This window comes from Ruditapes philippinarum, unplaced genomic scaffold, assembly GCF_026571515.1.
Source record: "Ruditapes philippinarum isolate M1 unplaced genomic scaffold, ASM2657151v2 ctg3623_1_1_1_1, whole genome shotgun sequence".
NCBI lineage: Eukaryota > Metazoa > Mollusca > Bivalvia > Venerida > Veneridae > Ruditapes > Ruditapes philippinarum.
This window is the reverse complement of record NW_026854089.1, coordinates 109,243-181,331: the sequence shown is the minus strand read 5'-3', so window position 1 is coordinate 181,331 and position 72,089 is coordinate 109,243. Positions and strand designations below refer to the sequence as shown.

At 31.6% G+C, this 72,089-nt stretch overlaps 2 protein-coding genes across 2 annotated transcripts in view; both read right to left on the bottom strand.

Annotated features, from left to right (window-relative positions):
- Positions 1-2,745, bottom strand: part of LOC132738888 (sialin-like) — a 6,028-nt gene extending 3,283 nt beyond the window's left edge. The window contains exons 1-3 of the mRNA XM_060726498.1: positions 2,629-2,745; positions 1,402-1,638; positions 532-667 (exon numbers count right to left, since the gene is read on the bottom strand). Of these exons, the coding sequence (XP_060582481.1) occupies positions 532-667; positions 1,402-1,638; positions 2,629-2,745 (490 nt within the window). The remainder of the gene's footprint in view (positions 1-531; positions 668-1,401; positions 1,639-2,628) is intronic.
- A 13,483-nt stretch (positions 2,746-16,228) lies between these two features.
- LOC132738887 (sialin-like) lies at positions 16,229-32,778 on the bottom strand. Its single transcript, XM_060726497.1, has 10 exons — positions 32,207-32,778; positions 26,763-26,979; positions 26,164-26,383; positions 25,605-25,692; positions 24,608-24,703; positions 21,272-21,408; positions 19,161-19,310; positions 18,033-18,165; positions 17,334-17,575; positions 16,229-16,782 (listed from the first exon to the last, which is right to left on the bottom strand). The coding sequence occupies exons 1-10, from the start codon at positions 32,238-32,240 to the stop codon at positions 16,537-16,539; spliced, it is 1,563 nt and encodes a 520-aa protein (XP_060582480.1). The 5' UTR covers positions 32,241-32,778; the 3' UTR covers positions 16,229-16,536.
- Positions 32,779-72,089: the final 39,311 nt, after the last annotated feature.

The window sequence follows — 72,089 nt, the reverse complement described above, 5'->3', positions numbered from 1 at the left end:
TTACATTTTTCAAAGTGACATTGTAATTTAAATTGAAACCCATTCTTAAAGAAAAACATCATTTATATTAAAACACACGCAAGCAAAAAGTTCAGCAAATATACCAGTCGCAGTGTAAGTGAATCACTGTCGGCGATTGAACTAGTAAATTTCAATAGTCAGTGGTTAGCATAAATCTATTTGATCAAGATTCTAAAATTGTCTTGAGATAATTAAATGAATTAATATGGATCCAAACAATTTTATTTTACATTAGATATATTATAATATTAGACTGTAAAAAATAAACTCAAACCAACATAAAGTACGTGAAAATCATATCAATCATCCCGTGAGTAATATTCTATGAATGATATTGCCTTTATTTCACGCATAAAAGTTAGTTTTTAATTGATTTACATGAAATTAGTATGATTATATTCAAATCTTTAATTCTTGTATAGATGACAAAGTTGGTCCAAAAAAAAAAAAAAAAAAAAAAAAAAAAAAAAAGAGAGAAATGGACATAGTTGAGAGAGATGATAGGAATACCTGACACATAGAATATACTCGGCCATCCACCATCAAAGCCATTAACACATAACACCCCACTGTATGGAAACGTAACCATTATACCAAAATGAAATCCTGTAATAAAGTATTTTCTGTCATATTGTTTGCGCATCAACTACTGTAAGAACTTCATGTATGTTATGTACGTCATCTTTACGTGGTACGTTCTTGTCCGCAAATTAGCAAATTCATTTATTTAAATATAACACGGTTGTAATTGATTATGACATAATATTATAACACATTTTTATAGAATATAAGATACAAGTTTTTTGTACTGATGGGGAAAAGGAAATAGTAAGATATGTGAAATGTTTTACCAGCGTAAACAAAAGCAACCGCTCTACTTCGTTGCAAAGGTGGGATCCACTGGGAAAGCAATTTGTGCATACATGGTAATGTAACGCCCTGTATTAGATATTTCATGTAAATAATATTCTTGTTTTTACGTGATCAAGCATACAACTATATTGTATACAATAAATCGTAAATTATTACACAAAAGAATGTTTTCATTTTAAATACTTTATATATGTTTTATTCTAACATTTATTTACATAGATCTACTATACTTAAACTATAGTTTCGTTAGACAGATTGTTTGCAAAAAAAGTTATTAAAGCTTATCCTAATTTTTTTTCATAGCAATTATAAATGAACTACTTTTTATTTAAGACATGAATAGCTCTTTGCACAAAATTAACTGAAAGCAATTTGCCTCTGCTGTAATTTAAATGAGAACATCGCCTTTGTATTTTTCTTTTATATAAACTTATGGCTAGAAATGCTTAAGTGGATATGTAAACAATGGTAAACAATGATTTGTCATATGCTATAAGATATTTTAACCTGACATAGTCCTGCAAAGCTACGCACAGCTATGAGCAAAATGACATTTGCTCGTGCCACGAAAGGTGTGATAATAGTAGCAACAGCGCAAAAGAGCATACTCCATCCGAGTACTTGTTTCCCGCCATATTTTCCCGCCAACATGCCTCCTGGCACTTGTGTTAGAATATAACCGATATAAAAAGACCCAAGTATCAGTCCCTGAGTTCTTTCGTTCCAATCAAACGTTTCGCCTATCTGAGATAAAAATGTAAGATAATATTTAACAAATGATACATGGCCTTGAGGGCAATATGCAAGTTTACGGACTGATTGGTCAGACTAAGAAAGGTATATGGCCCGAAGCGCAGCTGAGGGACATATACTTTCCGAGGTCTGACCAGCCAGTCCGTAAACTTGCATTTTGCCCGAAAGGCCATGTTTTATTTGTTATATTATACCGAATCTAAATCCTTTCATCCCTTTAATTGGTGACATTTTACTATCATTTACTTTCAAATAATTTATTTGTTCAGTGTTTGAAATATTTCAAACTCTAGTCGGAATTATAATAATTTTCAAGCGATAAAGCAAACAAATCATGCTCTTCTTTTGTTATTCAATTTTTGTTAATCAAATTAAACAGACAAAAAACCCCGAAGTTTACTATTTAATATGACGTCATCCAGTCCATATAAGAATTATGGACCGCCCCCGGTCTGTATGCGGTTTATGAACCGGACGACGTCATTTTAGATATAGAAGGGCGTATGCAAATGAGGTATAATATAATTAAATTTATGTAAGGTTTTGAAAAACGATGTATAAACGAAAAGGTATTCTTGCATAAGAACTGCGTATGCAATGTTGCTGCAAATTTTTCAAAATATTTGAATAAAAGATTTCGAATCACAAACGCTAATGCAACATTGTCGTAGATAAGCAAAAGCTCTCGAATATGTGAAATACATTAGCTTGTTGTGTTTGGCTTTAAAGGCGTCCTCGTGTCATAGGAGAAGTTATTGCGCAAAATCCTCTTATATTCGACTACTTTTTTTCTGCAATTTATACCAGTTCATTATACCCCACATCGTCGGATACCCACGGTTGATTAACATGTTACATGGAATAACATGAAAACTGTTAATGGTTCGGGCGTGTATATCCGACGATGTATACCTCAGGATTTTAGATATATAAATCGGTAATAAAATGTCTTTAAGTACTTTATCGTTAACTAAAACTAACCTTATTAACTTTGCTTTCTGTTGCGTTTTCTTGAAAGATATTTGCTGATTCAATCTTGCTTGTGTTTTTGCTTCCTTTGTTGTGGCTCTCAGTCATACATACAATGGCTACACTCATATTTACCCTCAACGAGTACATATTCATGCATCCAAGAAATGCAATGATTATAAAAGAAAAACGGCATGACCACACGAAGCACCCTGAAATAATTCATACGAATATTATGATCATATTTATAATTTCGAAGATCCAAAAGCCTAAGAATCATTAAATTTGAAATTCTTGCATATATGAAATGGTTCACTTAAAATAGAAAATATATGCATAGATAATAAAGAAACACGCTCAGAATTAATTGAACATCATTTAATCTTGTTCTATCCCTAGCCCGGTTTGTGTTAAAAGTGTTGGAACGCTCTTCATTTGTTCTCATTTTGCGCTATAAAACTTATTATTTAAGAAACACGGAGTGAGCAAATAATCAGAAATGTTGTACATAAATGTTTGGTATAGGCCTTCATCAAATGGTACGGACATACAATGACAAAACGAAAAGTAAAAAAAAATGTAAATAAAAAAGTAAATAACAACAACAACAACAAGACACGGCTGAGTTCCTTACAATTATAACTTCGTTTCGATTATTATTATTATTATTTTTTTTTACTAAGACTTTTTCTTTGAATGCGCTTACCCTAACAACAAAAACCTACTTCTTAATTTAAATATATATAATTTTGACGCTTCAAATTGTTTGTTCGTCTTATTTTAAAAAAAGATAAACAAAAAGGTAATGTGGGTTCGATCCCCGGAAGATGCTTTGGTAGTTTAGCGCGGTGGAAAGTAATCTAGTACTGGTGTAACTCTCCAGGAAAGATGGTTAGGAAACTACCCGCCTATATGACTGAATTACTGTTAGGAAAAGGCGTAAATGAAACAAACAAACAAACAAACAAACAAACAAACAAACAAACAAGAAAAGTTATGTAATATACATGTACATATAAAAGACTGTTCTTATACATTTTACACTATATATTTCCTAATAAAATAATGTAGTTTATGACAATGTTGACGCCCATTCTCAGTATATGAGACACGAATTTGTTTTTGTATGTGTATATAAAAAAAAAGAATACAAATAATTCATATGTAAGAAAATTATCATATAACTTATCCCTATAAAACATATTTTGAGAATTCGAGAATTAGTGTAATAACAATTTTACCTCCACTGAGGTCCAAAAGTCTAAAAAATTAATTTGAATTTTTAACACAGGTCAGCTGGGGGGGGGGCACTTAAACTGAAAGATATGGAAAAGATAATTTAGAAATATACTCAGAAATAAAAAGAAAATCTTATTTTGTTGCTTTTGTTATTCTAATTTGATTAAATGTTTTGCAATTTAAGATTATTTTTTCAGAATTAGAAGAATTATGCTGTAAAGGCATGGTGAGCAAATGTTCTAAATTTTGTATACAAAGTTAATGGTCTGGACCCACAAATGGAACACTAATCCGAAGAAATTATTTCAAGCCCCGTTATTTCGAAAAACCTCAGTGGAGTCCCGTAATGCATGTTCGATACATTGATAGGCTATATTCTTCACTAAAACTCAATGACTAAAAAAACCAATATGGCAGTAACTCGGATATAGACAATTTAAAATATAGAAATAAATCCAATTACCTGATTTTGTTTTATTTTCAGGTTCCTGTTGCATGTTTTACTTGACAGTTTCGTACACTGATATCTCAGATGATGGCTATAATTATATTATAAATAAATATATTTATAAATATATATTATAAAAAATTGACAATTAATCGCTTGTCATGTCACATATAGCTTTCAAATTTATGATTCTTTTATAGCACTAGATCGGCGTAAACTAGATTCTGTCCAAAGGTTATACTCTAGAGATATAATAATCAAAGGGCTGTATGCTCTGTGGTATTTTCTGAACCCTGCAATCTAAATCGTACTGTATATCTGTATGTGTTTTCCTGTATAAGTTTATTTTTATGTACAATAAGTCATCTTGCAGGCACCAGAGTTTGATACATACGGAATTTGCATCAAAAAAAATTTATGTTCATTTTTTATGATAGCCACACTTTATCCTTGCATATCGTGGCTATTTCCTTAACACAGACACTTAAAAAAAGAATTAAAAAAATGTTGACTCGACTGGGATTTGAACTCCAGACCTCTCACACACCAAACGAGCGCGTTACCGCTGCACCACGGAGAAGTTTAAAAATCAAAAGCTGAATAAAATCAAGTCATTCTAAATTTAGAATTTCCATTGCATTTCGGGTTAGGGTAATTTCGAGGTATTTTGTTCAGGGTAAACCCGTTGTTTAAAATTGAAGTAAATAATTTAGCAAAAATCTTCTCGCAAAACAGTCCAACATGTAAAAACTATATATTCAACTACTCGGCAGTCAGATTTATTTGTGTAGTATTCGGTAATCGACATCGCTAAAAATAGCATTTTCATTGATTAAAATCATATTCATCCGCGTAATTTGTGAGTGTGCATTTATTAACAACTCTATAAGCCAACGCTACTTTAAAAGTTTGAAGGTGGATGTTATATCTGCGATCAGAAAATACAAAAACGGAAAGCAGAATTTTTGCATTTGTACTTATATACTGCTGCTAAGGAAGTTATAACTTTAAATGTAAAGTACTAAAAGATTACAGCAATTACCGACGCTTAAAAGAATAACAGATATCAACAAGATTAATTGTCAATGAATAAACTCAACGTTAAGTAATCTTGTATTAAAATAATGTCGACAAATTACCCATTACTTTCACACAAATTTAAGAAGTCATTCAAATACAGGTTAAAAAATGTTTATCTAAAAAGGATTTAAATAGGAAAGAAAAAACAAAAATGATTAAATATATTTACGATTAAAGAAACAATTGCTTTAAAAACTATGTTAATTGAATATCCCATACAAACTGTCCTTCTATATGGAGAAAAGAACGAAAAGTTTTTTAAATAAAAGAAATAAAAAGTTAAAATGAAAAAAAAAAAAAAAAGTAAATAACTTAAAGGAACACTTACCTTATGTCCAATTGTTGTTATTATCTAATTAACAACTTATCAACGAAGTATTCATTCAGTTACAATATCACAAAATGTGAAATAATGCCCAAGTAGATTAATAATATATGTCATATGTTGCGGTTAAAATTTGCATATTATTCCGATGTATACCCGCATTCGATCAGGGTAGAATCTTACCAAAATTGCTATTTGTGTTGTATATCTAACCTACTGAACTTGTCCTCTAATATTTAAAACACACATTTCTATGGTGGCTGATTTGAAACACCTTTGTGCATGGTGTTGTCACAAGAGACAGCACGACAAAGCGCCATACGTTGCCGCACTGTCGTCTTGTCGTCCTTCCGCAAACGAAGCGCGCTAAATGGCGCGTTGTCGTGCAGCGTTGTCGTGCATCCGTGTCGCGATGTCACATTTGCGATCGGCTCAAATCGAAGGATTGGCTATTTGTATGTATATAAGCCAAGCGACAGGGCCACATCGCAACAAAGCGCCGCACGACAACGCACCGTTTGGTGTGCTTCGCTTGCGACAGGACGACAAGACGACAGTGCGCCAACGCGCCGTTTGGCTAGCGACAAGACGAAAAGGCGATTATGATATAGGTTCCGTTTTTGCTATCAACAACGCAACGAGCAAAGTATACCAAATCAGCCACCATAATAACGTATATTTCAACCGTATCTACAGGAGTAAAAATGTTCAAATTTAATGGCAAAATACAAGTATATTTAAATAACAAATGTCATATTAAAATGTTATGCTTATGTAGGTATTGAGGCATAAATTATGTATACTTGATCTTTTGACCCACTTTACTCTCAGTGTATCATGTATCAAAACCACTAAAGCATTGCTTAAAGTTACATTTAATGAATTTCATAAAAACAGAAATAGCGACATTTCATTAATAAATTGGGTTTCATATCGACTCCAGGTCTTATTTTGGTGCCCAGACAACCAAAATGAGTTTTATGAGCATACAAATGTGCAACCTCATTGTGGCGAATTTGGAAGTACAATTTTTGTTTGCATGAGAAACTCCGCCTTCAGATCATGCGTACATCAATATTCAATCAACAAACATGACTATAAGTAGCAGTCCTAATTTAAGGGTTTGAAAAAAGTTTCTTTATTTATTTGATACAACCTTTTTTCTTATTATGTTTTAAGACCCATGGCATAAATTAAAGTGTTATTTCGTTGCTTTTATTTTTCAAGCTAAAACAATGCATACTCATTTTAACCAGTTTCATCATGTTCTAACGCAAAAATTAACTAATAGTCCTCTGCAGTTTATCTCAAAGTTCGTATTGCGTTGACTGTATCATAATGACAGACAATTTCAAACGAAAGAACGTTATCATAAAATGATAATTGGGCGTTTTAATTTACAACAATATATAATTTGTATAAATCACAGTGACTTTATATGAATGTAATGATAATATAATGTATAAATAACTTCACCAAATTCAAGCCAATGTGGAATAGCAATTAAAAATTATATGTTTGCACTCTTTTCTTTCAATAACATATTGAATCACTTGAAATAAACGAAACAAGCGAAGTATAAAATTGGTAAAAACGTATGAATGCAAGTATTTTTTAACTTTCTTTGCAAACTTAATTAAACGAAATAATGGATAATAAAAACGAAATTGTCATCGTTCATTTATTTATTTCTTATTGTTGACGTGGATGAATGTATATCAATAGCCAAGCACTTGGGGAATGTTAATGCCCGATAGTCAAAATGGAGAAAAGAATCATAGTTTTGGAATTATATTCAACCTCTGATATAAATAAATGTTTTCACAAGACATAATATTTTCCTAATATACATGTATCTAAGTATGTTTATTACAATTATAATTTATAAAGTTAAATGTAATATTTTTTTGGTTCATTTTTATATTTATAGACTTTTGGTTCGTCGCATTCCAACGGTATAAAGTAATTTGAAAATAGCATCGTTCTTTTAAATATGCATTAATTTTTAAATGCATTTCCTGTTGAAAAGATGTGCAATCAAATTTTGTGGTCTTCTTGGTAAAGGCTTTCATAAAAAAAAACAAAAACAAAAAACAAACAAACAAAAAAAATATTCACTATGCAATGTTTATTTTCAATATATTAATTAAAACTTACACATAAAGTATTTTCACTTTCAATATTTTTTATACCAACGTTAGGTTGCTTGTAGTTTAAAATATCAAATGATCAATTTGAAGGAATTTACAACGCTTTCAGAAATGAAAATTGGCCAAAATGACGAACTTTGTGTACTACATATACAAAAGTACAAAAGTTGTGACACCATTTCATCATTATACTAGTACATTTGTAATCTATATAGCCTGAATTACAATATGTTGCTTAAATTTCGTATAATATAGTTGTTTATTATTGTATATGTATATCATTTTATACGGTATCACGATTTTTTATTCTATATACGACTTGTTGACTTTTTACGACACGGGTACTACAAGGAGGTTAAATATTTTGTGCCAGTTTCTGAATGATAAGTAAATTTGCACTAATCTTTACTTATTTATATAAAACATTTTTTTCTGTGACAAAGTTCGAATTTATCGTGTACTGAATTTGATCCAGGTTTGCACCTTAATACTTAACAAAAGATGTGTACTTTATAGCAGTACCATTACATGTGACCTGGAGGCTAGGCCCAGTTTAAATTGAAACTTAAACCAAAAAGAATGGACTCAGTCTTGCCAAGATTCAAAGACAACTTAGAGTCAATTAACCAATCTTATAAGACTCATACTTATAATTAGAAAGACTTTCTTCAGATTTATTTTACCAGACACAAGGATTCATATAATCACAGGCACCAGTATCGGACCTGGGATGAAAAAATATTACTACATTGATAAAAAACAACTGTGTTCATAAAAACCAAAAAAAAAAAAAAAAAAAAAAAGTAATAAATGACCCCCTTTAAAAATATACTTATTTTTAATGGGGGTCATTATTTACATATTTTTTTGGGTTTTTGACACTTTTGAGATGAACACAGTTTTTTTTATCAATTTGGTCCCAGGTCTGATACTTGTGTCTGTCCATATAATAAAAGCTTATTGATAAGGCTTGCAGCCATGTCATTGACATATATTAGACATAAAAGAGGACCTAAAATGAACGTCAGGGGGACACCATTGGTACTCAGAGCAGTAGTAGAATGGGTACCAGCCACATCCACCAGCTGCTGTCTATCACAGATAAGACTTAAACCATGTTACATTACATATTGCAGATGCTTGAAGTTTCATGAAGAAGAAGAAAAAGAGCTTCTTCATGTGAAGTATAGTGTGATCAACTGTATCAATTGCCCTTTGTTGATCTCAAAGTATCATGTAATACTGCCTTTGTCCATTTCAAATTAAATGCAATCTGTTAAAGGAATCAAACATGTCAGTTGAAAAACCACTTCTAAACCCTGACTGAAACTGCCTGACCATGACTCGAACCCATAACTTTCAGAAGTCAAACTGAGCTATCCGGCCGGCTACACATTCTCTCTTTAAAATGAAACAGTTCTTAACCACAACATATTTCCCCACTATATTGATTTGTGTCCTTGAATTCTTATGTTTACAGAGCATAGTGAATTGAACTCATGCTTATATGCAGTCACAGGATGAGAAAAACTTTCAGCTTGACCAGAACTCGAACCTGTGACCCACAGAATAATGTACCGCAGCTGTAGCGATTAAGCTATCTGGCCCCTTACACATTTTCTCCCCTAAATAGTGAACAGTTCTAAACCGTGACAGATACTCTGAGATCTTTAAATTAACAGATAATTAGTTCTTAATTAATAAATGAGAAGAAAAAAACCTTACATACTCATTGTCTTAATTAAAATAACAATTTATATATTATTGTATACAATAATTATTTTTACTAAAAAGGGCTAAGGCAGTTATTGGTTGTGCCATTATTTAAAACAGGTCAATTTTAAAGTGAACATAACTGTGCTAAACATGTACAATATCTATTTTTTGTACAGATAAAAAATAACCTTTTTTCTATGATCAGAAATTTTATGATTTGTATTTTGCATCCAGGGCGAAAACATGAAAATGCAACATACAAACCACTTTGATAGATTGTATTTTCATGTTTTCATTTGGCGCCCAGTTACTTTTTGTACTATGTTCGTTTTCATGTGGCACAAATCACCCACGATAATTAAGTGCTGAAATTTATTCAAGGGCAAGTAACAATCTACTCTATGTAAAGTATGTTGTCGGGTTGACTCAGGAGACCTAGAGGTTGAGACCGGTGTCCCTCCATTACAAATAGATAAGACAGAAGCTGTCCTTTTAAAACTATGCACATGTTATTATGTTAAAATTAGAATAAGTTCTATTCAGAATATGATTTTTGAGACTTTATTAATTATATTGCTTGATCCAAGTTTAAGGACATTTTCAGTCAATACATGTATTATCATTTATAACTTTAAATGAAAGTCTCTTCCCTTTAATAATAATGACATAACTGTAACTCTTTAAATATTATAAGTTTCATCATATCAATACACTAATATATACATGTATGCACATAACATTAATAATTCCCAGTTTCTACTAAATAAATATGAAATCCTAACATTAACATGTTTTTGATGACCTTACAACTGGTAAATTTTATACAACAAAAATAGTTTGATAAGTAATACCTAAGATAGACAGAAAAGAACAAATAATTAAGTAAACATGAGTTACTTACCCTTAAAATAGAGAAAACCTGAAACCCAAAAGAAAAGTCTAAACATAAAAATTATGAAATGTTGCAGGCTCAGTTTTATTAAGCCATGCAAATTAATGGTAAAGAATTCATAAAAGAATAGATGACCATGTGACAGCAATAATTGCAGAAAATCGGATAGCTTTCAACATCCGGATACTGGTACACTTTGTAAAAACAACCATTCTGCGCAACAGATAAACGTAATAAGGATAATATCAATAGGATAATCGTTTACAACAGTTCCTTACCTATCCAATACTCATTTGCAGGTGAACTTTCTTCTTGTAGGAAATTTTTGAAAATATATAATTGAATGAATGAATGGACATCAATGTAGCCCACAACGATATTTGAAATCCGGGTTTTAGTATTGTCAATAAAACTAAGGGACTAGCTGTTAAACTTAACCTGCAATTTCAAGGAAATAATATCACAATGCACATGCGTTTTACATAAAGTTATTAAATACAAATATAACAACATATTTGTTTACTTGATTTTTACGAATCAAAATAAAACTGATTAACACAACATGACATTAACTGCTAATAATAACAGCTCCTTCCATAGGCCAAAATAAAAAGCATTCCATAAGAGACGACGCCGCTCACCGGCGTCGCCAATAATTATCTCTCTTTTGTACAGAATTTCTTTTAGTTCGATTTTGTAGGAAGCTACAAGACATTTTCGAAACCGTTCCTGGAACCAACCAGTACTGAGCAAAGAGTGAAAAGTTACTTGCTCAAGAAAACGACTTGCCCCTGACAGGGTTTTTGTATATCAAAATATGACACACGTTTATATCATATATCAAGCAGCATGCCTACATATCAATGTTATATTAAAAATTTATTTATGTAATAAATGTTACATAAAATAATTATTTATGTACTTCAGTTTACTTTATAACCTTTTAAGATTTATTATATTTTTCTTATAACTGCTTTCATTAATTTAATTGTTTTCTTAAGTCTCTTAAGTGTGATGACCATTCACTGTATGAATTTATTTCAGACATATGTAGCTTAATTTCAGAAGGCAAGTGCAGAAGTAATTATCGATGAACTTGTGATGCAATTAAGAAACCAACCAATTTCAGTGTAGCATGTGAACGAAAGAAAAAATGATAAGAAAGAATGATTTTATAGATTTTTTTTCATTTATAAATAGGTGCTGCAGCCCAGAACATTTTAAAGACATTGATTGATCTTAATTAGGAGAGGTGTAGATTGTTCTAAATTATCCGGTTAAGCAAATGATGGCAAATTATCGATGAACTTGTTTCCAGATGTTACAGAAATATTGACTTTATTATTTGCAGATGATTTAGCTCTGACTTCAGACACTGTTAACGGACTCCAGAAATTGCTTGATTTGTTAAAACAATTTTGTGATCAACACTTTGTCAAAGTTAATCCTAGCAAAACTAAGGTTATGGTTTTTAAAAAAGGGGGGAAACTAAGTATGCATGAAAAGTGGTTTTTTGATGATAACAGATTAGAGACTGTATCAAAGTTTTCGTATGTAGGCAACACTCTCACAAGCAAACTGTCTTTTCCTATTATGGCACAGGACCAAAGTATCAAAGCTAAACGAGTTCTTATATCTATTCTAAATAAATTGTATGAGTATGGTCAACTTCCTAAACATGTATTTTTCGAAATATTTGATACAAAAATCAGTCCAATTTTGTTATATGGGAGCGAGATTTGGGGTGCTAGTGAGCAAAAATTCACTGATTCCATTCAAAATAATGAATGTAAAGGATATATATGTGCCTTAGTAAAAAAACAATTAATATAGCTATTTTGGGGGATTGTGGCAGATATCCAATGTTTATTACAACTGCTAAAAGAGTTATTAAATATTGGTGTAGAATCTTAAAAATGGATGAACAAAGATATGTAAAAAAGCATACAATATGATGAAATGTTTTGATAACTATGGACAAAATAATTGGGTTACATATGTTAAAAATTTACTTATGAGAAATGGATTTGGGCAAATTTGGTTTGATCAGAGTGTACCTAATGAAATGTTATTCCTTCATCAATTTACTCTTAGACTTAAGGATCAGTATCTTCAAACTTGGCATTCTGATGTGGGAAATAGTTCTAAACTGTCATTGTATGCAAATTATAAGTTAACTTTTGAACATGAAATATATCTGGATTGTGTAACAATTAAAAAATTTAGAAATGCATTGGGTAAATTAAGGACCTCTTCACATGACTTAGAAATAGAAAGAGGGAGGTATTCTAACACTGAAAGAAATCAAAGAATATGCAAACTTTGTAATACTGAAATTGAAACTGAATTTCATTTTGTTTTAAAATGTCCCAGATAAGAAAAAAATGATAAGAAAGAATGATTTTATAGATTTTTTTTCATTTATAAATAGGTGCTGCAGCCCAGAACATTTTAAAGACATTGATTGATCTTAATTAGGAGAGGTGTAGATTGTTCTAAATTATCCGGTTAAGCAAATGATGGAGCAATCAAGGCAGGGATGAAAAGTCTGTAGTGCAGAGACAAATACAAATCACTTCTGATATATTGTCAGTCAACTGTATAGCTCTGACAGAGTTGGAATTAATTTTGGTGGTGCATTAGATGATATTATATACCTTGTTTCAGGAAATTGTGAATGCAGTGTACAAGTACTTTGAATATACTCCTTAATATGCAAATTCGCTGAAATACATGCAGGTTATTCTAGATCAGAAGCAGAAAGGTTATAAAAAGATATACAATGTGGCTTTCATTCAAGCTGTTCTTGCTAATTACAGGAGATTGTAGTATATATTGAAAGCTGATAATAGTGCAAAAGCTTCAATCTTATAAAGTCTGTATGAACTTACATACTTTTGTAAGCTCATTTTGTGTCAGATTGTAATGCAGTTTGTTTTGTTGTTTGAGTAAATCTTACCAATCATAAAACATAAAATTTATCGCTGTTTATTCTTTGCTTGGGAATACAATAATGAGCAAAATTCAATTTCTTGAAAATAAAAAAAGAAAACATCCCTTTAGTGTGTTCTTAATATCCAAGTTGAGTCTGATATACAATATTTCACCACTATAACTTACAAAAATGTATATAATATATTTTTTTTAATATTAATTGGTAAATTGTAAAATGTTGTGATATTTTAAACAACTTACTATTATAAGAAGCAATTGATTGTTTATATGTATTTATTTCGCAAACTCTAACGCTATATATTCAAGTTTGAAGTTCTGACAAATCTTAGTAAGTTTTAAGCACCATAACTTGAATAACTTTCAAGTGATTTTAAATTTCTTGCTAAAGGATACACCGGCTTGCCCCTGACTGGCTTTGAACACACACAACTATAAATCCTTAAATTGTTACCGCTACACCGACGTGTAATCCACATAGCCGAATGTCAGTTTTTCAATGCCGCCTTAGGTTATTTGAACGAAATACTCAAATGCAACTTTAGGAGCGACATGAAACATTTCATTTATGGCATTGAACTCTTAGTTGAAATGTGTCAAGTTTTGTTATATTTAAACTTTGAAAATTTATTCTACTTGTGCAATCTGTATATTAAGAATTTTCTAACTCGCCGTCTTGCAATTCATACAATTTCTTATCATTAACTGTTCTGAAAAGAAAATGTTCACAGATTACGCCAACAATACGACCTGTCGTCCAAACAATTCTATCCGAGGCTTTCATTTGAACAAAAATGAAGCAATATTCCTCAAATTTGCATTCAAATATCTTATTTCCATTACTTGATGCCTGTTCAACCACCGTTTGGAGAAACCGACCCAGATGATCCTTAATGTAAAGATGATTAGACCTCCAATCATTTACTTGCGTGTCAATGTAGAGTTACCTCCCTGGATTTGGTAACTTAAACAAATGTACATATTAAAAATGTATTTCATCCCGACTAGGGCCCTGAATCATTTTCATTTGGTTAAAATGTTATAGAGTATTAACAAAAATCAAATTTTACTCCTAAAGGGGTAGTTCACAGTTTGCGGTTTCTTGGCTAACAATTATCTGCACTACAAGTTTGTTTGCATTTTAAAATAAATATATACTTACGTTTCACATTGCAAATAATAAACATTGATATGGATATATTTCATTGCAAACAAATAAGGCTTATAAGCCCATGATATCGTGTTTAATTGATGGCTATGATTATCGGAGTCCTGGTTATCAAATCCTGGTATCTGAAGTCACAACGCGCAAAAATATGGTTTAAAAATAGGAATGACCACCGAAAAATGCATGGAGGCAGATGTCAATTGTTTCAAGGACGAGACAAGTTCTTAAGACCATTAATTTAAATTTTAAATAGTTATTATTATATTAACGTCCTCCTTAAAGCGGGTTTATAAATATATAAAACATTGAAATCAGTTACAGCTTTTTATAAGCACTAGTTTTAATTGTGATTTTCAAATTATGCTTTGGCAGATTTGAATATCTTAAATCAAAACGATTTATATAAATATGCATTCGGCAATGCGCCAATCTTTAAATGTAGAGATCCTATTTCTCAGGTAATCAAAATCTAGAAAACAATAAATTAGCTTCATAAACTAATTTGGTGAAAATGAGGCAGTAAATTTTGGATGGATCTTATATTGAACTTTAATACTACTCATAAAACAAGCATTTGTATTAAATCTAAAGTATGGTGCAATAGCCTGGTAGTTCACAAATGAAACTAAGGCATCATTCGAAAAACTTTCAAAATATGAAATAAACAGGGACTCAGTCTTAACGTTCTTGACACCTTAAAAGGTCTTGAATATGATTCTCGGAAATAATGTATGTATAGCAATGCCACTTTTTTTTAAAATTAAGGGTATTTTATAAATTAAAATCGAAATTCAGCAACTAGGTTGTGGAAGACCCTGCAAAAGCCTTTTAAACAGCGCTCATCTACCAACTAGTTCAAGTCCATGCTTGGCAGTTGGCATTTATATGTGTGTGTGTCTATGCTTGGTTTGTTTGCAAGAACATTGTTATTATTTTGCATATTGTGTGTTTCTGTGTCACATTTCTATCGGGTGTTTCTCTGCATATTTTCTCTGCATATACTAGCTATATACTCGTATTAGGAAAATGAGGTGGCTGTTCATAAATTGTCCAAAATCTTGTCGCCAAAACCAAACTAAAAAATCCTTTGATGTAAGTCACACATTTGGTTGTCTATTACAGTTCATCTTTATGTTTACATGTATTTACATTTTCTTTCAAATTTTATGCTAAAATAAAGATCATCAGCTTCAACAAAGAACTTATTTTCTATTTTTGTGTTTTGCATCTACCAATTATGTATGGTGTGCTTTATCTGTAGTGAAAGTTATTTGAATTTCAAATGTATTGTTCTTATTTGCAATATATATAATTTCAGTTTAAGTCCTCCAAATTTTGGTTTTAACAAGCACTAGGCACTAGTTGTAAAGTGTTGTCCATTTCCCGTCGCAAGGCTTTGATGATTTTATTCTCATATAGAGGGTTACGCATCAGATTACTAGAAAGAGACCAATTAACAGTGAGGTAAAGTGGTAAAATATTTATAAACATTTTAACAACTTTTTGGGGATATATTCATTTTACTTTATTTTCATAAATGTGACATATAGTATAGCAAGGACACAAAAATAATGGAACGATATCATTATCAATTCACTTTCAATTATTCATGTTGTTTTAAAAACTCAAGTTGGGTAGTCTGTAGAACAGTAGAAGATAGATCTCTGTACTCATCATTAAAACTTCTCTGTCACATCTTTTAAAATCAAATCATGGATAAATATACATTAGATGGCAAATTTTCAACGTAACTTAACTCAAACGGTAAAACTTGTGTAAGTTTATAGAAATAGATTTAAAAAACGTGTTTTCATATATAATACGGTTACTAGAAAATAAATCATTTTTTTTAAACCAAAAGCAAAACATTAACAAAGAAGTAGAGCAATAGATTGTTAACCCTTTCTTTGACAATTTAACCAATAATAGAGTAACAGTCATAAATAAATATCACCCTTTATTTATTTCAGCTTTGGCTTCAATACTAACGACCGCAATTTGATGATTACTATTGTTTTCCATTGTGTTTATTTCTTTCTTTTTTCTATCATTGGTGACTTCTATTTCCATATTACAGTCATCTTCCAATGCCCATGGCTGTACCTCACCGGATGCAAAGACAGCGAAAAATATTGACCCAAATATATAAATTCCAGCCGTTATATAAAATACGGTTTTCCATTGTTCTTGTGTTCCCTAGAATAACAATAATAATATAAGTGATTCTCGCCATCAATAGTTGGCTGTGTTTCTTAAATTAGATATCAATATCTGACCATACTAAATATTGTAAATGGACTTGTCCATCTTTCCATCTGGGCATGACCAATTATTATTTATCAATTAAACTTTCAAAATATAAAACTAAATAGCAAACAGTACGGACCATGATCAGAAACACTTGGCGTTCCCCCTGATCTTGTTTGGCATTGGTCACATGGGAAGAACTGGTTGTCCCAGCCGGCTAAGGGCTAATATCGCTCTTACTTTCAAGAAAGGGTTCGTTTTACACTAATTTATACATACAAAAATTGCTTCATTGTTTGCAAAGAAACAAAGAAACTTTGTCTATTTATAGCTTTCCTTGACTCCGTTATGGTATGCTTTCATTGTCTCCGTTATGGTAAGAATGCCAATAAAACATTTTTTATTTATTAGGCAAAATAAAAATCTTGTATGCCATTTAACGTTTCAGAATAAACATCATGTAAATGATACTAATGTTGAGACAATTATATAAACCTTACGTCTTCGACTATGAATCCAATTACAAAAGGTGCCAGAAAACCACACAGAGAGCCAGCGCTATTAGAAAACGCCATGATAATGCCTGCGTACATGGGGGCTACCTCTACAGAATTTACCAGATAACCACTTCCGAACTGCATCCCGGATATGGCTACACCAATGGTCAAAAGTGTCACAGCAAGATCAGGATTTTCGGCAATGTTTGCCATGATGGCTATACTTATTGCCGGTAGAATATTCCCTATAAGTACAAGTAAACAAGTGAAAACATTTGGAATCGTCACTAGCTAGTTTATTTTACAATATTTCTAAAGTTATCAAATGGTAAACATTACATGAAAATAGTCTATAGTATTCCTAATGATAATTCACTATACAGTGTGGGATTTTGCAAGAAGGCGAAAAGAAAATTATTATGTTAAATGATTCGTACAAATTGCTAAGCAGAAATAAGAAGTCAGAAAACCTAGTACAAATATTATTCTATACTTCTTAAATACATAATATATATATATATATTCTCTGAAGTATTAAGTAAATCCATCAAAACATCTGGATATGGTAAACAGGTACATGTGTTCGGCACACATGATTAAGCTTAACTTTCTACATTGTGCCAAAACACAATTACTTTAAGTTTCAGATCTGGAGAAAGAAATACACTGTGAAATTGCTAGGAGAAAATCAACTGATCTCACCAATGCCAGACAAAAGTTTTCGTGTAAGTGTTTTGGACATGCACTTTCGTCTTTGAATACAGTCAGCGATGAGTGCTGTTATGTTAGAAACAAACCAGAATCCAAGGTATGGTAGCGATGATAAGAATCCAGTCTGTTATAAGTAAAACATTTTAAAGGGTATTAAGCTTTATCTTATACAAACATAATCAGTTTAAGGTAAATATTTTTATGTTGCTTTCATAATCTTACGGTCAATCATGAAAGTAGTTGTATCATAGAATTTTTGTAATTTAACACACATGAATATTGTCCGTAAACAGAAAAAATGTTACGAACTAAGATATTATGTTGCTATTTTAAGTAGAGTTCCATACACGCGCCATTCTCTATTTTTTTTTCTTTCATGAAGACATTTTGGATGTATTCTCTCTTACAAAATTCAACAAATTATTTTTTCACATTATAAAGCTTTATAAACTTTGAAAAGATGTGCTTTAGTAACAAAAAAAAATAAAAGATTATAAAAACAGTACACTCGAATTGATTTGAACTTGGTAAACGGATATAAACACAGCAACATTTAAAGTAAATCAACCTGGGATACCATTGTGAAATGATTATGCAAAGTTTCAAAACAGCATATAGTAATCATTCAGCCTGTATGTCTACATGACTGTTTATCATCACCTTCGTACATTGACGGAATTAGTCCTTCGTAATTGAATATGAGTTAATCAGTTATTGAACTAAAGTGACGATATGTTATATCTATGATCTAGTATTTGACTTTTATTTCATAAACATCAATTAAGCTGGAATGCAAAAGATTCTGATTATTTAACCAGCCTTAATACCGTAAGATTCGAAATTTTAGCTTTCAAAATAGTTTTGTTAACTTATTGCATTAGCATTTTGAAATCATCATTAATATTGTTTTTATTGTATTGATTTAATATTTCGTTTTAGTAAGTGACAAGAACTGTAACAAAAATGCTAATTTACCAAAAAGAATATTGACAATGCCGGCATCAATAACAATAAAGTTGTGAAGTTGCTTATGTATTAAGCCGAATTTGCCCAATTGAACATTGCATAAATTATATTTTAAATAATTAAAATGGTAAAGTTAATAAAACTTATAATTACGTTTTTGATTTGAAACTGTAAAACATCTTCCATATAACTCGGTATGTTGGTCATGAAAGTATATAGTCCCCATTCCGAACATGCTTGTGAAACAATAATTGCCCAAACAGAACATGATGACAATATCTTTGACCAAGGTGTAGTCGTCGGCTGCAATATCGATGTCAGTTGAACAAACATAAGCTAAAGGAAAAACATTGGTATATCATATTATTTGGCTTGAAAAATTCTCTTCCTAAAGCTATATTTATCTCAGGGTTAAACCATATTCAGACATGTTTACGTAACGATAAAAGCAACAATGTAATATTTCGCGCATGAGTATTCTGAGTATTCTGCGTATAAAATGACGGAGACCTATATTGCTGCAATGTGATTTGGGTTATCAATTCTATTAACATTGTGGTAAATCAACTGTTTAAGACTTAGTTCTAGTAATAAAAACAAAACAACTAAACGAAAACAAAAGGAAAAGACAACAATGCAATGTTAGGAGACGTTATCAATTTGATACTATGATACTATCTGAAAACATTTAATTCAATCAATTCTGAAATAAGAAGTTTTACCTGGAGCATATAATTAAGCGTTTAACTAAAACTGGATAAATCTTTCTATTAAAACATTACAAATGTGAATGAAGACTATTTTCATCAATTAAAAAACTTCTTATTAAGCTAATTTGGTCGTGATTATAAATATGATGTATATTTCGGTTCCAAAGAATGGATTGTTATTTATAGCAGATAAATACAGCAACCTAACAATTATTCAAATGCACAGACATTCGGGAGTAAGAATGTAAGCCCTCCTTGCTAAGCCTTTGTTAATTCTCAGTAACTTTAATGACCGAACACGCGTGGGAAAACTGTCTCAGGCATAAAATGAAAATTTAAATTTAATTTCTACGTGAATTTTATAGTGTTCGTTTACAATCGAGTCTCGATTGAATTAAGACTGCAGACACAAGAACGTTTACACGTATCTCCTACCAAGAATATGCATGATTTTTTAATAGACATTGATACAATGATTACAATAAACATGATAAAAATGTTAAAAGATTTTTTTGATGAAAAAAAAAGTACAAACTCATAACCAATACCGTAATTTTCACAACCAATTTTGCCGATGACGTAGAAATATCCCTACTTTACTTTATTTACCTATATGTCAGTCGTTCATGTGTAAATATTTTCTGCATATACATCAGATCTGAGTGCCAGCTCTGTATAATTAATTATTAAGTATTGTTTGGAAAGTTTTAGTCGTAAGCGAAGATTTCTGTAAATTTATGTTAAATTTTCATTGAAAATAAAGTGCCGTAGATAAACACGATTTTCCAATAACACCGCCGTATTTAAAATACAAATTACCGCTGAATAATACCTGGATAACTAAATTTTAAATACAAATCACTCCTATGTCATTGCTTATAGGAAAACGTGTACATATTAAACGATTTTCGGTGCATCTATTTAAGTCGAGACAAAAAATAATATACTCGCATAATTACTGAAACAGTCTTTTTGATAGAAGTCGAAACTTATGCATACATGTGTTCAGCTGATTTTAAAGAAAAAAAGAAAGAAAGAAAAAAAAAAAAAAAAAAAAAAAAAAACCCAAAAAGCAAATTACCTAACCCCTAAAGCATTGCCTCTGTTTTAAATAGTATTCAAATAGGCTAAAATTAATGTCGACTAAATTTAAATGGTAGGTCTAGGATTCAAACACAAAAGGATTTTTTCCTTCCATTTTTCTTTTTGAATTATTTATGTATCCTTCAAATCCTTTTTGGGTAAAAGTGTTTAATTTTGATAATAATTATGTGACCCAATGTTCAAATAACGTGAAATTTTACCACGACCTGTAAGGGGGTTTACCCCCAACCCCCGGACAATTTTGAACAAGATTAATTTTTGTCTCAGGCACTTTTGCGTATAATAATATTTCAACGTACTGTGAAATGGCTCAACGGGTATCTAAGGTGGTCTGAGACGGTACTTCATGCCATTAGATTACATCACACTTTACGCAGGTAGAAATTTAATGAAATCAACTTGAAATTTACCAGATCTCAGGGTTATTCTAATTCATCACTCGTACCTTACCGTTTTTCTTATATCCACTTCTGATTGAAGTTTTTGTAAGATGTAAATTTTCTCTTGTTCAGAAATTCTTGGATGACGAACGGGTGAATCAAACACACAAAACATCCATGCAACAAACCAGATGACTCCAACGCAGCCTAAATGATATTATATTCTAAACAAAAGTCTTATAGTGAAGTAACTTAAATAAAAAAGTAAAAAAAAGGAAACAATCAGTAAAGTGACATATTCTCATTCTTTTACTGTCAAATGGAGCCAAAATACCACTTAAATCGACAGTTTTTTGGTTATTGACCAATAACTGATAAGTACTAGCATTTAGCATAAAATATATCAACTGCCTAAATATAATAAGAGAGCCTCGCTCACTTAACCCTTCAAACTCATTCGAGCAATTAACTAGACAAGAATCCTGACCAAGTTTCAAGACAGTTGAGTCAAAAATGTGAGTACTAGAGTGTTAACAAGGTTTCTCAATATTTGAGCAGTGTGACCTAGTTTAAAAACCCAGGTGACCCATATTTGAACCTGTCCTTGAAATAATCAAAACAAACTTTCACGCCAAATTATAGGATACTTTGATCAAAACAGTAGCCACTAGAGTGTGAACAAGATTTTTATATTTTAAGCTTCTGTGACCTAGTTTTTCCTCCGAGATGACACATGTTCAAACTCAGCCAAGCAATTACCTAGAAAAGCATCCTGACAAAGATTGATTATAGTTGAGTCAAAAATTTGATCATTAGAGTTTTTTTTACGGTTTTTCTATATTTGGGCGGTGTGACCTAGTTTTTGACCCTCGGTATCCCATATTTGAAACTGACCTAGAAAGCATCAATAACAAACTTTCAGATCAATTTCAAACAGATTTGTATCAAAACAGAAGCCACTAGAGTGTAAACAATATTTTTATATTTTTAGCTCCGGTGACCGACCTAGATTTTCATCCGAGATGACCCGTGTTCGGACTCATCCCAGCAATTACCTTGACAAATAACTTGACAAAGTTTTTTTATGATAATAAAGTTGAAAGTGTGACCACTAGTGTGTTAACAAGGTTTTTCCATATTTGGAAGGCGTGACCTAGTTTCTGACCTCAGACATACGAACGAACTAGAAATCAAACCCAAAAAACTTTCAGACCAATTTACTGGTATGTGGATCAAAACAGTAGCCACTAGAGTGTTAACCATGTACATGTTATTTCTATTTTTAACTCCTGTCACCTGGTCTTTTAACCGAGATTACTAAAGTTAGAACTTATTAGAGCAATTACCTAGATAAGAATCCTGACAAAGTCTGATGACAAAAATGTAACTACTAGAATGTTAGGAAGGTTTTCCCATATTTGGGCGATGTGACCGCGGTTTTCAACCCAGGTGACCCATATTCAAAGTTGACCCGAGAAATCATCAAAACAAACTTTCGGACCAATTTTCAGGATATTTGGATCAAAACAGTAGCCAGTAGAGTGTTAACAAGATTTTTCTATTTTTAGCTCATGTGACCTAGTTTTTTTATCAGCCATGATCCATGATTTAACTCATTCGAGCAACCTAGACAAGCATCCTGACAAAGTCTGATGACAATTGAGTCGAAATTGTGACCACTTGTGTGTAAACAAGGTTTTCCCATATTTGAGCGGTGTGACCTAGTTTTTGACCCCCGATGTTCCATATTCAAACTTGACCTAGACATCATCAGAACAAACTTTCATACCAATTTTCCAGGATATTTATATCAAAACACTAGCCACTAGAGTGTTTACCAGATTTTTCCATTTTTAGCTCCTGTGACCTAGTTTTTCATCCTCAAATTGAGTCAAAAATGTTACCACAATAATGTTTTTTAAGATTTTTAGTATTTGGGCGGTGTCACCTACTTTTTAAAACCAGTTAACCCATATTCAAACTTTACCTAGAAATTATCAAAACAAACTTTTAGACCAATTACTAGGATATTTGGATTAAAACAGTAGCCGAATAAATGTGGACGGACGACGGACATTCAACGATCCTAAAAGCTCACCCTGAGCGAGCTGATGTAAGCTTAAAAGACTGTCCCACTCTTTATTAATTAAATGTTACGAATAAATTGAGGATATTTGTTTAACGAAGGTTATTAATTATTCAGGTAACGTCGATATTAAAATTAAAATGATAAAATGTAAAGTTATTTTGAATTCGCCGTTGACTCATCGATAGGCATGATGTCACGCCTCAATTAGGTAGGTTAGTACATTCTAGTAGAATACTGTGGGGGAAAGAAATTATCGTTTTACAAAGATTTCCACTTTAACGAAGATTTGTCCTTAACCGATGATTGCCTCGAACTGATCATTGCCCCGAAGATTTGCGCTTTACCAAAGATGTACTTCTATGTTATCCTCTAACAACGCGGGACAGAATACGGCCAAAGTCATACGGAATAAATCCAACACAAAAATTCCTGAAAGTAAGAGTGGTTAAAGGAACAGTCCCAGACCGGTGCAATTGACTGTTTCTGGCACTATCGCATACTTTCAGGAATTTTATTTCCTCTGGTGATATAACTAAATTTGGACATAAAGGGACTCTCCGAAATTTATTGCACTAATCTGACACGGGAATCAGACTTTCGGGATTTTTTTGCTAATCGAGTTAATGACACTTACACTGTATCGGACTGTTCCTTTCACATATTCTAACGTTCAAGAGGTTTAGTGCCAATAGATCTGGGTTCATTTATGATAAGCATGACAAACATCTTGTCACATTATCTACTATGTAACGCAGTCGCAATACGTATGTCAAGGGCAAACCTTTGGTAAAGGGCAAATATTCGGTAAAGCGCAAATCTCCGGTAAAGTGAAGTCTGCAGTAGGTAAAGGGCAATTATTCGGTTTTGAGAAACTTTTAACCGATGATTTTCCGCCCCCATATTACTCTACTATTTATGTAAAGCTTATATGACATTGTTATTTTCTTAGATATCGATATTTCTAAATTATTTTTCCTCATTTAAAACACACGTCAACAAAATGTAAGACAAAGCTAAATCAGACACAGCGGGAGTTTTATACTCTCAGTAATTTCAAACACCTTATTCTAATAATGAGCATGTTTTATGAAAATTCTGAAATTGAACTTACTGGGAAATAATAGGACATACCAGTCTTAATTAATATTATAATTACCTGATATGTTGTCATAAATTTTTTAAATGCCGACTTACAGCAATGTTCAGTTAAGCTCTAATACCTATACTGTAGTTGATATACTATGAGTGATATGAATGAAATTTGATGCATAAAACCCAGGTTTGCATTGGTTATAGACAGAGACAATAGCCATTTACCTGACACATAGAATATACTCGGCCATCCACCATCAAAGCCATCAACGCATAACACCCCACTATATGGAAACGTAACCATTATACCAAATTGAAATCCTGTAAAGATACCATCTGTCTTAATGTTTGAGCGGGATTTATCATTTTTGCGTTTTACATGTACGGGTGAGTATTATAGAAACATGGTTTATTGTATATGTAATTCCAACAGGTTTTATCGGTAGTGTCACATATATACCAATTGCATTTTTTAATGATAGTAAGAGATTTTTGTTCTGCAAAGCAAGGTAAACATTTTTCTAATACGTTATCGATCCAGACGTGATTTATATGTTTGTCTTTCGAAATCATTGACTAAAATACTTTAAAAGTTTAGGATGGGGCATCCTTATTATAGAACTATTTAACGTTAAAACATTTCAACAAAATCCTGTAGCGTTATGTTCGTAGTTTTTAATGGTATTTAGGCAGAACCTTCATTAAAAATATGTAAACTTTTGATCATAAAAGAATATTGTAACAAAGCTTTATAAAACAAAGTCAAAATGCACCCTTTTGCGAACGTTTACATTTGCATCCATTAAATGCCAGGATCGCAGGCGGGGTATTAAATATGTCCGCGTAGGCTTCTGCAGATATTTAAGCATGAGCAAAACCTGCATTAGCGCTATTTTTGCAGAAAATGCACCTCTTAATCGATAATTGCACGTTCTGTTAACTGTATTGTGAATAAAGAAACCATTGGCTATGCCATATTTTCAAAGAAAGTGAAACCGCGATGTCATTTAACATTTATGTTTTAATAGAAATGTTTAGGAACCGTTGTATTGCACAAAGCTGTTTTTAATTGCATATTTTAAAAAGTACAAAAACGGTGCGTGGTCACGAGAATCTGTTATGTTTGGAAATGGTTACGTGCCTTTAAAGTTTTAAGCAACAAAATAAGTTATAAGTACTGAGAAATGATCGGAAAATGGTAAAATAAGAAAAAAATGTTTACCAGCGTAAACAAAAGAAACCGCTCTACTTCGTTGTAAAGGTGGGATCCACAGGGAAAGCAATTTATGCATACATGGTAATGCAACGCCCTGTAGTAATCGTAATGCTAAATGATATTATGCCAATAATATTTTAGTTCGTGATAAAGCAAAACATGGATATGACAATGTACACAATCAATCGTAAATTATTCAAACAAAAAATGGTTCAATTTACAATACTTAATATGCTTTATTTTTTAATTTTAACATCTTTCAAAAAGGACTATTCTTAACATATACTTTCATAGAATGATTTTGTCGCAATTACTTTTAAAAAGCTGATCCTCAACTTTATTTTCATCAAGGCAATTATCAAAAAATAGATTTAATTGAATAAAAAAAAACACAAAAAAAACCCAAACAAAACACAACTCTTTGAACAATATTAACTCACGGCAATTCCACTCTGCTATATGGTAGATGATAACATCACATTTGTATTTAACTTTCATATATTATTAAGGTTCCAACAATTGACATGGTAAACAATGATTTGTAATATGCTATAAGATGTTTAACCTGACAAAGTCCTGCAAACCCACGCACAGCTATCAGCAAAATGACATTTGATGTTGCCGCAAAAGGTGTGATGATAGTAGCAATAGCGCAAAGAAGCATACACCATCCAAGTAATTGTTTCCCGCCATATTTGCTTGAACCATCAGGGGTGGGAATGGTGGGGACAGGAAGAACTAGACAGCCTACTCCTATGACGTCTCCGGTAGTTCCAGTACCTAAACTAAATGTCCATTGTCATTGCATTAGCACGTTTTTAGATGAACGAAACCCCCAACAACACCCAACGACCCCCAAACAAAAGCACAACAAAACAAAATATGACGCTGTATTAGCCAAAAATAGGGCTTATGAATAAGCATCGGCTGCAGTCCTCGGTCATTATATGCCTTTGCCTGTTAGCTTTGGCTTTTAATGAGCCCTCGTGTTTTGCAGATGGTAATGTGCTAAAAAGGTGCACCTACCATTTTATATACGAAATCCCTTAAAGCAATCCAATTTCCCACTTCCATTTTCTCTTTAATCAATACCTGTACATTATACCCCAGGATGTAAGAGATAAAAATTCGATCATATAAAATGTTTGAAGACTTTATCGTTTATTAAAAGTAACCTGATCAACTATGTTCTCTGTTATATTTTCTTGAAAGGTATTTGCTGAATCAATCTTGCTTGTGTTACTGCTCCTCTTGTTGTGTATGTGGTCCTCAGTCATACAAACAATTGCCACACTCATGTTTACCCTCAACGAGTACATATTCATGCATCCAAAAAATGCAATGATGATCAGAGAAAAACGGCACGAGCACAAGAAGCACCCTGAAATAGTTCATATCAATATAATCAGAATGTTATTAATCTATATTATTAGTCGTGAACTTATGTTAACCTAATTGATGTTCTCTAATGTAATTTTTTATATATATTTTTGTAAGAAATATGTGCTAAAATATTGTATTTTATCAATTGTTTATTATTTCAAAGGAGCTCGACTGATGTCCAGAAGCCTTACAACATAAAATTTGAAATTCTGGCATCGAACAACTCGTTCACAAAAACTTGAAAATATTTGGAAGATATAATAGATACGCTCAGAATTAATAAAATATCATTTTATCTTGTGCTATCCCTAGACCGTTTTCTGGTCAAAGCATTGCAACGCTGTTCATTTTGTGCTAAAAACGTAATATTCTGGTAAAACGGAGTTAGCAAATATTCAGAAATTTTGCACATGAGTTATTGGTGTAGGTTTTCATCAAATGATACGGAGGTAAATACTTGTTATAGCTGGGCCGGAATGTGAAAATCGTTGTTTTCTGTTGTTGATTTTTTTTCGTTTGTGAGGTTTTGCAACAAGTTATTGTTTTTTTTCCTTTTTGTTTATTTTAAGCTCACATGAGCTTGCTCAGGGCGAGCTTTTAGGATCGTTGAATGTCCGTCGTCATTCGTCCGTCGTCATTTGTTCGTTAACACTCTAGTGGTCACATTTTTGCCTCAGTCATCATCAACTCTTGTCAATATGCTTGTCTTGGTAATAGCTCGGATTAGTTCGAAAATGGGTCATCTCGGAGGAAATTCAAGGTCAAAGGAGCTAGAAAAAGAAAAAAAACTTGTTAACACTCTAGTGGCTACTGTTGTGATCCAACTATCCTGAAAATTGGTTTGAAAGTCTGTATTGATGACCTCTAAAGCAAATTCGTCAGGCCCCGTGTTCACAAAAATTTAAGGATCAGGATCAAGATCAGATTGAAAAACTCTAACATTCTTAATTTTTTATCCTCATAGATTAAATATCTAATATTAATTTGAAAAAAATGGCCTTGCAATAACAAATTAATGAAATTTTAGAATAAATTTATTAATTTTACAAGATACGGGCATTTTACAGTTGATCCAAATATTGATCCCGATCCTAAAATTGATCCTTATTTTGATCCAAATATTTTTGTATTTGTTTTATTATTTGTTAATTTTATCCCAAAATCGTTTAATTTCTTTTCAAATTAGCATTTTATTACATTTTGAATATTAACTATTTAATTCTAGCAAAACAATAAATTTTAGTAACATAAAACAATGAAAATAAAATCAGGATCACTTGATCCTGGTCCTGATCTTTTCTCTATGAGCACGGGGCCAGGGGTCAAAAACTAGGTTACACCTTACAAATATGAAACAACCTAATTAAAACTCTAGTGGTCACATTTTCGACTCAGTTGACATCAAACTTTGTCAGGATGCTTGTCTAGGTATTTGTTTGTTTGTTTTATTGGGCTTTACGCAACGCCACACATACTGGTAGAGGAAGACCTCAGGTGCCGTTCCGTGCATTGTTTCAGGCATAGTAAAACCACCCCGATGTTCCGTAAACTAGCTGGATATTTTCCTCAGATGAAAGAAAATTCAAAGTTCCTGTCAGGTTTCGAACCCACAGCGGTGAGGGGCAAGTGGTTTGAAGTCAACGACCTTAACCACTCGGCCACGGGCGCCCACATGTACACTTGTCTAGATGATTACTCGGATGAATGAAAATATAGATCATCTCGAATGAAAAGCTAGTGACACTCTAGTGGCTACTGTTTTGATCCAAATATCCAGAAAATTGTTCTGAAAGTTTGTTTTGATGATTTTTAGGTCGAATGTTGTTTGATGTTCAAATAAGGGTCACCTTACGTCAAAAATAAGGTCACATCCCCCAAATATGGAAACTATGTCACTGGTTTCATTTTTGCCTCAATAATCATCAAACTTTGTCAGGATTCTTGTCTAGGTAATGGGTCAGATTAGTTTAAACATGGGTCATCTCGGATGAAAAACTAGGTCACAGGAGCTAAAATAAAAACATCTTAACACTAGTTTCGTCCGTTCACATTTTGTTGTTAACACTCTAGCGGTCGCATTTTTGCCTCAATCATCATCAAACTTGGTCAGGATGCTTATCTAGTTGATAGCTCGGATGAGTTCGAACATGGGTCATCTCGGATGAAAAAGTAGGTCACTGGAGCTAAAAATAGAAAAACTTTGTTAACACGCTAGAGGTCACATTTTTGCCTAAATCATCATCAAACTTGGTCAGGATGCTTGTCTAGGTGATAGCTCGGATGAGTTCGAACATGGGTCATCTCGGATGAAAAAGTAGGTCACTGGAGCTAAAAATAGAAAAACTTTGTAAACACACTAGCGGTCACATTTTTGCCTCAATCATCAAACTTGGTCAGGATGCTTGTCTAGGTGATAGCTTGCATGAGTTCGAACATGGGTCATCTCAGATGAAAAAGTAGGTCACCGAAGCTAAAAATAGAAAAACCTTGTTAACACTCCAGCGGTCACATTTTTGCCTCAATCATCATCAAACTTGGTCAGGATGCTTATCTAGTTGATAGCTCGGATGAGTTCGAACATGAGTCATCTCGGATGAAAAACTAGGTCCCAAGAGCTAAAAATAGAAAAACCTTGTTAACACTCTAGCGGTCACAATTTTGCCTCAATCATCATCAAACTTGGTCAGGATGTTGGTCTAGTTGATAGCTTGGATGAGTTCGAACATTGGTCATCTCGGATGAAAAACTAGGTCACAGGAGCTAAAAATAGAAAAATCTTGTTAACACTCTAGTGGCTACTGTTTTGATCCAAATATCCTGTAAATTGGTCTGAAAGTTTGTTTTGATGATTTCTAAGTCAAGTTCGAACATGGGTCATCTTGGATGAAAAACTAGGTCTCACAGCCCAAATATGGAAAAACCTTGTTAACATTCTAGTGGTCACATTTTCGACTCAATTATCATCAAACTTGGTCAGGATGCTTGTCTAGGTAATTGCTCGGATGAGTTCGAAATCGCATGTGAAACTAGGTCACCGGAGCTAAAAATAGAAAAATCTTGTTAACACTCTAGTTGCTACTGTTTTGATCCAAGTATCCTGGAAATTGGTCTGAAAGTTTGTTTTGATGATTTCTAGGTCAAATTTGAATATGTGTCACCTAGAGTCAAAAACTAGGACACACCGCCCAAATATGGAGAATCCTTGTAAACACTTTAGTGGTCACATTTTTGCCTCAATCATCTTCAAACTTTTTCAGGATGCTTGTCTATGTAATTGCTTCGAATATGGGTCATTTTGGATGTAAAAGCAGGTCACATGAGATAGAAATAGAAACATCTTGTTAACACTCTAGTGGCTACTGTTTTTATAAAGAAAATATCCTTGAAATTGGTTGAAAGTTTGTTTTGGTGATTTCTAGGTCAAGTTTGAATATGGGTTGCCTGGGGTCAAAAAGTAGGTCACACCGCCTTAATATGGAAAAATTTGTTAATAATCTGGTAGTAACATGTTTTACTCAATTGTCATCAACCTTTCTCAGGATACTTGTCTGGTGAATTGCTCGAAAGAGTTCAAACATGGGTCATCTTTGATGAAAAACTAGGTCACAGAGCTAAAAATAGAGATATCTTGTTAACACTCTTATGGCTAGTGTTGTTATTAACTATCCTGGAAATTGGTCTGCATGTTTGTTTTGATCATTTCTTGGTCAAGTCCGAATATGGGTCACCTGGGGTAAAAAACTAGGTTACACTGTCCAAATATGGATAAACCTTGTTTACACTCTAGTGGTCACAATTTTGACTCAATTGTCGTCAAACTTGGTCAGGATGCTTGCCTTAGCTATTGCTTTGATGGGTTCGATTGGTCAGGTGAGCGATCTAGGGCCATCTTGGCCCTCTTGTTTAAAATTAAAACCATTGAATGTATTTTCATACCTCAATGAATTTTCTTGACTAATTAATTTGCATGTTTAATAACTTAAAGATAATTTTTAGGAAAAGATGTTAAAAAATCAAAAGAGAAATGATAATATTAGGTTGCTTATAGTTTATGATATCAATTATAGGAGTTTATAACGTTTTTAGAAACGAAAATGGCAAAAAATATCGGACGTAATATCCCGAGTTTACAAAAGGTATAAGTAACACCATTTCATCATTAGCTCAGTACATTTGTAATATTAGATTTAATTTTAATTTGATGTTTTTATTTCGTAAAATATACATGTAGTTGTATATATTTTTGTATATGTATATCATTTTATACGGTATCATGATTTCTTATTTTATATAGGTCATTTTGACTTGTTTATGGCATAAGTAAATAGAAGTATTTGATATGTGTTACTATTTGAATGATAAGTTCATGTACAGCTACTCTTACTTATCTATGTAAGACATATTTTGTTCTTGCTTTTTCTGTGGCAAAGTTCGAATTTATCGTATACTCAATCGTTTAAGTAATCTATTTCTTAACTTATATTTCAGCTCTCGGACAAGTAGTTAAGACATACAATCAAATAATTGTGTTTTTTTTTATTATTCCATAACATTACTACAACAATTGATAACAATATTAGCTTTATCATAGTTTATTTTAGTAAAGTAGAGTGTTTTCTATTTTATTTTACACTTTATTTAACGTTACACAATTAATTAGTTTATGACAATGGTGACGCCTAGATTCACTATATGAGACAATAACATGTTTTTGTATGAAAATAGGATACAAATAATTCACATGTTATACATTTATCAAACATAGCTAAAGGATAACAAATCCATATAAAATATCGAGTCATGCCAAATACATCCAACATATTCAGAGAATTCGTGTAATATTGATTCTTAAAGGACCTCCACTGACGTCCAAAGACTACAAATTAATTTGAGTTTATAACACAGATCAGATGGGACACTTAAAACAAAAAGATATGGACAAGATGATATATATGTGTGTATATATATATATATATAAATATATAATATTAAATAAAATGTGGATAAAATAAAGTTATCTTTTCATTTAATGGAAAATTATTTCAAGTCCAATAATGTCAGAAAACCACGCTGGAGTCCCTTTTATACATTTTCGTCAACCGTGAGAGGGTGTATTTTTCACTAAGACGTAATTATTTTAAATAAACGAAACAAAAAGAAAAACATACCATTATGACAGTAACTCGGAAAGAGGTTGTTTAAAAGATAAAAATAAATCCAATTACCTGACTTTGATTTGTTTTCACCTTCCAGTTGCATGATATTTTTTAATATTTTGGTCAGTTACGTACACTGGTATCTCAGATGATGGCAATAATTATTCTAACAGTTTTCTAACAGCAGTGACTGAACTAGATAAAGAAAAGAATCAATCAGACACTAGTCATGTCATATGTAACTTTCAAATTTATTAATCCTTTCATAACCGACACAAAAAGATCAGCGTCAACCTACTTCTGTCCAATGGTTACATACTAGAGATTTTATATCAACGAGAAACAGGATGTTATTCTATTTATACTAATGAACAGCTGCTAGGAAAGTTTAAAGTTTAAGTAAGTTTAAAGTCTTCAGCAATTGATATTACGCCGCCTGTCAATCACGCTGGCAGGGTTCTTACAGATAAGCCAATCGGCGACCGTTATCAGTTTCACGCTAAGATGTCTGTAAAGTCCGCCATTTTCTTTAGACAAGCTATTTGCAGCAGCATTTATAATGAAATTATTTTGATTTTTGTCAATTTAAAGCTATTAAATCACTTTATCTAATTTACCAAATATCCTGGCATATTGACAGATTGAGTCAGTTAGTTTTACAAAAAAATATCAGTAACTTTGTATATATGAAGTGATTTATATAGCAGGTATGAAAGTTAAAACTGGCTATACCACAATGCATTAAAAAAAAGAAAAAAATAAACAAATGCTCTATTCTCTCCTTTATTACAATTATGTCTATTCATAATCACATATTATATCATAAGGTACGAGAATATTCAAATGATATAACATTTTTTGTTCGTTTATAACATAGTGTCAATAAAATGCTGCAGTAGAAAAAAGGACCTGCAAATAAAATTAGAGACTATGCAATGATTATTTTAGGTGAAATTATCCTGCCAAAATATTTATGTTAAAGCTCAATGAATTTAGATTAAATCTTTAAACACATCTGCTTCAACAACATCATATCTAAGCGCGGTTTTAATTTAAAGCCGAGGTTTGGTGTATGCGAAACTTTTTGAAGTGAATAATATAGCGTTTTATCACGAAGCATATCTACGGAGCCTCTAAGGTTACATTTTCCACACATTTTTCCCGGCATTTATTTCGAAATATTCAATAGTTTTTACGAAATATTAATTCGTTTTTACGAAACATTATTTCGTAATTATGAAATATTAATTCGTAATTTCGAAATATTAATTCGTTAAAACGAAATGTTATCTTGTAATTACGAAATATTAAATCGTAATTACGAAATATTATTCGTAATTACGATATATTAATTCGTAAAAACGAAATGTTATTTCGTAATTACGAGATAATAATTCGTCTTTACGAAATATGCACCCTTTTTCCCCATTGTGAAATACATGTTCCCATCAGTAACGTTTTAATTGTTGAGGCTATTAATATTTTCTGACATGTTTCTTTAAAAAGTAACATGTTATATTATTACTTTTTTCATCATAAACATTTAATTTAGTAAAACTAAAAAGGGGGGGGGGGGGCTCCAGATTTTCACTCATCTAATCAAATTAAAAAAGTATATTTCTTTACAAGTTATGTATGGGCACCGTGCGATCATTAAATACATAATATTTGATTTCAAAACTCAATAACATCGACAAAACGATGGATTTGAAGCACAGGACCCACATTTTAACAAAACTTTCCTAGCGCTGTACAACCACGGCTGTGGCGGCAACGCTATTGACAGGCGATGATTTTTAATTCAAATGTACACAAGTGTTAAGTTGTAAAACTTGGGGAGAAAAACCCTATTTATATTGAATTTACATGCCTTACTTTTAGTCAGAAACTTAGTGTTAAGTCCTTCTTTATAAATACTTCCAAAAATCTTTGACACCCTAGAAAAAAATTATTCGTTTTTACAAATATTATTTCGTATTTACGAATTATTATTTCGTGATTACGAAATAACATTTCGTTTTTACGAATTAATATTTCGTAATTACGAAATAGTATTTCGTTTTTACGAATAAATTTTTCGTTTTTACGAATAATATTTCGTAATTACGAATTATTCTTTCGTAAAAACGAATTAATATTTCGTAAAAACGAATTGATTTTTCGTAATTACGAATTAATATTTCGTAAAAATGAATTAATATTTCGTTAAAACGAATTAATATTTCGTAATTACGAATTATTATTTCGTAAAAAAGAATTAAGCTCCGGGGAAAAAAGTGTGGAAAATGTCACCTTAGGTACTCCGTAAATATCTGATGTACATAATTATATACATATAATAATATATCATACTACTAAGTTCTGCAGGGGCAATTTTCTCATTCAATTTATTATATATCAATTTATGCACATATGCACTTAGTTTTATCACGAAATATATCTAATATCAAAGTTACGCAACGGCAATATTTACATTTAATTTTACAGTTTATGCACGAATGCATTATATATAAGTGATTTCGCACAAGAACCTTAAAACATTTGTAAATGTTACTGTGTTATTGATATAATTTTACTATTTATATGTTCCGCTTCTTCAGTTTTAGCTTTCTTTGAATTTGTAACCTAAAATGATAATTTGTCAGTAACATCTTCCTTGAAGTCATCGAGAAATATAACAAGGTCTTTTCCAAAAGTTTTATTCATCAATAATGCATGAATAAAGTTATTTGTTATTTTTTTAATACAATAAAACATTGAACTATTTAATAAAATCATTAAAATCTTATATATACCAAATTATATAAGGTAAATTCAAGAGTCATTTTAGTGCATTATAGTTTTCCGTTAAGGTCAGTACCGTTGTCTAAGGTTCTGATTGACCGGGTCACGTGAATCAGTGGGCGGAGCAATCTCTTCTCTGGCGTAATGTCAATTACTGATGTTTAAAAGAATTATATTTTTTAACAACATGAATAGTCTACGCGAAATAATCTTGTATTAAAACAATGTCGGAAAATTGTCTAAAAAGATTTCAATATAAAGACAAAAAAAAATTTCAATTCATTTACGATTGAAGAAAAGATTGCTTTAAAAATTATAATGACACATTGCATTAAGCATTGGATATTCCATTTTATTTCTTTGTTAAGGAGAAAAGAAACAAAAAGAAGTTGAAATAAAAGAAATAAAAAAGTTAAAAATGAAAAGAAAAACAATAACTTAAAGGAACACTTACCTTATATCCAAATTTTTAAATCTTATTTACAATTATAGTTAATTTAAATTTCCCAACAAAGCAGTCATTCAAGTAACAATATCACTAAATATGAAGTTATTTCAAAAGTAGATTAATAATATATCATTTTATTATATACCTATAAATTTTCTCCCTAAAATACACGCCAATAATGAAGCGCAAATACGCTTCAACGGATAGAAAATTCCGTATTATGTTAGTGACAAATACGGTTCCATATAAGGAAGTGCCGGACTATTTTTTTGTTTGGTCCCCGCCTTTTCTATGCGTTACGTAGTGTTTTGAAACGGGAACCAACACTGCAATGAGCACTTTGCGGGGAATTCATTGCTATATTTAGTAACGAAATTCCGCTGTCAAAATATATAAACAATCATGTTTTACCGAGTTTTATTCACTTTTTTCAACATTTCAAATGTGGAAAACCTATAATTGTGTCCAAATTCCAAAACCTGTTTAATATACACAAATAACGTTCGCGTTAAAAAAGTGTTCGTGATTTAATAGATGGTCTGCAACTGTACTATATACATGTAGTGGGCGTTACTGTCAATGGTAAAACGTAACGGAGCTCTTTCTGTTAAAAATGTCCGACGATTTGTTTGATGATGACTTGGACCTATTAACCCTAACTCAGAATTGGTATTTTGATGATGTTGAACAATCTGATGAACTGTTTGGCTTTGATTTTGAGGAGGAGGTTTCCCAAACTGACCAAATACATGCAGATGCCAGTGAACTGAGTGTTGGCATAGCCAACTCCCTCCTAGATTGTCATTCTGATGCAGTTCAGCAAGAAAAAATGAATGACACTGGTAATATAAATAATGTTAATCAAGTAATCACTGAAACTTTGAATTGTACCACACAGAGTCCAGAAAATCTTGTTGGTGAGCAAGAAAATAATATAAACTGTGGCAAATCAAATGCTAACAATCCAACCTTCTTCAACATAACTGATGAAGAAAAAGAAAACTTTGTTACAGGAATGAAAAACAAAAACACTGTAAAAAAACTGAAACAAGTCTCCGTCAGTTTCAACGTTGGCTTGCTGAGCCACCAAGAAATTACTTGAGGAATACCAGCTGAACTGGACAACTTGGTTCCTTCTTGCTGTCAATAAGCAAAACTGATGGATCAGAATATGAGCCCGATACACTCACCTCATTCCACAGAGGCATTGACAGGTAATACAGTAGCCTTGTTTAACATCAAAACATTTTAAACAAGGATTCAAACCGTTCTGTATTTTTCCCCATTCATGCTTTTGACCATTTATTCTTATGTGACTTATGAGTCAATCTGCAGAGTGTAGTGCTAAAATGATTGGTCTTCATATAACACAGCTTCCATTCATCCTGTGGCAAAAAATATATGTGTTATCTATGTCTCTGTATTTATGATTGCTGTTGTTTTTCTTTCCTTAAAATAAAGTTATTATTATATTAACAAACTGTCATAGAATCATATAATTTTGTTCATGTAACAAAGCTAGTCTGATGATCATGTTAATTAAAGCTGTTATGAGTCAAAATATTTTAAGAAAATCAAACTTGAGAAAAATGAACTAAGAATTTTTGAGAAGAAAAAAGATTCAAACAATACAAAAGTGAATTCAAGTAATAATTTACATTTTATGTGCGCTTACACTGATTTGACTTTCCCATTAATATGAGAGACATTTTTGTATTTTTTGACCTCTTTGTTTGGATAAATTATAGAGGATATTCAGGTTTTTTCATTTTATTTATTTTCATCGAGTGGTATGAAAATAAATATTTCATGAGTAGCCACAAGTGAAATATGGTAATTTTCATGCCATAAGATAAAAATAAATCATGTACTTATAGAAAAAACTTGAATTTTCTGTTTATTATATACATTTTTCTTTTTTTTGACATTAAAATTTGAGAAACTTTCCCTTAAATTTTGTGTACTGGAAGAATTTAAAAGAAATTAGTCCGACAAGACACCAGTGAAAATACGGTAAATGTGTTTCATTGCAGTGAACAATAAATTTTTACAGTGAAAATACGGAATTTACATGTAATTGGTTTGACAAGAGAGTGAATAATTCCATAACTTTAGAATAAATAAAGATAAAAATATAGGATTGCTTATAGTTGATTTTAGTTCATAATTACTTTCAATGAAAAGACAAGTAATGTAATTTACATTTATAAGGATGTTCTATTTCATTACGATCATTTACATTAATAAATAATAAAGTCAAATGTATTTTTGTATTTAAAGGCCTGTTATCAACTCTCAACGGTATAATATAGTTTGAAAATTGCCTCGTTCTTTTAAATATACATTAGTTTTTAAATGCATTTCCTAAAATCAGATGCGCCTACTTTTTAATTTAAATAAGTAAAAGTTCAAAAATGATTTCTATTATGGTCCTGAAAAAATCTTTAAGAGTACAACTTATGATTTTACTTCGACTTTCTTTGAAAATAATAATAGTCATATTATTAAATAGATTGTCTTCATGTTTAGGCAAAACAATCTTTGGGACAAGGCATTATAGAACAATTGGTTGAACTTGATATTGACTCTAAATTGACATTTACACTAAAGGTCAAATTAATGAATTATGCTACTGTTGGTTTTGATTTAAACTTGGACAAAATATAATGTGGTAAAAGGGACATTTTTAATTGTAATTCATTTATAAATGGATTTGGATTATTCTTGAACAAATTAACACTTAGAACAAATTATGATGACGAACAAATCTTATTTGACATTGACCTTTGTTGAATGACCTTGACCGTAAACGTCAAATATGAAATATGAGTAATTATTTGTAAAAGAAATTTATGTTTTGTAGGAGTATTCTTTGCTAAAATATACTTCCTCCAATGACTTAAGATATGAGACCAGGTCGAGCATGGCCGTCGCTAGGTTGTGGCTTTTGTGCTCTGCTTGGTTTGGCTTTCTACTTAGCTCACCTGAGCTAGCTCAGAGTGAGCTATTAGGATCGTTGAATGTCTGTCGTCCGTCGTCTGTCGTCCGTTGTCCGTCCACACTTGTTCGTTAACACTCTAGCAGTCAAATGTTTAGCCTTAATAATCATCAAACTTTGTCAGGATGCTAATCTTGGTTATAGCTCGGATGAGTTCGAACATGGGTCATCTCGGGTGAAAACTAGGTCACAGGAGCTAAAAATAGAAATCCTTGTTAACACTCTAGTGGTCACATTTTTTGACTCAATTATCATCAAACTTGATCAGGATGCTTGTCTATGTAATTGCTCGGATGAGTTCGAACATGCGTCATCTCGGATGAAAAACTAGGTCACAGGAGCTAAAAAAGAAAAACCTTGTTAACACTCTATTGGTCACATTTTTGACTCAATTATCATCAAAAATAGTCAGGATGCTTGTCTAGATAATTGCTCGGATGAGTAAGAGCATGTGTCATCTCGGATGAAAAACTAGGTCACAGGAGCTAAAATTAGAAAAACCTTGTTAACACACTAGTGGTAACATTTTTAACTCAATTATCATCAAACTTTGTCAGGGTGCTTGTCTAGGTAATTGCTCGGATGAGTTCGAACATGGGTCATCTCGGATGAAAAACTAGGTCACAGGAGCTAAAGATAGAAAAATCTTGATAACACTCTAGTGGCTACTGTTTTGATCCAAATATCCTTTCAATGATAAAAGTAGAAGGATATTTCTGCTTTTTCATAGGACCAGTTATCGTAAAAAAACTTTAGATTTAGAGTAAAAATTTGAATACTTTATATAATGTAAGGAAATGCTCGTACATCCAGCGTCTTTCTCCCGCAATTTTATTAGACCCTGGTTAATTACACCTGATTCCTATAAACATTCGTGCAATGTTTTGTTTTTGTGGCTTACGTTTAGAATATGCACTCATAACATTTATTTGTTTTTTTTATTGTTTGTTTGCTCTTTGATATGGGGCTTGGAAGACAAACATGATAAAAGCCATGGTTTGGATACAGGAGAGTTGCTTGTTCGGATGCGAACTAATATAATAACCAAGGCCGCAGAGTCAGTGATTAATAACAAACATATGTAATACATTCCGTGCAATATGACAGCACAAAACACTCAAGTATACTTGTATTCTGATACGTTAGCGTGGTGATAAAAGTGTAGGAAAAATTGGTTAACTGTAGGTTACTGCAATCAATCTGCAAAATCAAATTCAAAAAGTATATTTGGATTCCGAGATGAGCGTAATTGTGTTGGCGCGGAGCTTTTTGAGTTTACTTTTGTTTGTGCATGGATTCGATTTTTATCAATTAATCCCTTCGATTAACAGCTAAAAATAATTTCGAAAAGAAGAATTCCTTCCGATTTCTATTATGGTAGTCATATATTGGTTTCCCCCTTCAGTGATTTGTTGCATGTCATATTTATGAATGAGAACGGGATCAAATTATTTCACGAAAATCTATTTAAAGGTGTAGTGTTAGTTAACGCCTCTGAAACTAAAACGAAATGGTCAATCGTGTCGCGCTATGGTATGAAATAACGAACTAGAGAATTTGCAGGAAATGAAATGCAATCATTTTCAACAATATATCTTTATAAATTTATCGAAGAGAATTTAGTAGGTCATTTTTAAAAAATGTGATTTCATAGTATTATCTTTTCCGTAGGTACTGTACGTCTGACATTTTTTTACCGTGGATATCTTAATTTTTATAGATATTGATCTCCCAGTAAATCAATTAGAAATAGCTTTCCTCATACCTGATAAATAATGTTTCACCATATCAGCATGTCATGCAATTTTTTTCATGATTTATAATGTACCATTATTTTTGTTAACGCGTATAACATAAAAAAATCCTAAAATTGGTCTTTTTGAAATTCATCCCAAACTTTTCATTCCAGTGTGTGTTTTTCTTTCAATATTTATCTGGGTCTTAAAATATAACTACTTTATCTTAAGTCCCAGATCAGTAAATAACGAGACTGCAATGTTTTAGTCAGACCAATAAGTTTTTGGCATTTATAATATAACTACAAAATAAAAATTAAGACATTTCTTCAGAAGACGTAGAAGTCATACGGTTTTTGATATACCTTTGAAATCATATCTTTTGCAAAATCTATTTTATAATTACAAAACATATTTTGCGGTGAACATAATCCAGGGAGAAAAATGAAATTTTTATTTGCGCATTAAGGTATCAAATATTATTAATTCATACTATATATCAAATACTTAGTATACGGCACTGGTTTATATCATATCACAAGCAACACGCCTACCTATCAATGATATATATAAAATAGTTATATGTGTATTTCATGACTTTTTAAATTTTGCTTTCTAATAATTGCTTATATTGCTTTAGGGAACATCCCATCTGATGACCCTGAAGTGTGATGACCATTCATTATGAGCTTGATTCGTCTGTAACTGAAATCGTAGAAGTTGTTATCAATAAACGTGTGATGCAATTAAGAAATCACCCACCCTATTTCAGTGTAACACTAAATGAGTCAACAGACATTGGCGTGATACAAACTTTGTTTATGTCATGTTAGGTGCCACAGCCCAGAACATTTTTGATACACTGATTGATCTTTTAACTAGGAGAGGTATATATTGTTCTAAGTCAGCCGGTGTACATAGCGACTGATGGAGCAGTTGTAATGACAGGAAAGATAAAGTCGCGAGTGATGTAGAGAGTCAAAAAGACACACTTTTGGTTTATTGTCAGTCCACGTTTTAACTCACAAACTTTGAATTTGTTCAGGTGATGCAGCAGATGATATAAGATACCTTGTAGTTTCAGAAAATTCAAGTATTTTGAATACTCTCATTGACATGCAAATTCACTGAAAGAAATGCAAGTTATTATAGATCAAATACATATATTTCAAACACGATGTCTTTCACTTCATGGTGCCTTGCAAGCTGTTATTGTTAATAAGTTACAATAGTTTTTTGTATGTATTGATATCTGATAATACTGCAAAAGCTTCAATCTTAAAAAGACTGTGTCAACTTACAAACTTTTGTAAACAGCTCATTTTCTGTCAGATTGTAATGCAGTTTCTTTGTTGTTTGAGTAAATCTTAACAGTCATAAGAGATACCTTTACCGCTGTCTATTCTTTGTTTGGAAATAAAATATGCTAAATTCAATCTCATGAAAATGGCCGTGTAGAAAACATTAATCAAGTGTGTTCCTGATGCCTAATGTTGAGTCTGATATTCAATATTTAAGCACTATTACTTGATTTTTTTTAAATCATGCAGAAAAAAATCCATATGTACATTGGTAGAATTGTTGTGATAAAACACTTAGATATGTCAAATTTTGCAAAAATCACTTTTATAAGATTCTCATTGATATAATACATTTCGCAAACTATGACTGTATATATTCAAGTTTGAAGTTCTGACAAATCTTATTAAGTTTTCGGCACCATCACTGGAATAAATTTCAAGTTCTTGTAAAGTTTCTTGCTCAAGAAAACAACGGCTTTCCTCTGACGGGGTTTGAACACACACAGCTATTGATCCTTTAATTGCTACCGCTACACCAACGCGTTATCCACATGCCGAATTTTAATTTTTCAGCGCCTTTAGTAATATGGACAAAATACCTAAATGCAACTTTCAGGAGCGACCAAATTAAAGCAATTTTAAGGAGAGCCCGAAAATATTTAATTTATGCTATTGAACTGTTAGTTGAAATATTTTAACTTTTGAAATTTTACTCCTATTGTTAAATCTGTATAAGAATTTTCTAACTCGCAATTTCTTATCATTTACTGTTCTGATAACGTCTGTTTGTCATTCTAACGTATATTATAAAATAATACAAAAAAAAAATATGATTTTAGAAACAAGCAATGGTCAAACTATGACAAGCAATACAAAAGTCGCATACCGGTTAGTACCAGAAACATTCTAAAGAACCATCGTCATTCAATTATGCCATTAATGGAAGACATGAAATGGCCATTAATCGTTGAGTTCTTTAGTTTTCTGTAACAAGAAAATGTAATTAAGTTTTCCCTTTTCTTAATGGAATTTATGTTTATACAACAGATCATCAAAAGATCAAATTTTCTTTCGATGAATATGTATAACAAACGTTTGAACTTTTTCCTATAATGACTATATTTGTTTGAAAAGTTCCAAGTTCTTTAAAAGTGATTTTAGGAAACAGGTTTTAGAAACTGACAGACAGACGGTCTGACAGACAGGAGTTAAACTTTAAACATCCCTCGTTGTAACCAGAAAATAACTTTTTTGAAGGAACAGTCTTAAACTGAAGATGAGATAAATCTTGAAATACAGATATTCGACTTGAAACATTGTTAAAACATGGAAGTGAGGATGAACGAAGAGCAATTTAATCTTAATTCTAAAGCAAGATCCTTTAAGGAAAATAAAGAAAGATTTATAGCAACTAAAAAAAAGGTGAAAAAAAAAAAAAACAATTTTCAAATATATAACATTTATAGTAAGAAAGAAGAAAACAAAAATAAACATATATATAACAAGTTCAAAATGAAAAAAATCACGAAGACCCAGGCGCTAGACTTCTAGAAATCTAATCACATATTATGTAGGTGTTGATAACTAACATAAATTTGAATTTTGAAGTAAATCCACGAATAAATCAGAAACTTATAGAATAAATAAGGAAAATTCAAAGTTTAAGGGGGAGATAATACTATAAATATGGACACTTAATTAACTTGAAAAATTTGAATAAAAATATTTTTTTAAATACATACTCTAAAAAAAATAAGTTATAAAAATAAAACAACCTTTTCATGAAAATTCTAAGTTCCCAAAAAGAAATTTCTAAATCATTTAAAGGTGCTTAAAATCTATGGGAACCTTGCCCAATATACAAGAAACTGCAACTTCAATATGTCCCAAGTTCAAATAAAAAGATTTTAATACTTTGGCTTTTGTGCAATATTTGGCAAATTTTAAGTCCTATTTTTTGTCCATAGGTAACCAAAGCGTTAAAACACAGCAAGAAAAAGACGTTCATAATCCAGACTGCCATTTATCCATCAAAATATTTCAGTACTTTTTGCGTTATCACGGGATCCAGTTCTGTGGACGGACGGACAGACCGACGGAATGACGGACATACGGAGGGTTAACCTTAAGTCCCTACCGGTAGGGTGCTTATAAAACCTTAAATGACGTTCATATATTTAATTATTTACTATAATGGTTCTTGTTTATACTAAGTTTGAAATATTTCAAAATGGGACCAAGAAGGCTTGGGTAATTCGGGGTCGTAATATCTTGGGACAGAAAAGACTCAAACTGTATATTAGTATGCAAATTTGTGCATTTTTCTCCGATTTTCATCGGGTCTTCTTGGAATGGTGAATTCATATTCTTCTATGGGGTTAAACATGAGAGTCGCCATTGTTTGTATGAATGAAGATAAAAATAGAATGACCTGTTAGAGAGGCAATTTTTATTTAAAAAAAATATTTATCAAGAAATTGTATCAGAGAGCACTCTTTCTTCCGTAATATTTTAATCCTACCGAAAAGGGTTATAACCTATAAAATCTTAACCGATCTATTCTTATTCTCTTTTCTTTATTGCAATTTGCCTGTGATATCAAATTAATTAAGTATGTCATTCAAAACTTAAACTACATTGCATGTGCATTTGTCACGTCACATTGACAGCTCTTATTTAAAAAATATGTACAAAATACATACTCATCATATCCAAATCTCTGTCAGTGTAAATCAGAATTGTCTTATATGTTTGGAAATTAAAACGATATGCACATCTCTAACAATTTTGAACATTGTTTTACCACAAATCAACAGAAGACTGGGTACAGAATGAAACAAGGTTCGTGTAACTGATCTAAAGATCCTGTATGTTGTAATTGAGGTTGTTACCACGTTTAAATGAAATTTTAAATATGTATATAATTATGATTATAAACAATTTCCAAGCATCGAAGAATATGTAAAATATGTTCTGCAAGTATATGTGCACATTATATGTAATCATTAAAATATATGCATTCATTTCTTATTTAGACTTGATAGCAAATGAATTTCTAAGAACCTCCTTTCATTTACATGTAATGTTACGTTCGGTAAATTAAAAATCCTTATACTCGTAAATAATGCTTTTTGGAACTTACAATATTGACAAATCTTAATTTGAGCATCATATTTATGATATAAAACTATAAAAAATTGTGTTACAGGATCTTCAAAGTCTTATCGTAAACAATAAAAAATGCATATTGAAATCAAAGTTGTTTTGGTCAAAAATAGATTTTCCGAAACATTCTTTTATTAACCGGAACTTATATCCTACATATTTGAAGAAATGGGTAATGAGTATCTACCATTAAAGAATTTGAGGTTACAAGAGTAAAGGTAACAAAATTTAAAAACAACAAAAACAACAAAAAAACCCACAAATTTCTTTCTGATGGAATTTCGATGATTTAACTTGCACAAACACATGAAAAAGGATGTAATACTATACAGCTTCATAGATAGATATATTTATTTAAAACTAAAATCATTTGATGATTGATTTTCATTTCATTAAACAGCTTTTCCCTTGGGAAAAAAACTGTGAAAATTTAAAATACATTGACAAACTATAAGCATTTAAACCCCCGTTAAAGAAAAAGGGTTTTGAAAAAAAGACACCCCCTGAAGCTAGACCAATTATTTCTACCGCTTAAAACTAAAGACCGCGTAATGGGAAACTTTTGACAATAAAAATCTGTTCAAATTGTTACACAAAAAAAAATCTATGGACAATTAACCAAAAAAAAAGGCAGTAACAACCAAAAATTTTGCAGATGGGTTTTTTTAAAGGTTTAAAAAAGTTTGGAAAAAAGGATAATGTGTTTTTAAAAATTTAAAAAAAATTTTTGATTTTTAACAAAAAAATGTTTTAAAACCTTTAAAATTTTGAACGGAGGAAAGGAAAATTCCCAATGTTTCCCAAAAGAACATAAAAACCTTTTTTACGGGGGTTTTAAATACAGATATTGTTCATGTCCATAGGGTAAGTTATCGATTGTTTTATTAATTTTGATTTTTCCTTATTTACTTTTATAAAAGTATATAACGAGCTGATCGTTTCTTGGTATACTTTGTTCTCACTTTATCATGTAAAGTAATGTCGGATTTATGTCAATTTGGAATATCTTAAACCTAAGGGGTGTTTTTTATCGGACAATGGTAAATAATCCTATGAGAAGGACCTGATATTGCTAGGTATTCAGTTTTCTGGCATTTATCCGATTGCCCTTTTGTCTTTTCTATCTAGTTGCCACCGATCACATTGTCTTGCACCTCATATTAGAAAACCTTAGTGACAGAATACTGACAACTCCTTGTTGTGCTGCATTATGTCGGTATTTTCAATCTAGTTTCATAATGACCATTAGGGCATTATGTTGGAAGAACTGTCAGCACATTATGTATTTGGTACGTTTAGAATATATTATCAAAGATTAAGTCTGCGTAGTATAGAACAAAATGACTAAATATTTTAATTTTTATAATAAATAATATAAAATTGTCTTTTCAGTTACCCCTTTTTTATAATGGCCCTTCGATCTTGTGATGCTATTGTCAATATTTCTATTGGAGGTGAAGATGATAGATTCCAACTTTCAGAGAAGTATGACGAATTGCGAGCGTCTAGAATACATGACGTCTTCCGGTATGGAGGATTTAGCATTAATAAAAGGGACACTTAAAATGTTCTGTGACGAGGAAAAACTACCTGGCCAACCTGAACATTTCATCGTAAGAGGAGGTTTTCATGAAACCCTGTCTGAAGATTTTACTTTATTTTATCACAAATTTGATAAAAATACCACAATTTCAGTAAACGACATCAAAAGTACCAATGTAGACCAAGGTAGAAGTCAAGTTAGTAACGACAACTCATCATTGCCACCTTTAACATACGACGGTACTCTGGGTAAATATGTTATAGTACCGAATATGAAAGTTGCAGTATATACATTGTCTGTAATAGAGAATGTCATTCTGGAAATTTTCACTTTTGACTTTGTTATGAGGCGTGTTTTTGTCCTAGTTTGAAACACTATTTATTCTGTATTATCAGTACTACTGATGCATTATATTAAATGTGTACTTATATACTTTTGCTTGTTATTTATATGCATAAGCATAAACGATTCACAGATGACTGGATTGATATGTTGGAGAACTCACAGATGTTACGTGCTTTGAGATTATTCCGCATTGTGTCCAGTATCCGAGCTTGTAAAGTTCTAGCTTACTCCATACGAGCAAAACTAAAGAATCTGTCTTTTCAATGTATATTTCTCATTGCCAGAATGTGTGCGTTTACAAGCTGTTTCTATATAGTAGAAGACAAAAACAATATGAGCAGTATTTTGATTGGTTGGTATTGGGCTGTGCAATGTCTGGTGTATTACTTTTTGCCTTGACTTTTCCTATCTTTGCCAACCATATAACTTTTTACCAACATTCGGATGCGAGGCAGGCATTTAGGAAATGATTCTTCCAAAGTAATGTTTAACATATTTTTAACCTGTTAAAAAGGAGAACAAAATGACCAACATTCTGTTTAAAAAAGAAAGCTATATAGTTCTTTAATAACATAAAACCTTACTGCTTACCTTTTTATTCTATTCTACATAGATTCGAAATAAGGAATAATTTTGCAAAAGACAAACTGCTTAATCAAGTTTGTTAATGTTTTTATGTTTTTAAACGTTTATTTGTTTTTCATTTTGACTATTTTGAATTATGTTATATTGGCTTACAGTGGTTTTTGTGCATAATTAAGTGTTGTTATTCTTTTAACATAACAATGAAAAGTTTTTTATTTGTTTGGGTCGTCAGACCAAACAAATAATGGTAGCGAAATTCCATAACCTGATGCTGTTAATTGCAAATGCCTAGTAAGTAGTCTACTTTTTTGAAGAGGTTACTTCCCTTTATATGTACACTGACGCCGAAAAAACACTAATCAATGCGTAAAGATTGTCAAATGACAGGCGCATTAATTTTCAAGCAAATAGTTCCCGAACGGTCGAAGATTTCTAATATTGTTTCATTCTTTATAGATATACATGCTTACAGTAAGCTCCTTGATTATTTACATCTGTGTTTAGCGTCGAAATAATAAGAGTTACAAACCCTAATTTAGAATAATATGGTTTTCTTCAGGCCGTTAACATATAACTTAACCGTGGCCAAGGGGCTTGCACGCTCGCTTATGAATCGAGAGGTCTCGAGTTCAAATCCCAGTTGAGGCAACTCATTTTTTTAAGTCAAATAAACATTGAATTGACTATCAGTGTTGCAAATAGTATTCTAGCCAATTTACTACAGTTCAAACACTGGAAAGCATTGGTGGCACGTTACAAGAACAAATTGGTTTATAATCTCACAACCTTAACCTTTCTGACATTCTGAGACCCAAACAAATTCAGCGCCTTCTGTGCTTTGATTTAAAATGTAGGCCATTGGTACTTTCGTTTAAAGACGAAATGCGAGTAAATTGGTAGTAAATATATCTAAAATTTCAACATTATGCAGTATGAATAAAGAATGCATCCCTTATATTATACAAAGGACAGAAAGAATAATCATATATTTCCAAGCAACAGAAATTAAAATTTCGAAGGTTTTGTTTCTAATCGTGAAGTTTTGCTGTTGTTGCTGGTTTTTAAAAAAATAGTTTTAAGTGTTTAAAGCTTTCTTCACACCCTGCAAACTTATCTCTTGAAAAAGTGTTTTATAAAAATATCAACCCGTAACAAGAGCTTGTCTTTCATGCAAAATAAACTACTCTTGGTGGATTTCTTATATTTGTATATCGATATTTTTTCGAAAGTAGTGGAGCCAAAGGGCAAGAGATGGAGCGAAAGATCGATTGTTGAGCAAGGCAATATTAAGTTGGTGTGAGAGCGCAGTCTACGCATTTCTAAAAATGAAATCTTTTAAAGTTTAAATAAACGTACTAAAATATGAAGCCAGAGAAATATGATAATACTTAAATTTCTACTATAACTAGGTCTATCAATTATTGATAATTTTAGTCCGTACACCAACTGAGCACTGCCATTTTTATTACGTTTGTTTTGTTCATAGATTATCTGTGATTAAACAAAGAAAATTTTACAGATACTTTTTTTAACTTAATTTTTTCTGAAATCAAGCTTTGTACTGACAATATTGCAGTGTTAGATTATAAAAGTAACACTTTGAGAGGAAAATAATAAACTAAACAACAATGCTAAATAAGGGAGGAATTATCTTGAAACATAACTGAAACACGTGTTATATCCTTAAAACGACTAACACTTTGTCTTCATTTTGATAGAGATTCCCCATCTAACAAAAATCTTTCAATTTCATGAAAACGTGGCTTACTTGAGTTTGATCTGAACATGTACGTTAAAGCTATTAATTACAGAAAGAGACAATAAAATGAACTCGGTAGTAGCATTTGATCCATTTAATAAGCCCCGTGCATTGCATAATTTTGTCTCTGTTCTGCACCTTGAATATCGAATAACATTTTGGCGGAAACAATCGCGTTACAGGTACTTGCTCCGAAACATTTGTTCGCGATAGAACTGACAATATTCAATTTTGCCGAATTTGCACGGACACACGTTTTTAAATGTACATAACCGTGTTAAAAATCATGATTGACTTCGAATAAGTGGCATCCTGTATTACGCCATGCATATGATTCAATGATCGGGCCTCATCCAAATTTGGAACATAAATAATGGAATCTATAGGCAGCCATAGGTGATACCTTCGTGATTATATTTATTACGCTACAGCCGTTGAAAGGATATCACACCTTATTAGTGGTCTTTAAAAGGTATATATAATTCGGTCTCAACACTTGATCAGGTCTTTTTTAACTTCTATAGCTTTTATATATAAAAATTCATAGACTACGCTTCTCCTAATATGTCAAATTAATATCGCCTTGCTCTCAACATCAAACTTTTCGCTCCATCTCTTGCCCTTTGGCTCCACTACTTTAAAAAACTATCGATTTACAAATTTAAGAAATCCTTCACGAGTAATTTATGTTGCACGAAGGACAAGTTCTTATTACGTGTTCATATTTTTTTCTAATACACTTTTTCAAGAAATTCGGAGGTTATGGCATTTCAATAGTTTGGAAGTTCCAAATTCTACAAATCGTCGTTCGCTTCGTCAGGGGGAAAAGTTCTCCCGGGCGTAATATAATATTCTTTTTGTAACAGCTTAGATCATTGGAAGCCTCAATCAATCCTACACGGAACTACATTGGTCGATGTTTGAAAAAATACAACTCGAATGAATTACAAGACAAAAACATAAACAAATTTTACAATTAGCCGTTTAAATCGGCCTTCCGCTCTATTTCGGAAATGCCGTTTGCTCGTTTTACCTTACACCACAATTTTGAAGTGGAGCGACAGTTTGCCGGGCGTGTTCCTTTGTTATGGCAAAAATAAGAAATTGCAGTGATGCATAATTGCATGGCAATCTTATTTCGTCTTGTACTTTCACACTATAATTAATATATCTAGCAAATGAAATAACAGAGTTTCTCAATTAATAAGTGCAATGCATTTGTACATCATCAAACATTTTTAATCATAATTTATTTCCATTTAAATAAAAAAATTCAGTTGTTTTAAATTATTTTGTTTACGTCGCACCAGCACAGGAAGCGGTCACATGGTGACTGATAAATGAATACATCAGGTGCCCGTCCTTGTATTATTTCAGACTCAAACGGTCACCTGACTTAAACTAGAAGCTAGCTGTATAGCTTCCTCATATGAACTATCTAAATAACTTTGAGGGGTAGGTGGTTTTAAGTCAACGACCTTTACCAATCTGTTACATAGAAATTTCAAGTGATTAAACTTATAATCCTACAGTCACTCGGTGCACTTTTTATGGCATTAACTGGCACGTGAAGACAAATAAGTTGTGTCCGAATTTCCAGATCATTCGACCATTCCGTTTTTTAAGAATAATTATTTCAATTTTGAAAATGACCCAGAATTTAAAAGTGGTGCAACGCTTTTCATTCAAATCGGGTTGAGAATAGCAAAAATACGTATTGTTGGTCATGAAAATATTCCGCTCGTTGACATTACGTTGCTTCAAGCTCTAGCGAATTTAAGTAACTGAGAAACATACACACCGTAAGATGTTACATGGGGTACATCTCTATCTATCTGTGGATGATTAACTATACAGAGGTCAAAATCATTTCTTTTATCATAATAGAATTGATTTGACAGTAATTTGGAGATCCAAAATGATGTTCTAAAATTTCAAGAGTTCGTTTTATTAAGCTGTAGTTCATGGGGATAAATATCAGACACTTTTTGATCAAAATAAGAATTATCTAAATTAGAAATATCACCAGATATCTAGAAGTATTATTAAATGCTTACATCATGTTGTGTATCTTCAGAGAGTCTCAACATAAAGTCTTTTTATAGCAGAACAAAAATAAATCGGCGACCAAGAGTGCACAATTATTACCCATAGAAATTCCTATTATCTTTTTTAAATAGGGTATTATTACCAAACCTGACATAAATCAGATGCCTCGTGTTTCGTTGCTCTTTCTTGTATCGTAGTTTGAGGACCTTTCTGTTGAAAATGTGTCAGAGTAGAAACGTATACATATGCATGTGAAGTGCGTTAAATTTATTGCAGATATGAATTACCCGCACTCCCGAGCATGCGAATTGATTTGTTAAAGATGCTCGTACATTGGTTACTTTTTTCTAAGGCTCAATATTCATTGTACAAGTATTTTCCTGGATTTCAAAACTTTCCTTTAAATGATAAAATACACTGCATACAATTTTCTATTTTATTTTGACACTCAAAACACAATATTTAGCAAGGAGAGAGAATAACACAACTTAATCAAAATAATTTTGAATAGCGTCGTTATTTAACAAAACACACTGACCGATTAACTTGGGTTCCTATAATCCTTCTTGAATACTGTTTAATCACCCCCTTAGAATATGTTGCCTGCTTTTTATTCCTCGCCGAAAGGCGGCGGGGGATATAGAAATAGACTCCGTCCGTCCTTCCGTCCGACATTTTTGTCCGGAGCATATCTCAAGAAGTATTTGAGGTATTTACTTGAAACTTCATAAGTGGATACATCATATTGAGAAGGAGTGCAACACAAAAGAATGATAACTCTATCCTGCATATTTTTTCAGTTATTGTCCTTTATTATTTTTCATGCTTAATTTTTGTCCAGATCATAACTATAAAAGCCTTTGAGATATCAACATCAAACTTCATAGGTGGATAGGTCTCATTGGGGAGGAGTGCAGCACACAAGAATGATAACTCTACCCTGCATATTTTTTCAGTTATTGCCCTTTCTTATTTTTCATGCTTAATTTTTGTCCAGAGATATCAACTTGAAACTTGCAGCACACAAGTATGATATTAACCTACCCTGAATTTTTCAGTTATTGCCCTTTGTTATTTTCAGCCATCAGTATTCACATAGGTTTCAAATCTGTAATCTCTTCAGCCATCAGTTTTCATTACCAAAGCACCTCTCAAAATTGAATTATTCTGCTCTACTATGAGGCAAAATGGTAACGTAGATTACTTCCTTTAATAGCATAACGTCGTTTGTGACGTCGTGAGCTGCGCCGCGTTTTGTCATGTCTATGTATATAAACTGGTACAGAATCGTTAATTCTTGTACAATCTTTACAATATTTTGAGAATTTGCCGACATATGCACACTCAATAAGATACTAGAATTTCATATGATTTGCTTTATTACTTTTTGTTTTATGCACGGTGTCCACGAATTTTTGGATCACCCCTCGTGCATATATTAGATTCTTCCAATGAGCAAACACATTCGGCGAGGGATGGCAATATTGACATGGCTCTTGTTAACTTTGTCTTTTGACGTCTTATCTGTGATATACAGGCTTCATACGCCGCTTTTCATGGAATGGCACGGAAGTTTTACATTGAAGATTTCATGATAACCGCCGTATGAACACATCTGCAGATGTTTCTAAATTCAAAATTTTACCATTTCATGTTTAAATGTTGAATTCTTCTTAAGCAAGTGCTAGGGGGCGTGGACGGTAGTTTGCACTTTACAGTACCGTCCATGAACATGCTCAATCAAACCGAGCCTGCAACATATTCAACTTTGGCGTTTTGGGCTTTCTTTATGGATTCTTTTTTTCTCTATTTTAATTATTTGCAGTTTTCATCACTGATTACAACTTCAGAAACTTTATCACAACACGTTTGTTTTAGTTTAAAATATGGAACAAAAGAGATAAAAAAGCCGCAAAACCTTTTAAAATACATTCTTAAAGTTTCTTGTTTACTATTTGGTCATTCTTATCACACAATAATGAAATAAAAGATGTGAAATTTATCAAGAAATAATTTGCAATTATCGATCATTTCGATCCGTGTGTTATACAAACTAACCTGCACCTCTAACGTAAAGTGGGTGTCGTAGAATGTCGTAAAACTAGGACAACTGTGGTTTACCCCTAGATTGTATTTCTTTGATTACCCCCCCCCCCCTTCCCCCGGTCCCTGTCCCCTTCCCTTGTGGGCCTTTTATTCAATCATTTATTTGTTTTCTTTGACTTCTTAATCAGTTACAAATTATTTATCATTTAGTGATTAACCTGTCCGTGCTCTGTCTTTGCCCTGTCCTGTTTTTGTTTTGGGTCCGCCTGGGCTCCTTGTCACTGGTTCTTGTTGCGTGGGTCATATGGGGGTTGCGTTCATTGGACGCCACCTTTCCTTGTTGATCTTGTTTTAGCCTAATTAATTTGGCGTGAACGGTTTGACCCATTTTACAGACTTTTTTTTCTTACTGTCAAACCGTTACGCCTAATTTTAACTGTCATTTTTACGCACGGAAAATCTACCGGTAACACTATCGATAGTTTGGACTGATTTTTACTGCTTAAACCTGAAAGTAACTTCAATTACCTCTAAAGATCAATAGAATATAAATTTTAGTACTAACTTCTCCTAGAAAAAATATTAGATTGTACCTGTCTTAACGCATACATGCGATTTATTTCAAATTTGTACTGTCAACTCTATCTTCGGCGGACATGTTATGACGTCATCGTAAAAAATCGATTCCGTGAAAGCTGGTAGTAGCCACCTGTGTGTCTAGCAGGTAAGTGTGGGTTACGCATGAAGATTAAATTAAACAAAATATCGGGGGAAATAAATCTATTCATTATTATTTATTCTTCTTGTTTACTGCTAATGACTGCCAAATGTCACACTCGGATAAAATACTGACTTCATTTATACATGCATATTTATATGACAATTAAGAACGTAAAAGAAATATTGAAGGAAACTATTTGAAATACACTTCAAATTATTCAGTATTTGTACAAATAATATTTCAAGAGCTCTTTTTCACCGATTGCCGATATTTAATACCATATTAAACCTATTGATAAAGTTAAATGTCTTCTTGACATACTTTATTAATTTACTAAAAAGGAACTTTATTGTGATCCAGCCATATGCTGTGTAACTATAAAGGAAGGGTCACATGTTTTAATTGAAATAAATTTTAAGTAGAGGATATTAAAAAAAAAGTCATTGAGAAGATCAGAATTTTCAAATGAACAGATTAAGAGACTTATAAATGTATAAGGTGTATGTCTTGTTGTTTCATACTGTTTTGGTGACACTTTTGTTTGTGTCCCTTGTTGTTTTCTCGTCTTTGCAATTGGTAAGTATCTTCCCTTTGCCCCTAGTTTTATTTCTTTAGTTCGCCCCCTCCCCCTTCCCCGAATTTCCTATCCCCTTCCCCTGTGCCCGATAACTTAGTGGTCCTATTAATCATTCATTTATTTATTTTCTTTGATTTCCTTCTCAGTTACATTTTAGTGATAAGCCTGACCGTGCTCTCCCTTGCGCCCTGTCCCGTTTTAATTTAGGATCCTCCTGGGTTCCTTGCCAATGGTTCTTGTTCCTGGGTCGTGTGGGGGTTGCGTTCATTGAACGTCGCCTTTCCTTGTTCATCTTGTTTATCATATTGTATACATGTATACCGAACCGTAACAAACAGATAATGATTATCAATACAAGGTTCGGCAAGCAAGCAAAGAAATGTAAATTAAACAGAAAAAACTTATCCACATACATGTATCCACCCTCCAAAAAAAAACCCCACCAAAAACGCCTGAAACTGCAAAATCGAAACATAAATACACATGAGTGCCAAAGACAGCTCTGGTAGGTGCAAGTGCTCCCTTTCGCCGGTTTAAACAGTATTGATCACTTAAACATAAAAATGTTGAAATTTTTAAACAACATCCACAGATGTGTACATAATACGGCGGTAATCATGGAACTTTCAATATGACACATTCGAGGTGCCGTTCAATGAAAAGCGGGAACTAGATAACATGGAATTTTAAATTTATCAGAGGTTTTGGTGTCCTTTTGCGACAGTCGTTCTAACATTTCTCCCATCTGTCTTACATTGTTATGCTATTCAACGTCTAAATAACGGTCACTAATTTTCCGCTTGCTGCGTTTTTATCATAAACCCCGTCATATCTGTGCGACAATTGTATTTTACTGAGGACTGTCTGAAATTCCATTTTATAGTTTGAAATTTTAAGATTTTTTTCTTCAGAATTTTAAGGTTATTTTTGGTTGTTTTGAACTTCTTCCCCTACACAACCGTCCTCAATTTCTTTTAAAGATAAAACAACTAGAAATTGATATGGAGTGTAATATAAATTGAAATTCTTCTTTGCTTCATCATGTATAGTATAATTATAATTCATTAAGATGTACCTACAATTACATTGTATTTTCGTATGTGGGAAATCATGGCAGGGCTATAAAATAAAAAGGTAGTTCAGAAATTTCACCTAATGATCACAGATGTTAAAAAATCCAACTTAATAATATCTACCAAGGAAATATAAATTAACGAGTAATACACGTCAACACCAGAGCAAGTTTACAATATTTTATTTGTGTCTACTAGTTTCGGTCTAATATCTAATTTGACAATTTAAACGGACTTAAATGCAGTATGATCTGACATCGGACATCATAAACTATTTAATTTCTAAGTAAGGTTATCATAATTTCCTTTTCACATTCTCTTTTTAATGCTGAAATATTTGTGTGTGAATAAAAGAGTTATTCCTGCAATAATTCATATAAATAACATAAACAAATTGTATAATAAAGCTTGGCAAATACAATCGATTGCCGCCGATACCTGTGTTACACCATGGAATTTACAATTTTTCCATGACACCGCTTTCCAATATGGCCGCTTTCAATAATTTTTAACGATTAAAAAATTAAAGTGGAATATTTAGACTTCTGTTCGACTTTGAAGTATGATAATTTTGAACCTTGCATAAAAAACGATTCTCTTTCAGGTAATGTAGACCGTTTCTTTGAAACTTTTCTAGTTTTCGCTCCCAACAACTTCTAATTGGGAAGCGTCCGTGCATAAAAATGCAGTTCGTGGTTGGACTTGGAAAAAGACAGCGCCCGTCCAAAATTATCTCGGTGTCTCTTTGACAAGTCTAATTAGTTGGACTAATCTTGTTTATCATATTTTTTACGTCACGTGTCAAAAGGATTTCAGCAATATACATGCATATCAATATAAAGGTGAGAAATTTCCTGCGGTCGTAGTTAGGGGTTAACAAATGTACATGATGTACAAAAAGGGACTAAATTAATTGGTCGTGTTACAGAATAACGGGATGGTCTAAATATCGGGGTTGATGTAAACACTTTCACGTCAAAATACTTATCTGTTGTACAGTTTACAACAAGAGAGGTTTTACGCAAGAGTAAAATGACTGCTTAGGAACTTGATAAACGAAAAAGGATAAGTCAAATGTTTCTGAAGAAAGTTGTGATGTCCGTGAAATGATTTGTCATAAAAGTAGCAAAAATGATAGTATTATTTACTTCCATTCAAATACTAAATACCATAAATATACTAGGCCCCTTAATTCATCGGCAAATTATGGTGTACATATTTGTTAAGTAACTGAGATCTAAAAATAATTCATGATGTCATTCGTTAAATTAGAGTCCGAAATGGCTGCCGCTCACATTTTCAAATTTTCGCGCCGCGCACCTACTGACAAATATGGCCGCCGGAAGTGACTTTTATCCAAGATGGCGCCGCGCATGCGTAGTGTGTGATGCCATAAAAACAGTGCAATTGCATTTTTTCGTCGACTTTTTATTTTGCGGAAATGGTATGAAAAAAGTTCCATTCCTGGCCTTTCACTTCTACTTGTACATTAAGCACAGTGTTTAGTTATCCCTTTCTTTTTAACACCATTTTAATTCCATTTTCCACTTGTTTTTCTGTGTGTTAATTTTCATAGAATAACAAAATCGATACTACATGTACATCAAATTTCGTTCATATTTGCCTTCTATTTTTCATAGTGCTTCATAGAACCGCGTTAAAAATAGACAGGTAGTGACGTAATATGTTGAATATTAATGAAGCCTAATAAAGTATGTAATTTCATCCGTAGCTGTTCTACAGAAATAAGAAGCATTTTCCTGTCGCTATCGCTCCCGTCGAAGTTAATAATTTCTGTAGAACAGCACGAATAAACACTTACATAATAAATTTTCCTAAAATATTGTGTATGTATGTGTGTTAACAAATGTATAATGATACGCAGTGGTGGTTGGGTAAAAAACATTTTTAGAAAAGTGTTAAAGGGGAAGCGATCTCATATATGGCTAAATTCAGTAACGTCGCACTGGGGTTTCGTCGTTCTTTTTTTATTCGCTGTGTATCTTTTTTTTTTAAGGCGAGTGTTAATTCGAAAAAAACGTCGGTGCGGATAATAGCAAGGAAAAAATGAGTAAAGCAATTGAAAATACAACGATCTGGAATATACTATAACCATATACGGTCCCTGTGCTGATACAGTGTTGTCCAATGCAAAAACGTACCCCTTAAAATAGATGGACAACATGTTAAGCTGAATTCGATACGTTATCATTTTTGTGCCTTTTAGTCTGGTTCCATATTATGAAGACTGAAAAAGCTACCTCATTTTAGACAATAAACCAGAGGAGCAGTCCATTTTTTTGTTTCCGGTGATAAGGAAAAAATATTCGTCGAATGGACAAAAACGGAAATAAGCAATGTGGTCGCAATAAATCTTAAAAAAGAACATGAGAACAAAAATGTTTCGTATATTCATGTGAATGTTTTTATTTACTTTGCAGTAATTTTAATACAAGTGAAACTAATCGTGTTATTTGCAGTAAATCATGCGACTTTTTCAAAGTCTTTTATACTTTGAAAAAGTCGCATGATTTACTGCAAGTAACACGATTAGTTTCACTTGTATTAAAATTACTGCAAAGTAAATAAAAACATTCACACGGATACACTAAACATTTTTGTTCCCATGTTCTCTTTTAAGATTTATTGCAACAACATTGCTTGTTTCCGTTTTTGGTCCATTCGACGAATATTTTCCCTTATCTCCGGAAACAAAAAAAGACTGGGCTGTTTTCGAAGCCGAAAAAAACGTTTTCTTTTTCTTAAGCACTAAAGGACGATTATTTTTGAATTTATTTTTTACAGGCTTACGATTTATCGCTAGATCATTGAAGCTATAATTCCACAAGCGAATAGTCCCCTCTGTTTGTCGTTACCAAGGCAATATTTCGATATCCAAGGATCATCTGTGTCAGAATACGCATACGAAAATGGTTCCATTATAAAGGATTAGTTTAAAAAAACTTGTTAACTCCTTTTTACTTTCACTGTATTGACAGATGAGGAACGTTTACCATTATCCATCTCATTTGTTACGGTACTGTCGAGAAACATGTACGCTAAAAATCGATATTGCTCGGACCAGAGCTGTACGCATGTCAATCGAATAATCTATGTAAGAAACGTAGAAAAAATGGCCAAACAGAATTAAAAACAAAAGTATGAAAAACTATTGAATTTTATAATTATATTGCTCGCAATTTTTAACAGGAAGGCAATGAAAGTAAAAACAATTATAGTAATGTTCTATAAAAGTGGTTTTTACGTCATTGATGTCAGGATCCTTCAAATTCTATTGATTAATAAAGACTGATTACATACTATATTTCATTCTAAATAAATATTGCCTGCACTTACTATTTGAAAGACCATTTTGATTATATAGTCTGATTGATTACGAGGTTCATTAAAAGTCCTATTACCTGCACTTACTGTTTGAAGGATCATGTTCATATATATATATATATATATATATATATATATATATATATATATATTGATTTAATACTTGGTTCATTAAAATTGGTATGGCCTGGACTTTTTCAATATATTTATTTTGTGAAATATAAATTATGTATTATACCATACTTAGTTTTTGCCCAACATATTGTTGGTAAAGGGATTTGAAAGCAAGTGATTATTTTCTATGATTTTTGTGCTCATCAAGACAGTGAACATATTGTTCAATTTACTCTATCATTTGGCAGCATGCTGGGCTACTTGTCGCTGGTCATGTGTTGGGTTTGCGTTCATTGAATGCCGCCCATCCTTGTGGATTTTGTTTCTCATATTCTTATTACATAAAGAGAATCATTCAACTACCCAATAAGAACAATAACACAAAGTTGAAATCACTAGATGTTTATTATTGTGTTGTTAACAATTCTGTTGTTTTATGGTCATTATTTGTATTTGTATTAAACATAATGTTTGTACTAGTATCCTCATTTAATTTTGTCACTGCAGCTCTTTGAAACACAATATTAACTTTTTTATCTAACCCAGGAAATTTATTTATACAAAAGAAAAAAGTCATCTGTTCACCCAGATGCCATTTTTACAGTATCTTGAAATTGTTAAAACCTTTAAAATCAAAAACAAAAATGCATTTCAAACCACCAATGGTCGACCGCCAGTGACACAATTAAAGCATTCCTCATTTTAAAAACATCAACATGGTTATAAAAATCATTTTGTATTTCTCTGTGCATTTCTTAATTGTAAAATTTGTCTTAAGATACCTATTAATATGTTACTACATATACGTCTCTTTTAGATCTTACAATATATAATATTGCTTCAAATATCTCGTAATAAGTTACACTTAATCATTAACCTGCATCAACAAACATTTTTTTAAGATGCATAAGAAAAAAAATATTTTTGTAAACATGCTAGTGACCCCTTTTTTACCACACAACAGCACACATACTACAAACGCATAAACTACACAAACATTGAAATATGTATGATAATGTTAAAAAGTTAAAGTATGAAGAGCAATAGTAAATGACACTTAGTGTATAAAAATAAGGTTTTAGTGTGTAAAAATACTAGATCATAACCAATATTCTGAAGGGAATTACATATTTACATATAGAAAACCTTAATAAAACAACTGGCATGAAAAATGTAATCGTAAATGTATTTTGCTAGATCTTGTTTGCAATGTAATAATGCTTAAGCAATATTATTTTAGTTCCAAGTTTAGTTGAAAAATAAGTGTTATAAGGTATTAAAAATATGTCACAAATGTTAGAATTTAACTGTAAAATGACAATCAAGCTATTTCTCATCATCATAACATGATACGTAAGTAAATAAATATTCTGTTAATGTTTGTACTCTACGACAATCATTCATTTATCTTATTTCTGAATAGAACATGTTATAAGTATGCATAATACATTGATAATAATATTGAATAAAATAAAGGAATACATTTATAAACCGTTTGAATAAGAGAAATACATATCATAAAATGAGAGCACATTTTGATTTTGTAAAAAAATTATAAGTGTACTTCTATCTATGGTTAGCCCAAGTAAGGGCTTGCTTTCACAAAGATTAATGCTTTTTTTATTTATAGTTTTTTTTTAAATATTGATTGTGATAAATTGTTATGAATGTGTGTTCATGAACTATGTAATAATGGTATCATCGCATGTTTAACGAGAGGACAAAATGCCCTATATCGCTCACCTGAGAAACAACGTCTGTACAAATCATATGCTGCTAATAAGAATAATATTGTTATTGTTATATACTGTTGAGGTGAGCTTAAGGTTATGTCAATGGGGAAATAACTGATTCAAAAATTTCAATTTGCACCTGCCACTGTACATTTATTTCAAATTTGATAGTTGTATATATAAATACAAATAAAAAGGTCACAGTGTCAATTTCTAAGTCAACTGATATCTGTATTTGAAGCTGTGGATATAGTAAATCTTTTATAGATGTAGCTCAAAAAAATAAGTCAATGGATCGAATTCTAGGTCAACTGAAATGAAAGTTCAGTTTTCCATCTGCAAATATGCATATTGTCTATATTAAATAGCTGTAGCTATAAAAAATAGGTCAACGGGTCATGACCACAGGCCGTAGAGGTGGGAGTAGGGGGTCAATACGACCCCTGAGTGGCAATTTTAGCTAATTTTGCAGAGGTCATCTAGATGATTGTTTCATGCCAAATAATTGAATTATACCATGTTATGTGTCAGTGGAAGTTTTAATAAAATATGCATTTAAATGAAAATCTATGTCCCAGGAGTAAGGCATATTTTGACCCTAATTGACCCTAGGGTGGTTATTTGGACAAACTTGGTAGATGGGCATAACTTTACCTGTTTAGCTTTCTGGTAATACTCCATGATTTATCTTGTAATTTTTTCCAGAAAGAAATTTTTGAAGAAGCTTCATGCAATGAAAATCTTTTGCTTTAATTAAACGTCATTGGTCTAATGATTTAGATATAGATGTTGATTGAAAATATATGCACCAGGGCAGCGTTTTACTAACGTACTTACGCCTAAGATTTGCGTAAGTTTTAACTTACGTAAGATTTTTTTACGTAAAGGTGTTTTACTAAAATTTGCGTAAGTAAGAATTTCGTAAGTTTTTACGTAAAGTTACGCTTAAAATTTGTTGACTTTAAACTAACGTAAGTAAATCTGACATCATCTATGAATAATGGCAGAGAAGGAAAACGAGAATAGTAGAGACAAATGTGACTGGTAATAAAAGCGGCTTTAGAAAAGTAAAGGACTTGTTTTCAAAAAATTAATTAAATAAAAAAACAAAACATATACGAATATGAAAGTCCTCCTATCAGCTTAAAAACGAAAGTCTTTTAACTATTATCTTTTTCCCTAAAATTATACCGGTACCCCATACCGCCCTTAGTCGTGGTTGACATCGACCCAGAGTATTTTGAATCAGTTACTAAATGTTTTATATTATTTGAACATACTAAATATAGATATATTGAGAATTTTATAAATTACATGAATTATAATGTAAACTTAAACTTATTTAATTTCATTTGTTTAATACTTTATCAACTAAGTGAAGACGGGATAGGAGAGTATCTAAAATGATGACGAACTTAATGTGTGCATTAAATTGTATGATTTGCAAATGTACATAAAATCATCTGTTGCAGTTGTTTTTATGGCAAATACTTAGATATCATTACTTCACTAAAATACTTAAAAGTTACACTGCAATGATGACTACAGACGTAATTAGCTTTTGTTTACATGTGGCATTTTGTGTCATCTTTTTACTTATGTTTTTTTGCATGGCGAAAATCGTTAAAAATCAAGGGGTTTTCTTAAATTGATAGGCACAAATGAATAAATATAATAAAGATAAATAAATTAATAAATCAATCAATCAATCAATCAATCAATAATAAATAAATAAATAAAAAAATAAATAAACAAAACTATTTAAAAATGTTGGTTACGTGAATAAGTTAAACATTTCATTTAAAAATGAGAATAAAAAATGCACATTTTCACTTGAGCTTAAATCACACTCAATGTATTCAATGAAACAGCAACATATTAATTCCAAAAAATATTATCAACAATAACAATTAAACATACATGTACATAGAACTACGGAACATATAACAATAGCATCACCTTACAAATAAACAACAATATTCATTATAGAGATATAATAGTGTTGAACTTACAAAATTATGTACTGAATACGAGTATATCAGAAATGTAAATTAAAACTTGATATTGTCTGTTGTAATATGTTAAATAAAGATCACAAACTATTTGCTATCCTATATTGAGTTATTCTTAATAGCATTGGTAACTTTTTCAGTAAACTTACAATGTTTGATAAGTTCATTTTAATGTTCAGTATTAAAAAAGCTCATAAAATTTCACTGTGGTTTTTATAAAAATATGACTTGATGATAAATTGTTTTTCTTTGTTCAGAAAGGGGCCTTACATTTAAGTGCATACTGATATTTATCACCAATATCATTGTCATTGCACAAATTACATTTCCTGTCATTTAAAAGAACACCACTCCATCTCCCTATTTCAATATGTAGTTTACGATTCCTTGTTCTAAAAGATGTTAATACTTTAAAAAATAATTTGGTATAAGTTGAAAATATTTATTTATTTCGAAATTTCTTTTCATAAGTTTATAATTGATACTGCCTGTAGACCTGGACACATTATCATTCCATGTTTGCATGTACTGATCGTGTATTCTTTGTTTAAATGCTAATGAAAACCATTTTCTATTTAAGTCACTTTGATTTTCCCAAATATTCCCAAATCCATGTTTTTATATGATTCAGCCATTTTTAATGTAAAGTCCCTTGATTCTGCATACCATTGATTATGAGATATAAATTATTTGACTATTTATTGCTATTAACTTTACCCCAAAAAGACATAATTCTTGTATCAATATGTTTTATTTCGGTTTAATTCCTAATTCACCGTATAGAATATAAATAAAGTAGATGTTTTTAAGATTTTCAGAAATTTAAGTTGTGTTCTTTCCTTGTTTCCAAAGCCCCAAACCTCACAGCCATAGAGTAGTATTGGTTTAATAGTTTTATTAAATATATCTATCTGTAAATCAAATGACAAGTTTAGAGCTCTTATTTCTTTAAGAGAGAAAACATTGCTTTATTAGCTTATTCTACTATATGCTTTTTGGCTTTAATGGAACTTTTTTATTGATAGGTAGACACGTAGATATTTATATTGATCAGTGGTTTTAAGATTTGCTTCTTTGAATTTAAACTTGTTTTGATAAATGTTATTCCTTTTAATGTAGATTAAAGCAAAATCTGAACAGGTGACATGTTCAATTACCAGTTAATGATCACCTCTTTCTTATCTATGCAGGCGTGAAAACATTTTTAGTGTGTGTTACTTTCTTATTGGCAATTCAATTATAGCTCTTTCATTATAAGTCTTTCCCTGTATAGGTATGATATAATGATATATTAGTAATTTGTTGTTGTTGTTTTTTTAATATAGAATGTCTAAAAGAATTAGGAAACATTTGTTGAATGATTCCTGTTTTGCTTAAAATTTTGATTTTGATGTGTTCTTTGTTTGGAAATTAATCATATGCAAAAAAGTAATACTTGATTCCATTGATTACATATTTCAAAGCCAATGAAAAAGATATTATAATATATTTCAGATAATATTTTGTTTTAATTTCTGATTTTCTGAATTATATTCTTGGATTTGCATAATTATATTACTGAGGACATTTTTTGCAAAAAGAAATTAAGATGTAACTCAGACAAAAGGTTCGTCATGTAAATACAAAATGATTGAACAAAATGGTTGTTCAAACTCATCATAATAATCAATAAATTTTTAAAACCGCACTCCTCTGGAAACCGGATTTTTAGTCAAATCCGGACAGGTTCCGGTTTTCAGAGATTTTACTGTACAAGTAAAAAATAATCAATTTGTGCTTTCCCTTTTTCAATTATTATTGAATGTTTCTAATCACATTTCCGTTTGACACATATCATATATTAAATAAAAACATATCACTGATAAAAAACTAAAGCATGATCTGCATATAATAAGTAATAGTGAAATGTAATCCTTTGTGAACAAATAACAAAAAACTATTCGATCAAGATTATTTTTTGAATTTTGATTACAAAATGTATTACAAATGTATATTCCTGGACTATAATAAAATGGTATCATGTTAAAAAAAAGAAAATGTATGTCTTTACGCAGTTAAATAATCTGTAAAATAAAACAAATGATGATTATTTTCTTGCCCTTTTCAAGCATTCAACAGGCTAATGACCCGTTTCAATATAACAAACATACTACCAAACATTCGAAATTAGTATAATTTTTACAAAAACAGAAATAGGTTAATTAACATACATGTATTTGAAAATGTTAGAGCAGTGAAAGTCATTGTTAAATGATTTAAATGTTTAAGTGTATAAAATAAGGTTTTAGTGTATGAAAATGCAAACATACTATAATATAACAAAGTTAACATTCGTTAGGAAAATACAGTCATTTAGAAAACTTTTAAGTTAATATATCATCAACAATAATCAGTATCAGCCAACGCAATTGATACCCCCACCAATATATCCAACTATATATATGATAAAAGTTGACATGTGTAGGATAAAAAGTTTTTTTACGCGGAAAAAGAAATGTCTTTGACCAAAATGCAAAGCAACAGTAACAACAAAGTGACAAAGGCTCTTGGAAGGCAAAAATGGTTGAAACTGATAGCATTCACCTCCCTAATATGAAAAATGTCATAATGCTGAAATCACTAGATGTTTAGTAAATGATGTTAACAACATTGTTGTTGTAGGTCATAATTGTCTTCAAATAAACGTATGTGAACAATTTTCCTCATTAGGTTCTGTCAATGCAACCGTGTATTGTAAAATTTGAGACACAATCTTAACTTTTAGATCTAACCCAGTATAATATTCTCCTCAAACCAAAAGAAAACCATCTTTGCATCCACAAACTGAGGAAGCGTTTAAGTGAAACAAGTATAGGAAAAGTACTTTCATCATCATAAATCATTATCATGCATTAAAAGAATTCAGACATTTAGTATTTTCTTCTGTGCAGTTAGTTTCCCTGAATTGTGGAAATGGAGAACTTTTTTACAATCCATAAACAGTTTATGAAATGCATTTCCTGATGAATCTTGGAAATATAAAATTGTTTTAAAAAACTTAACAATTACCCCGCAGCATCAAACGGTATTTCAAGATATGCACAAAAAGAAAATTAATATGTGAATATGCTAGCGACCTCGTTTTTTTTAATTTCAAACAAACACTGTTAGTCAGCCGGACGGACAGATGGACGGACTGACATACAGATATCCACTATGGTCCATATGATATACAGTCGAACTTCGTTCGCTCGAACTCGGAGGGTCTGTGAAAATTTGTTCGAGAGATCGGTAGTTCGAGCCAACCGAGGTTTAACTATTATTACATAGAACACATATCTAAAGGTTTTCCAGCTTACATAGGTCAAATGATAAATACGTCAATATAATTGTTGTTAGAACATCTGTTTGTCGAATACGTCGTATTGAGAATCATTATCCTATTGAAAACAATATTAACGGTACACTGTGTTAATCTATATTTATGCATATTGTAATTGGTTGAGTTCGATTGGGCGATCATTATCCAAACTGTGAACAATGTTCAAGTCTATTATGGAATTAATTTTATTTTAAACAATGAATTAATTAAATATAAAAAATAACATTTTACAGCGGCATATATTTGTAGTCATTTACTAAAATAAACACGTACAAGTATCATTCTATAAATAGATTACACTGACAATTCACGATACATGAACCACGGTTGTAATTAAAGCCGTCTGGGTAAACGTCATTTATTTATTGACTTTTGCGCATTTCAGGAGTTGTTTTCTTTTTATCGTTACTAAAGACGGTAAATATACAATTTTATCATAACAAACAAATCGGTTACAACACCTTTTATTTTGTATCAATTAACCTTAATTGCCTTTGTCACGATCACGAGGTGTTAAAAACATGTGTCACCGACTGTCAATTATTTAGAACATGTCGACCTGCAACTTTTGTTGTCTGTTTGTGTTCGACCGAAAAGGTGTGATTTACACTATATTTCTGCCGAAGGGACCAGAGATCATGTTCGAGAGTTCGAGCGATGGGTGTTCGAGCGATCCGAGGTAGAACAATATATATTATATAGGAATTTTGCCGGGACTGGACGATGGGTTCGAGCGAAAGGAGGTATTCGAGCGATCCGAGTTCGAGCGAACGAAGTTTAACTGTATATGTGTATGACATTGGAAAAAAGTGATTATTTGAAATCGATATATCTCAGAAATTACAAATACAACACAAAAATTGACAGGTATATTTCAGAGATTGTTTTAGAATTTCTTATCTTTTTTATATGTTCATATCATCAAATATTTAATTGATGATTCCATGTGAAATGATCTAAATTTGAAAAATTTAAAAAATAGGTTGTAGAGAGAGACTTATAGGAAATGGATAACATCGTAAGCAACAGTAACTATATGTATCAACAAATGCTATTGATACCCTTATTCACATTCATTATAAAAGAAAATTGCATATTAAAGACCAAATTACAACAAATTAAGTGGCAATAGTATAAGAAATTGTGAAATAACGTTTGAATCTGATAAAAAATTACAAGGCAAGTGTTCTTAATGATATGTTTTTAAATTTGATTGTTATAAATTGCAACAAAAATTTATCACATGTCAAAAATCATTACCTGAATGTATTTCATATCACAGTTATATAATATATAAAGAAAACTAGTTATCATTTTTGGTGCACAGTTTCATACGATGATCTACATTCCAGAAAGTGTGTTGATAATACCTCAATTATTTTTAGAGGTACACATAACACAGTATTTTGTTACGGTTTGTAGTAAGACAAGGACAATTACTTTTCTTAAAATCACTCGGTTTATATTAATGTGTCTATGAATCTGGAATAAGAATTTAGTACATTTTTAATAGAAATCTCAATGCTCTTGTAAGATCTTCGCAATTTTATCAAATAGATAATGTAACGTTTCAGTTATTCAGTGCACCTCTGAGTTCAGCCAACTGATATGGCCTTGGTATTTCTATTTCCTGTAATATATTCCAAATTGGCGTTACGACTGTCAAATTATTTGCATCAATACGGCCAGTTAGAATTCCCAGTGCCATAAGTTCTTTGTTTTCGTTTGAAAGAAACACCATTGCTCCGGAATCACCTAATTCAGAGAACTTTCTGTAGTCATTGTCATCGAGTATTCGTATCTGGTCGTATAGTATATATGTTTTTGTATCACTCTGGCAATCCATTTTAAACTTACATGCACCGAAAGAGTGAAACAATCCCGAAGTGAGTTTTGTTATAGATCCATACTTGACAACCTGTTTATTATCTTTCATTTGATTACTGTTCTGTAAAACAGATCTTGGGTCATATCGTAATGTTTGCAACGGCAACTCATCTTGAAATAAAAAAAAATAAGTTATTTATATTGGTTTTTTTATGATTATGGTTTGTTCATATAGAAAAAATGTTAAAACAAAAGATAACCTGTTTGATCCGTGTAAATTATTTTAAGGAGGAAATTAACAAAAATGCTTATAATCGACGTTATACTCTTTGAATGATTCAAACATGTCATTCAAACAATGAGTTTGTTGTTTTTTATTATGTTTAATAAAGTAACTTAAACATTCATGCTATTTATATTTGTTTATTAATTTTAATTTTTACCTATGAAAGATGGTCTTTCTCTATTCATTTCCTCATTATCTGCAAACATATCTGGAAATGAAGGAGTCCTCGGTTTGCGACTTTCAATAACTGTAATCAACGCAATGTCCATACCACCTTTATTTTCGTTGCCCTCAAATAACTTAACATCACAAACTTCTCCAAATATGTGTTGAGGCTCAGGCTGGAAACACTGAGGTTTAGTCAGTGACGTCACATCAATTTGTCCTTTGCAGATTTGTTCAACCTCTTCGTCAGAGAACAAAACATGTGCACAAGTAATTGCACACAGACCATGGTTAAGATGATCAACGAAGCCCCCGAGTGTGCCAATTTTAGATACCTGTGATGATTTTATTTGACAACCACTCTTCAAATCTTCATGCTTATCAGATGGGCCGCCATTAGTAGCAATTGCACATTGACATTCTCTAACATCAGTTTTAAAAATGGTTTCATTGTATTCTAGTTCCGAGGGTAAAGGATCTTCGCCGACCGGAACATAACCTTTAGCTTCGACATAAAGAACTATACAAGTTTTGTGTTCAGGATCTTGAAGTGTTCGCAATTTAACCGGACTAAGAGATGTGCCTGTGAGGTTGCTATGAGATTTCATTAAGCCAGGGGACCTAATGCGCAAGCATTCATTGGCTTCATCATATTTTTCTTTGAATTTGTATCCTTTTTCAATTTTCAGTTCTTCATTTGCCTGCTCATTAATTCGCTCTGTAACTTGAAAAGTATATTGGCAGTCGATCTTTGTTTGTTCTGAAGTTGTTTGCATCAGAAAAATGATTTTCTTACCGGGATCATCATGCTTGTAGCAACCTTTAACATTTTTAATGTTTTTATTTGTTTTCGTCAAATAATTTTCAATCTTTTGACATATATTTTTGAGTAATTCTTTACCTTCAATGTCATCAGTGAAATTTTTAAAAGCCAGTTGCAAATCATATTGATTCGGAATGATATTGTCGTTAAGCAGTTTCTTGGCTGCAGTGATATCCTTTTCCTGCGCACATTTTGCCCAATCTTTGCACTGGTATTCTTTTTCTAGTTTTTGAAATTTAAATTAATAAGATTTTTTAAGACAAAAGGAAAATATTCTTAAGTTGTTTATCAACAAAAGGTAAAATGCAATAAAGGTATCATTTTATTACCACAAAAAGAGATCACTTTTTTGAAAGAGTATGCTATATCGTCACCTTAGTGCAAGAACTCAATATCTGCTTCTTTATCTATATGCAGTTATTGAGTTTTTGCACTAAGGTGACGATATGTCACATCGAGAAGTGAGGAAAACATATTTCAACAAAAAATAGCGTTGGTGAAAATCTTGATATTTTCTCACATTGTTATATTTTGCATATGCATGGAAACAAACAATTTTTCATTTTATTATACGCCTTTAATTATAATGACGAACACACATAAAATGACACGTGACACTCAAAAGTAAACAAAAGTAAGTCAAATTGATAAATAGCATTGTAGTGTAATTTGTTATTGTTTTCGAAGAAATGATATTGGAAACAAAACGTATCAATTGAATTCATAATTAAAAGAATCTTACAAAAAGCACAAATTTTAATAAAGCGATCGGCAGAGCAATATATTAACACTGTATGTGATATTGATTTCATTCTACAGGTAAAATCCAGGATTCCCCACGTATGCTTAAAATATGTAACTCATATGACAATATACCTAAGTTGTTAATGACAACAAATATCTCCATAACCGACAAAAAGTTTCACATCTTCAATATTTACTTTTAATTGTTAAATGGTTAAGTTTTTACAAAGTCTTACAAGTACATAAAACATTTTACCGAGAAATAAAACTATGTTACAAATACACAGAAACATGTTTTGTCAGCTCAAATAGATTAAAGTCTATGATCTACATTTTTGTTCTATTGTATATATGCTTTGGTGACTGTTAGAATGTGTCCATAAGTTCGTCCCTCTAAAACATTTAATTAAACCCGCATTTTGCATTATTAATGTTATAAAACTTGCCTGTGATGCTCCATTCGTTCAATTCATGCATTGTCAAAAGAAATGCCTGGGAGACAAAGATTTGTTTATAAAAAAAGGTTAATAAAGTTGTTCCTCGTTTTTTGAACCTTTTCGATATGTAATTTTTTATTTAATAGACACGAAATAAAATAATAAACACGTCATACCGTTCATCTGTTTTATTTGAACATGAAAACAAAACAGGCCACCTTGAAATCAAATGAATGAAATTAATTATTGCGTTGAAGTGAATCAAATCATTCAAAAACAAAATCACCTTTGACAGATAATTTCAAAATACTGTTATTGCAGTAGATAAAATAAACTAAATTAAGTACCTTCAAAAGAATGCAAAGGAGAATCTTTGATGTCAGGTTTAAGAACAACGATCGGTTCTTCCACCATGGGATGCAAAAAATGCTGTTTCCATTCTTCTAAAATTGACTTGTCAGTTATAATGACAACATCTACCACATAATCATTATCCTTAGCAGTAGCTGACTTGATGTTATCCATGATAGAATACATGTCTTTCCCTTTCTCAGAATCAAATTTGTCCTTGCCAAATGGATGAAGAAATACAACTAGCTTTGTATCTTTGATATCAATTTGTTCCCAGTCATTGGAGCTGGCAATAAGGCAACAATTGCTTTGTGAGCCATAATTCCTGCTTTTAATAGCAGATATTGCTGTTTGGAGATAGAGATCCTTGTCATTTCCCGAAACGACAACCAAGTGACTAGTTTCAAGTTTCGTTTTGATTTTTTCTGTTTCCGGTGGCGGTTGAAATTTACTGACGTCGTATTCGTTCTTCAGAAATGATGCAAGGTTTTCTAGTTGGAAGAAAATTATCTTTACAATATCAAATACAATAATCATTTTGCAGACTCAATTATCATGGTACTAATATGTTTAACATGACCTATTTAAAAGGCAAAATAAGCGATGTTGATTTGCCAATGGAAACCACTTACGGGTCACATGTTCAATTCCTGCTATTCTATGTAATCCCTACCTCCCCGCGATAAATAAAAAAAACAGTATTTATCAAATAAATGAAATGAAGGAGATAAAGTGATCTGCGCATTACATGCAGTAAAATATTTGAAAGAATTTTAAGTAAATTTTTCACTGTACAAAAATGGTATCATTTGTAGCAATTGAAGACAAAGTTGCAACGTAGAAACTCTTATTAATGTTTTTAGGTGGATCAAGTCATTCACAAAAATAAAAAAATACACTTGTCTAGCACTTTTGGAAAAACAATTTCAGAATGCAAATTTTTAAAATACATGTACATAAAGCAAACTTAAAAAAATCAAATACCTTTAAGACGATGCAAAGGTTTGTCCTCTGGTTCTGGTTTTCGAACAACAATCGGATCTTTCACCATGGAATGATGAAAATCTATTTTCCATTCCTTTAAAATTGACTGATCAGTTAAAATGACAACATCTACCACATCATCAGTATCTTTAGCGGTAGTTGACTCGACGATGTTATCCATTATAGAATGCATCTTTTTACATTTTTCTAAATCAAATTTGTCCGTGCCGAATGGATGAAGAAATACAATTAGCTTTGCATCTTTTTTATCAATGTTATTCCAGTCAAAGGGACTGTAAACAATGAAACCTTTGCTTTCGTCATACTTCTTGCTTTTAATAGCAGATATTGTAGTTTGAAGACAGAATTCTTTGTCATATCCCGAAACAACCACCAGGTGACTTTTTTCAAGTTTTCTTTTAATTTTTGCAGTTTCCGGTGGCGGTTGAAAGTTTCTGTCGTATTTGTTCTTCAGAAATGATGCAAAGTTTTCTAGTTTGAAAAAAAAAACAACAAAAAAAACAACAAAAAAAACCCCATCTAAGCAAGATTATATTCATCATTTCGCAGATTCAATTATCATGAAACTGATAAGTTTACATGAACGATACAAAAAGATAATTATAACCGATGCTGCTGT

What these genes read in the sequence shown, in the direction of transcription:
- LOC132738887 (XM_060726497.1), bottom strand. Translation starts at nt 32,240, where the DNA reads ATGCAACTGGAAGGTGAAAACAAATCAAAGTCAG. An exon ending in GGTTTCTTTTGTTTACGCTG is followed by an intron (nt 24,704 to 25,604) that starts GTAAACATTTTT and finishes GTATCTTTACAG; the next exon opens with GATTTCAATTTGGTATAATG. An exon ending in TACAGTTTCAAATCAAAAAC is followed by an intron (nt 18,166 to 19,160) that starts GTAATTATAAGT and finishes TACTTATAACAG; the next exon opens with ACTGGATTCTTATCATCGCT.